Source organism: Triticum aestivum, chromosome 3B (genome assembly GCF_018294505.1).
Source record: "Triticum aestivum cultivar Chinese Spring chromosome 3B, IWGSC CS RefSeq v2.1, whole genome shotgun sequence".
Lineage (NCBI taxonomy): Eukaryota > Viridiplantae > Streptophyta > Magnoliopsida > Poales > Poaceae > Triticum > Triticum aestivum.
In genome coordinates, this window is record NC_057801.1 from 61,478,912 (window position 1) to 61,551,000 (window position 72,089).

Below are 72,089 nucleotides of genomic sequence, written 5' to 3' on the forward strand. Positions count from 1 at the left end.
CACATGCTCCTCGATGTTGTCATCGGATGAACCACTATGTCGAGGATTCGATCAAACCCTGTATGCAATTCCCTTTGTCAATCGGTACGTTACTTGCCCGAGACTCGATCGTCGGTATCCCAATACCTTGTTCAGTCTCGTTACCGGCAAGTCACTTTACTCGTACCGTAATGCATGATCCCGTGTCCAACACCTTGGTCACATTGAGCTCAATATGATGATGCATTACCGAGTGGGCCCAGAGATACCTCTCCGTCATACGGAGTGACAAATCCCAGTCTCGATCCGTGTCAACCCAACAGCTACTTTCGGAGATACCTGTAATGCACCTTTATAGTCACCCAGTTACGTTGTGATGTTTGATACACCCAAGGCACTCTTACGGTATCCGGGAGTTACACGATCTCATGGTCGAAGGAAGAGATACTTGACACTTGCAAAGCTCTAGCAAAACGAACTACACAATCTTTTATGCTATGCTTAGGATTGGGTCTTGTCCATCACATCATTCTCCTAATGATGTGATCCCGTTATCAACGACATCCAATGTCCATAGTCAGGAAACCATGACTATCTGTTGATCACAACGAGCTGGTCAACTAGAGGCTTACCAGGGACATAGTGTGGTCTAAGTATTCACACGTGTATTACGATTTCCGGATAATACAGTTATAGCATGAATAAAAGACAATTATCATGAACAATGAAATATAATAATACTTTTATTATTGCCTCTAGGGCATATTTCCAACAGTCTCCCACTTGCACTAGAGTCACCAATCTAGTTACATTGTGATGAATCTAACACCCATAGAGTTCTGGTGTTGATCATGTTTTGCACGCGAGAGAGGTTTAGTCAGCGGATCTGCGACATTCAGATCCGTGTGCACTTTGCAAATCTCTATGTCTCCATCTTGAACATTTTCACGGATGGAGTTGAAACGACGCTTGATGTGCCTGGTCTTCTTGTGAAACCTGGGCTCCTTTGCGAGGGCAATAGCTCCAGTGTTGTCACAGAAGAGTTTGATCGGCCCCGACGCATTGGGTATGAGTCCTAGGTCGGTGATGAACTCCTTCACCCAAATCGCTTCATGTGTTGCCTCCGAGGCTGCCATGTACTCCGCTTCATACGTAGATCCCGCCACGACGCTCTGCTTGCAGCTGCACCAGCTTACTGCTCCACCATTCAACATATACACGTATCCGGTTTGTGACTTAGAGTCATCCAGATCTGAGTCAAAGCTAGCGTCGACGTAACCCTTTACGACGAGCTCTTCGTCTCCTCCATAAACGAGAAACATGTCCTTTGTCCTTTTCAGGTACTTCAGGATATTCTTGACCGCTGTCCAGTGTTCCTTGCCGGGATTACTTTGGTATCTTGCTACCAAACTTACGGCAAGGTTTACATCGGGTCTGGTACACAGCATGGCATACATAATAGATCCTATGGCTGAAGCATAGGGGATGACACTCATCTCTTCTTTATCTTTTGCCGTGGTCGGTGACTGAGCTGAGCTCAGTCTCATACCTTGTAACATAGGCAAGAACCGCTTCTTGGACTGATCCATTCTGAATCTCTTCAAAATCTTATCAAGGTATGTGCTTTGTGAAAGACCTATGAGGCGTCTCGATCTATCTCTATAGATCTTGATGCCTAATATATAAGCAGCTTCTCCAAGGTCCTTCATTGAAAAACACTTATTCAAGTAGGCCTTAATGTTGTCCAGAAATTCTATATTATTTCCCATCAGGAGTATGTCATCTACATATAATATGAGAAATGCTACAGAGCTCCCACTCACTTTCTTGTAAACGCAGGCTTCTCCATAAGTCTGCATAAACCCAAACGCTTTGATCATCTCATCAAAGCGAATGTTCCAACTCCGAGATGCTTGCACCAGTCCATAAATGGATCGCTGGAGCTTGCATACTTTGTTAGCGTTTGATCGACAAAACCTTCCGGCTGCATCATATACAGTTCTTCCTTAAGATGCCCGTTAAGGAATGCTGTTTTGACGTCCATCTGCCATATCTCATAATCATAGTATGCGGCAATTGCTAACATGATTCGGACGGACTTTAGCTTCGCTACGGGAGAGAATGTCTCGTCATAGTCAATCCCTTGAACCTGTCGATAACCCTTAGCGACAAGTCGAGCTTTATAGATGGTAACATTACCATCCGCGTCCGTCTTCTTCTTAAAGATCCATTTGTTTTCTATCGCTCGCCGATCATCGGGCAAGTCTGTCAAAGTCCATACTTTGTTTTCATACATGGATTCTATCTCGGATTTCATGGCTTCAAGCCATTTGTTGGAATCCGGGCCCGCCATTGCTTCTTCATAGTTCAAAGGTTCATTGTTGTCTAACAACATGATTTCCAGGACAGGGTTGCCGTACCACTCTGGTGCGGAACGTGTCCTTGTGGACCTACGAAGTTCAGCAGTAACTTGATCCGAAGTACCTTGATTATTATCATGGTTTTCCTCTTCAGTTGGTGTGGGCATCACAGGAACGGTTTCCTGTGTTGCGTCACTATCCCGCTCAAGAGGTAGTACTTCATCGAGTTCTACTTTTCTCCCACTTACTTCTTTCGAGAGAAACTCTTTTTCCAGAAAGCATCCGTTCTTGGCAACAAAGATCTTGCCTTCGGATCTTAAGTAGAAGGTATACCCTACAGTTTCCTTAGGGTATCCTATGAATACGCATTTTTCCGACTTGGGTTCGAGCTTTTCAGGTTGAAGTTTCTTGACATAAGCTTCGCATCCCCAAACTTTTAGAAACGACAGCTTAGGTTTCATTCCAAACCATAATTCATACGGTGTCGCCTCAACGGATTTAGACGGTGCCCTATTTAAAGTGAATGTAGCTGTCTCTAGAGCGTATCCCCAAAATGATAGCGGTAAATCGGTAAGAGACATCATAGACCGCACCATATCCAATAGAGTGCGATTACGACGTTCGGACACACCGTTTCGCTGAGGTGTTCCAGGCGGCGTGAGCTATGAAACGATTCCACATTTCTTTAAGTGTGTACCAAATTCGTGACTTAAGTATTCTCCTCCACGATCTGATCGTAAGAATTTTATCTTTCGGTCACGTTGATTCTCCACCTCATTCTGAAATTCCTTGAACTTTTCAAAGGTCTCAGACTTGTGTTTCATTAAGTAGACATACCCATATCTACTCAAGTCATCTGTGAGAGTGAGAACATAACGATATCCTCCGCGAGCCTCAACGCTCATTGGACCGCACACATCGGTATGTATGATTTCCAACAAGTTGGTTGCTCGCTCCATTGTTCCGGAGAACGGAGTCTTGGTCATTTTGCCCAAGAGGCATGGTTCGCACGTGTCAAACGATTCATAATCAAGAGACTCTAAAAGTCCATCAGCATGGAGCTTCTTCATGCGCTTGACACCAATGTGACCAAGGCGGCAGTGCCACAAGTATGTGGGACTATTGTTATCAACTTTAAATGTTTTGGCATCTACACTATGAACATGTGTAATATTACGCTCGAGATTCACTAAGAATAAACCATTGACCATCGGAGCATGACCATAAAACATATCTCTCATATAAATCGAACAACCATTATTCTCAGACTTAAATGAGTAGCCATCTCGTATTAAACGAGATCCTGATACAATGTTCATGCTCAAACTTGGCACTAAATAACAATTATTAAGGTTCAAAACTAATCCCGTAGGTAAATGTAGAGGCAACGTGCCGACGGCGATCACATCGACTCTGGAACCATTCCCGACGCGCATCGTCACCTCGTCCTTTGCCAGTCTCCGTTTATTCCGCAGCTCCTGCTGTGAGTTACAAATATGAGCAACGGCACCGGTATCAAATACCCAGGAGTTACTACGATTACTGGTAAGGTACACATCAATCACATGTATATCAAATATACCTTTGGTGTTGCCGGCCTTCTTATCCGCTAAGTATTTGGGGCAATTCCGCTTCCAGTGACCCTTCCCCTTGCAATAAAAGCACTCAGTCTCAGGCTTGGGTCCATTCTTTGACTTCTTCCCGGTAACTGGCTTACCAGGCGCGGCAACATCTTTGCCGTCCTTCTTGAAGTTCTTCTTACCCTTGCCCTTCTTGAACTTAGTGGTCTTATTGACCATCAACACTTGATGTTCTTTCTTGATTTCAGCCTCTGCTGACTTCAGCATCGAGAACACTTCAGGAATGGTCTTTTCCATTCCCTGCATGTTGTAGTTCATCACAAAGCTCTTGTATATTGGTGGGAGCGACTGGAGGATTCTGTCAATGACCGCCTCATCTGGGAGGTTAATGTTCAGCTGGGTCATACGGTTGTGCAACCCAGACATCTTCAGGATGTGCTCACTGACAGAACTGTTTTCCTCCATCTTACAACTGTAGAACTTGTCGGAGACATCATATCTCTCGACCCGGGCATGAGCTTGAAAAACTAGTTTCAGCTCTTCGAACATCTCATATGCTCCGTGATGCTCAAAACGCTTTTGGAGCCCCGGTTCTAAGCTGTAAAGCATGCCGCACTGAACGAGGGAGTAATCATCAGCGCGAGACTGCCAAGCATTCATAATGTCTTGGTTCTCTGGGACGGGAGCGTCACCTAGCGGTCCTTCTAGGACATATTGTTTCCTGGCAGCTATGAGGATGATCCTCAGGTTCCGGAACCAGTCTGTATAGTTGCTGCCATCATCTTTCAGCTTGGTTTTCTCTAGGAACGCGTTGAAGTTCATGTTGACATTAGCGTTGGCCATTGATCTACAAGACATATTTGCAAAGGTTTTAGACTAAGTTCATGATAATAAAGTTCTAATCAAATTATGAACTCCCACTTAGATTAGACATCCCTTTAGTCATCTAAGTGTTACACGATCCGAGTCGACTAGGCCGTGTCCGATCATCACGTGAGACGGACTAGTCATCGTCGGTGAACATTTTCATGTTGATCGTATCTTCCATACGACTCGTGTTCGACCTTTCGGTCTTCGTGTTCCGAGGCCATGTCTGCACATGCTAGGCTCGTCAAGTTAACCCTAAGTGTTTTCGCTGTGTAAAACTGTCTTACACCCGTTGTATGTGAACGTAAGAATCCATCACACCCGATCATCACGTGGTGCTTAGAAGCGACGAACTGTAGCAACGGTGCACAGTTAGGGGAGAACACTTCTTGAAATTTTTTATAAGGGATCATCTTATTTACTACCGTCGTCCTAAGTAAACAAGATGCATAATACATAATAAACATCGCATGCAATTATATAGTTGTGACATGATATGGCCAATATCATATAGCTCCATTGATCTTCATCTTCGGGGCTCCATGATCATCTTGTCACCGCCTTGACACCATGATCTCCATCATCATGATCTCCATCATCGTGTCTTCATGAAGTTGTCACGCCAACGACTACTTCTACTTCTATGACTAACGTTTAGCAATAAAGTAAAGTAGTTTACATGACGTTATTCAATGACACGCAGGTCATACAAAAAAATAATGACAACTCCTATGGCTCCTGCCGGTTGTCATACTCATCGACATGCAAGTCGTGAATCCTATTACAAAGAACATGATCTCATACATCACAATTCATCATTCATCACAACTTCTGGCCATATCACATCACATGATCAATCGCTGCAAAAACAAGTTAGACGTCCTCTAATTGTTGTTGCATCTTTTACGTGGCTGCAATTGGGTTCTAGCAAGAACGTTTTCTTATCTACGAATCACCACAATGTGATTTTGTCAACTTCTATTTACCCTTCATAAGGGCCCTGTTCATCGATTCCGCTCCAACTAAGGTGGGAGAGACAGACACCCGCCAGCCACCTTATGCAACTAGTGCATGTCAATCGGTGGAACCGGTCTCACGTAAGCGTACGTGTAAGGTTGGTCCGGGCCGCTTCATCCCACAATACCGTTGAGCAAGAAAAGACTAGTAGAGGCAAGTAAGATGACAAAATCCACGCCCACAACAAAGTTGTGTTCTACTCATGCAAAGAGAACTACGCATAGACCTAGCTCATGATGCCACTGTTGGGGAACGTTGCAGAAAATTAAAATTTTTCCTACGGTTTCACCAAGATCCATCTATGAGTTCATCTAAGCAACGAGTCTAGGGAGAGAGTTTGCATCTACATACCACTTGTAGATCGCGTGCGGAAGCTTGCAAGGTGATGATGTAGTCGTACTCGACGTGATCCAAATCACCGATGACCAGCGCCGAACGGACGGCACCTCCGCGTTCAACACACGTACGGGACGGGAGACGTCTCCTCCTTCTTGATCCAGCAAGGGGGAAGGAGAGGTTGATGAAGATCCAGCAGCACGACGGCGTGGTGGTGGATGCAGGGCGTCACAGCAGCAGGGCTTCGCCGAGACTACGAGGGAGAGACGTAACGGGGAAAGGTGGAGGCGCCAGGGGCTGGTGTATGAAGTCCCTCCTCTCCCCCACTATATATAGGGGTGCCAAGGGGGGGCGCCGGCCCTAGTAGATGAGATCTACTAGGGGGGGCGGCGGCCTAGGGGAGGTTTCCCTCCCCCCCAAGGCACCTAGGGGTGCCTTCCACCACTAGGACTCCTCCTAGGGGGAAACCCTAGGCGCATGGGCCTATAGGGGCTGGTGCCCTTGGCCCATGATGGCCAAGGCGCACCCCCTACAGAACATGTGGCCCCCCGGGACAGGTGGCCCCACCCGGTGGACCCCCGGGACCCTTCCGGTGGTCCCGGTACAATACCGATAACCCCGAAACTTGTCCCGATGCCCGAAATAGCACTTCCTATATATAATTCTTTACCTCCGGACCATTCCGGAACTCCTCGTGACGTCTGGGATCTCATCCGGGACTCCGAACAACATTCGGGTTTCTGCATATCCATACCTTCATAACCCTAGCGTCACCGAACCTTAAGTGTGTAGACCCTACGGGTTCGGGAGACATGCAGACATGACCGAGACGCTCTTAGTCAATAACCATCAGCGGGATCTGGATACCCATGATGGCTCCCACATGCTCCTCGATGTTGTCATCGGATGAACCACTATGTCGAGGATTCGATCAAACCCTGTATGCAATTCCCTTTGTCAATCGGTACGTTACTTGCCCGAGACTCGATCGTCGGTATCCCAATACCTTGTTCAGTCTCGTTACCGGCAAGTCACTTTACTCGTACCGTAATGCATGATCCCGTGTCCAACACCTTGGTCACATTGAGCTCAATATGATGATGCATTACCGAGTGGGCCCAGAGATACCTCTCCGTCATACGGAGTGACAAATCCCAGTCTCGATCCGTGTCAACCCAACAGCTACTTTGAAGATACCTGTAATGCACCTTTATAGTCACCCAGTTACGTTGTGACGTTTGATACACCCAAGGCACTCTTACGGTATCCGGGAGTTACACGATCTCATGGTCGAAGGAAGAGATACTTGACACTTGCAAAGCTCTAGCAAAACGAACTACACGATCTTTTATGCTATGCTTAGGATTGGGTCTTGTCCATCACATCATTCTCCTAATGATGTGATCCCGTTATCAACGACATCCAATGTCCATAGTCAGGAAACCATGACTATCTGTTGATCACAACGAGCTGGTCAACTAGAGGCTTACCAGGGACATAGTGTGGTCTAAGTATTCACACGTGTATTACGATTTCCGGATAATACAGTTATAGCATGAATAAAAGACAATTATCATGAACAATGAAATATAATAATACTTTTATTATTGCCTCTAGGGCATATTTCCAACAGTTGTTACCAAAATTATTCCTACCAACAAAATTCACATCCGTAGATTCATTATTATTCTCAATCAAGGTAGACAAAGGAATATCATTAGGATCAATAGTGGCAATCTTAGAAGCAAACAATTTCATAAGTCCATCCATCTTTCCACTCAAAACATTAATGTCTTCTATAGCATGAAATTTTTTACTAGTAGATCTTTCGGGTGCCATTGAAGAATAATTAACCATAATATTATCAAGGAGTTTTGTAGCTTCTCCTAAAGTGATTTCCATAAAAGTGCCTCCCGCGGCCGAATCTAAAAGATTTCTAGAAGCTAAATTCAATCTGGCATAGAAGTTTTGTATGATCATCCATAAATTCAAACCATGAGTAGGGCAATTGCGAATCATTAATTTCATTATTTCCCAAGATTGGGCAACATGCTCATGATCAAGTTGTTTAAAATTCATAATATTGTTTCTAAGAGAGATGATCTTAGCGGGAGGAAAATATTTAGAGATAAAAGCATCTTTGCACTTATTTCAAGAATCAATACTATTTTTAGGCAAAGACGAAAACCAAGTTTTAGCGCGATCTCTAAGTGAAAACGGAATACTTTAATTTAACAATATCATTATCCGTATCTTTCTTCTTTTGCATATCACACAAATCAACAAAATTGTTTAGATGAGTAGTGGCATCTTCACTAGGAAGGCCGGAGAATTGATCTTTCATAACAAGATTCAACAAAGCAGCATTGATTTCACAAGTTTCAACATCATTAAGAGGAGCAATCAGAGTGCTAAGGAAATCATTATTATTGGTATTGGAAAAGTCACACAATTTAGTATTTTCTTGCGCCATCATGATAAGCAATCCAACACACAAGCACACAAAAAGGCAAGCGAAAGAGAGAGGGGAACGGGAAAGAGAGGGCGAATAAAATGGCAAGGGTGAACTGGGGGAGAGGAAAACAATAGGCAAATGGCAAATAATGTAATGCGAGGAGATGAGTTTGTGATGTGTACTTGGTATGTCTTGACTTGAGCGAAGACCTCCCCGGCAATGGCGCAAGAAATCCTTCTTGCTACCTCTTGAGCATGCATTGGTTTTTTCCCTTGAAGAGGAAAGGGTGATGCAACAAAGTAGCGTAAGTATTTCCCTCAGTTTTGAGAACCAAGGTATCAATCCAGTAGGAAGCTCATCAAAAGTCCCACGCACCTACACAAACAAACAAGAACCTCGCAACCAACGCGATAAAGGGGTTGACAATCGCTTCACGGTAACTTGCAAAAGTGAGATCTGATAGAGATAATATGATAAGATAAATATTTTTAGTATTTTTATGATATAGATTGGAAAGTAAAAGATGCAAATAAAAGTAGATGGAAACTTATATGATAAAAGATAGACCCGGGGGCCATAAGTTTCGCTAGAGTCTTCTCTCAAGATAGCATAATTATTACGGTGGGTGAACAAATAACTGTCGAGCAATTGATAGAAAAGTGCATAGTTATGAGATTATCTAGGCATGATCATGTATATAGGCATCACGTCTGCAACAAGTAGACCAACTCCTGCCTGCATCTACTACTATTACTCCACACATCAACCGACTCCTGCCTGCATCTAGAGTATTAAGTTCATAAGAACAGAGTAACGCATTAAGCAAGATGACATGATGTAGAGGGATAAACTCATGCAATATGATATAAACCCCATATTTTTATCCTCGATGGCAATAATACAATACGTGCCTTGCTGCCCCTACTGTCACTGGGAAAGGACACCGCAAGATTGAACCCAAAGCTAAGCACTTCTCCCATGGCAAGAAAGATCAATCTAGTAGGCCAAACCAAACTGATAATTCAAAGAGACTTGCAAAGATAACCAATCATACATAAAAGAATTCAGAGGAGATTCAAATATTTCTCATAGATAAACTTGATCATAAACCCACAATTCATCGGATCTCGACAAACACGCAACAAAAAGAGTTACATCGAATAGATCTCCAAGAAGAGGAAGGAGAACTTTGTATTGAGATTCAAAGAGAGAGAATAAGCCATCTAGCTAATAACTATGGACCTGAAGGTCTGTGGTAAACTACTCACAACTCATAAGAGAGGCCTTGGTGGTGATGGAGAGGCCCTGCATGGTCGATTCCCCCTCCGGCGGAGCGCCGACGAAGGCTCCAAGATGGGATCTCGCGGATACAGAAGGTTGCAGAGGTGGAAATAATTTCTCATAGTGCTCCTAGATGTTTTCGGGGTACGTAGATATATATAGGGAAGGAAGTCGGTCAGGGGAGCCACGAGGGGCCCACGAGGCAAGGGGGCGTGCCCACCCTTACTAGGCGCGCCGGTCACCCTCGTGGCCGCCTCGGCTGCTTCTTGACGTCCACTCCAAGTCTCCTGGATTGCGTTTGTTCCAAAAAGATCGCTCCCGAAGGTTTCATTCTGTTTGGACTCTGTTTGATATTCCTTTCCTTCGATATACTGAAATAGGCAAAAAACAGAAATTCGGGTTGGGCCTCCAGTTAGTAGGTTAGTCCCAAAAATGATATAAAAGTTTAAAGTAAAGCCCATAAACATCCAAAACAGGTAATATAATAGCATGGAACAATCAAACATTATAGATACGTTGGAGACATATCAGATGCCTCCAAGCACTTGGATCCGCTTTCATCGGTTCTTCTCTGCTGAGATGCCGCCGAGGGGGGCTCTCGAGCTTTGGTTGTAGCATGCCGATTGTGGCTCCCCGACGACCGGAGCGGAGGTTGAAGTCGTCTCCTAGGGCAAGATCTTCATGACCCAAGGCTGGGGCGAGGTCGCGTGGGTCTGCCGAACGGGAGGCGCCCTCGTGATCCATTTCTAATACGATGGCACCTCCACGTTGTTCTTCAAGGTCTTCGATGCGGAAGGCCGCCGCCTGGAGTGCTGCCCCAGAGGTGGAAGTTAGGACATCGACGCGGCAGGGGTTGGGCCTGCCGTCCGCTCCTCCAGTGGCTCCTCCGGTAGCAACGGCAATGCTTGGGAGCCCAGCGACTCTACCGAACTCTACGAGACACCGGAGATGAGCGACAACAGCTACGCACCCCCGAGCTCTCGCCATGCCCAGAGCAAGGCGGTGGCATCGCGTCGTCGCCGCCGCTGATCTGGATGGGGTTGGTGCCGGTCTCCCGTGGCCCACTGTTGATGATGGCATCAGCCACGAAGGTGCGTGTAGTGAGGACTCCGCAAGTCTTTCGCCTTTTGTACCCTGCGAGGAATCGGGAAACACCCTGTGGGGGCGCTTGAGGATCTACGAAGTATTTTGTTGATGTTATCCTTAATATGAAATCATGCGAGTGCTTGTCCTGTCTCGGCTTGGTTCCCCCTTTCTAACCTCGCGACGGCTCGGCGCTCTATGGTGACAGGTCCCGGTCCCCAGGCAGGCTGCAGCCATCGCTGGTATGCCAGGTCGCAATGCCATGTTCAAGACCAGGAGGTGAGCGGCCTGAGGTCCAGTAAGAGCCCTTGAGGCGCGTTGCTCAGGAGGTCCCCTTTAGCGCGCAAGCAGCCATCGATAGGTAAGAAAGAAAGGCAACATTGCCGCCACAGGGCCGCATCAAGTGTAGGTTTCGCGTTGTAATGGTTAGTTGTTCCAGGCGCTAGACTTATCTCGGTAATCCGGAGCCATTTCGTTGCACCAGACCTGAGCGTCGACAATTGTGACGCAGCTAGGTTAGGCCCGCACGAGCCTTCCACTTCTTCCCCGCACTCTCCCTCGTGCTCTACGTCCTTAGGTCCCGGCCCTCGAGCGAGCTCAGCCGTTGCTGGTATGCCAGGTCGCGATGCCGTGGTCAAGGCCAGGGGTGAGGGCTGGAGAGCCAGTAAGAGCTCCTGAGTCGTGATGCTCGAGAGCCCCCCTTTTAATGCACAAGTGGATCGTATGTAAAAGTGAGAGGGAGCTCGCGGTGCCGCCCACTGTATGCCTCATGAGGTTCCTGCACATTAGCACGAGAAAGGCATAGGTTGCCATTATGATTGCCGGACGGCCACAGGTTGCTCCTAGAGAAGGGTGAGGGAACTAACGGCCTGCTGAGGCGGCGCGTGCGGGGCATGCCACGGGCCAGAGCTCGACCGCTCAGATTTGTCGGTGTTGCAGAGACAGACCCGTGTGCAAGCGTCGTGCCAATGCGAGCGGCTTCCGAGGTTGGCGGCAATCGAGCATGTGATAATCATAAGTAGATTAGGCATGAAAGGCAAATCAGCTTAGGTAAATGCAGTATGGATACATGCCACTGGGTCAGACCCAAGCGGCTTGGGGATGATGCAGCCTGAGGGGCGCCCCCAGCAAGGTAAGCCAAAGACATAAAAAGGGGTACATGTCGCAGGGACGGACCCACGCGGCCTGAGAATAATGCTGCCCTGAGGGCGCTCCCAGCTGAAATGAACTTGGGGGGATGTCACCTGGTTCCATTGTAGAAAGGCTGTCGAGGCAGCTGAAGATGCACGGCGAAGGGGTCGACCCTCACGAGCCACCAGGGTCCTGAGCCTCGGGAGGCTCTGGGGGTCAGGTGGTTCGTTGAGGACCGTCTCCATCTCTACCAGGACCGCAATGTGCCTGGCCTCCTGAGCCGCCAGGATGCTCCACAGGTGACGCTAGCAGGTGGCAGCCGCATTCGGCAAGCCAAAAGGCATGTGAACGTAGTTGTGCGGCGGGCCCTTGCAGTGTCCCACACGCGAAGGCCAGAAGCGCTCCTGAGATGTGGCTCGGTTGAGCCCTGAGACGTCGATGCAGATGCGCAGCCCCACATCCTTGCCTGGATGGGGAGCCGCACCAGGCGAGCAGCGATCGCCGCGTATGGCCCTTGCTTCCTGAAGCTCCTGAGTGGTCCTGGCAATGAACTCCTGAACATTGGGCCTTCCATGCCATGTGTCTTCCTGAGGGAAACGTGTCGCGAAGCACACCTCCAAGTGGTGCCCGAGCACCTCCCTCGTGATGTCGGCAAGGTTTGAGGCCCTCCAGAAGAGAGCCCCCGAGCCCCGCCCAAGGAGGGCGCCGGGCGTGCCTTCCTGTGTGATGGAAGGAGGCGCCCCACGCGCGGGCACTGATCCTGATGCGACACGTCCCGAGACGCCGAGCTCCTAAGGCCCTATGCGGAGCAGCTTCTTCTTCTTCTCTGGGATGGCCTCGGGAGGGTTCTCTCCCTTGCTGTCCGGGTCCTCGATTGCTGCGGCTTGGAAGGCACGCTGAAGGGAGCACACCGCATCTCTCTCTTCGCAGGGGACCATGATGATTCTGCCGCTTCCTGGCATCTGCAGGATGTTGTAACCATGGTGGGTTACCGCCATGAATTTGGCCAGGGCTGGACACCCAAGGATGGTGTTGTACGGCAGGTGGATGTAGGCAATGTCGAAGTCGATGAGCTCGGTGCGGTAGTTGTCGCGCTGTCTGAAGGTGACAGGGAGGCAAACCCGCCCTATCGGGGTGGTGGAACCGTCGGTGACTCCTGAAAAGGGCTTGGTTGGCTGTAGCTGATCGTATGGCACCTGAAGGTTGTCGAACGTCTCAACGGATAGGACATTAAGCCCTGCGCCACCGTCGATGAGGGTCTTGGTGACTTGCACGTTGCTGATGACTAGTGAACAGAGCATCGGGAGAACGCCAGCAGTAGCCGCGCACTTGAGTTGATCTGCCGAACTGAAAGTGATAGCGCACTTTGACCACCTGAGTGGACGTGTGGCCTCGAGCTTGGGGAGGACTACGTTCACCTCGCGAGCAAACTATTTGAAGATATACTGAGAGGCCGGGGCCTGAGCTCCGCCCAAGATGCAAGTGATAGCACGCGGCTCCTGGAAGTCCCCTGCCCCCTCCTCCTGATGATGGTCATCATTCCTTCTTGGCGACGGCGGCGGCGGAGGAAGGCATGCGTTACCTTTGAGGCGGTCCTCACGAGGCTGATCCCTCCAGGCGCCCTCGCAAGGCTGGTCCCTCCAGGCACCCTCACGAGGCTGGTCCCTCCAGGCACCCTCACGAGGTTGGTCCTGCCAGCGATCCTCACGAGGTCCGTCACGCCACTCCTGGAGATGTCCACGGTCGTCCCATCGTCCTCCGCCACGTCCTCCTCCTTGGTCGTAGCCCCGGTCATTGTGCTCGGGGCATCGACCGAAGCGTCCTTCTCGAACGGCCCTAAGTTCATGGCAATTGTTGGTGTTGTGGGTGTGGAGGTTGTGGTAGGCGCAGAACGGTCGGTTTCCCTTGGACGACTCCGGCTGGTCCCTACTGTGCTTCGTGTCTGGTTCCGCGGTGAGCATGGCCACTCCCTTGCGCTTCACGTCCTTGGCCTTGATCTTCTTTTCTTCTGGGTCGGCAGATGGGAGCTCGAGGAGGGAGAGGCCTCCCTCCTCAGCCCTTGCACACTTGGTCGCCAGGTTGAACAGCTCCAGGGATGTGCACAGCTCCTTGTGGATGGCAAGCTCCTCCTTCATCTTGACGTCACGGACGCCATCAGAGAATGCTGAGATGATGGCCTCATACGTGACCTTGGGGATCTTGACGGAGACATTGTTGAAGTGTTGGATGTACTTCTGCAGGGCCTCCCCAGGCTGTTGCCTGATGCGGCGCAGGTCACCCACGGCCGGGGGGTGGTCGCGAGTGCTCTAGAAGTTGGCAATGAAGCGACTGTGTATCTCGTCCCAGGAGGATATCGAGCTGGGAGGGAGGTTCAGGAGCCAGGAGCGGGCACCGTCCTTGAGCGCCATGGGAAACCAATTCGCCATGACTTCCTCGTCGCCTTCGGCCGCCTCGATGCTCAGCTTGTAGAGTTGCAAGAACTCCTCGGGGTCGGGCGTGCCGTCGTAGCAAGGAGGCAGGTCCGGCTTGAACTTGCCCTGCCAGGCGACGCTACGCAGCTCGGGGGTGAAGGCGCGGCAGCCTGCTATGGTCACTGCGGCCCCTTGCTGATGTGGAGGTTGCTCTTGATGGTGCCCGCGCACCGCCGCCATTGGCGGCGCGCGGTCTTGCCGTGCCAGTGCAGGGAGCACAGGGGCTCCTTCTCAAGGCCGAGGGATTTCTTCACAACGTCCTTCTTCTCGCACGAGTGCCGGACGCGGTGGGTCACGCCCAGGGGCCACGCGCCTTGGCACCAGGGCATCGTCTTGGGGCAGAGATGGTGGAGGCGCTCCATGAGCTACATCGCCCATTCCTGGCGGAGGGCAAGGCAACGAGAGGGACGGCGCGGGAGAGCCCCCCGCGGCGCTGACGAGCTCGGTGATGCGAGCGAGCCATTCCTCGTAGAGGTCGTCGATGGGATGGTAACGCAGGAGCTCGCGCCCCATCAGCAACGCGGCCTGCGTGTCCGCGGGGGCGCGACGAGCGTGGGACGACGAACCGGCTGGGGTCAGCAACGGAGTTGCGGTGCGGCCGTCCTGCCGCATCAAGGGGTGAAGCGAGGATGCTTTCCGCTCGTTCCCCGCCGGGCCGGTGCTGGCAGGCAACGGAGAACAATAGGGAGGTCCGCCGACAGGAGCCGTCTGGGCGACGCGGGCGGCGAAAGCAGCCCGGCGCTCAGCGCGAGCTCGGCGAGCGTCAGACATGGCTGCGACAAAGCGATGGGACGTGGATCAGCGGAAGGAAGACTTCGGCACACCCCTACCTGGCGCGCCAAATGTCGGATTTCGGGTTCCGGCAAAACCCTTGAGGTTCGAACACTGAGGTGCGTGTGAAGATTTCCCCCTACCGAATCTCGCTCCTCAGCTTCGCCGCGATCTCTTAGCTTAGCTCGATGATCACACAACACAAGAGACACAAGATTTATACTGGTTCAGGCCACCATTGTGGTGTAATACCCTACTCCAGTGTGGTGGTGGTGGATTGCCTCTTGGGCTGATGATGAACAATACAAGGGGAAGAACAGCCTCCTGAGGCAAGGTGTTCTTGTGCTTGGTGCAGTGCTCTGGTTCGAGCTGATCGATCTCCCTTTCTACGGTGGTGGCTAGTCCTATTTATAGGGGCACTAGTCCTCTCCCCAAATATTGAGCGGGAAGGGATCCAACAACATCCAATTTGAAAGGGGACAACTAGTACAAGTTATCCTGACTAAAGGTGGTCTTCGCCTGCATAAGGCTCTGGTGGTGATGTCGTCTTGGGCTCCACGGTGACCTCCGTCCTCCCATCCTACTTGTCTTGGTCTTGTTGCACTGATATGGAAACCTTTTCCTGATGCTTCGGTACCTCGTGCCTGCGCTTGCCCCCTTAGCACCAAAGGGGAAACGAGGATGCTGCGCGCGTTGGCGCCCACCTGGCGCCCGTCTGGCCTTGGTCGTCATGGCTTGCGTCATGGGAACCTCACGAGGTACCACTTGCCTTGATCTCTCCGCCTCCTACGCGAGCCTGCCTGGTGAGGCCGCTCTTGAGGAGGCCTTGTGTCGTCCGCCATGCGAGGCTTGGCCCCTCGCGAGGGTCTTGAGTGTTGGTTGACGAAGACGGGCCGCACTAGGCCACTGGTGGAGCCATGCCGCGGGCCGCAGGCAGGCAAGTCTGGGGACCCCCATTCCCAGAATGCCGACAGTAGCCCCCTGGCCCAAGGCGCTACTGTATAGAACATGCACAAATACGTCACAAGTACGTAGAGGGAAAAAATATGTGGAAGCAGGAATACTAGCAGTAGCATTGGTAGGCATCTAGCAGCATCGCTTGCTTTGTTGCAGCACTACAGATAGTTACCAGTAGCGCTGGTCAAGGCAGTGCTACTGCTACAACTTAGCTGTAGCGCGTTAGCAGCAGCGCTGGACCTAGTGCTACTGCTATAGGTATTTCAAGCGCTACTAGTAGGCTCTCTCCTAGTAGTGTTTCTGGCGAGTTCGCTCGTGATGATGATGATGGTTAACAGGGTACACCATATCATAATAAACATACACTATTCTCATCATATCATACACATACAGTAGTCTCGTCATACCATCATCATCATCATCATTCAACACAAATTTCATCACATCATGAAAATAGCGATACACAAGTCATGTCATGTCTTGAATAAATGCAACTGCATGGTCATGGCACACAAAAGTTTCATCATCTCTATCTAAACCATGATGTAGAAGAGAAGAACATCCGCATGAGCAAGAGCGTGACTATGTAGTACTTCTTGAGGCACCGGCGATTTTGCTCCCGCTCTTGCCGGAGCGTCAACCTCAAGTAACTACTTTCTGCTTCGGCTCTGCTATCGAACCCTCTGTGGCTAGCACTCGGGTACTTGTCCACCTAGGCATGAGTGTCTGGCCAGTGGTCGTACACTCTTGGAACCCTCCGAATGAACACGGCGTAGCAGTCCTTTGCCATCTCTAATCTATGTACCTCCATCATCAGTTGATGAATTCAACGATAATATGCAACATAATGTACTTAAGAAAACAAAGGTCATAATTAGCAAAATAAAATACAAGCAACCTATAATAAACATAAATAACGAAGTTCCCCATACCCAAACTAATTAACTATTGCAATCTATGCTAGTTCAGGACCAAAGTTTAATTACATCACATAGTTTCGCCATGCATAAATTCAAAGTTTTGCCATAAAAAGACAGTAGTGACACATTGCCATCGACAATCAGTCCTCCATGTCGGTGGTCCAATCTTCATAGTCAGGGAGGAAGCACCCGAGCTTTTCGAAAGGCTTCAGGTCCAGACGCTGAGCGAGTAGCAGTGCTCGGACATCATCCCACGTGATTGGCCCATGGTAGAACATCCCTATTGGTTCGAGGACCTGCTTCATGATCACTTGGGCAAGTTCACACTGTACGTGATAAAACTCAGCTTGGATTCGATGATGGGGTGTCTTTCCTATGCTTGTGGCCCAGTTGACAATCTCGACATCATTGGAAGTAGCTGACATGCGAAGGCGTTCATTATCCCTTCTATACGCGAGAAGGTGATGCATGAGGTAGAATCCATCAGCCATACTGGTGTACGGTTGCTGGATGCAGCAGAAGTCGGTCTTATGGCCGAAACTCAGCTCGTTCTTCCTGTACTTTTTCACCTTGATATATCCACCAGATAGGTTGAAGGTTAACAAGGCACTATCGAGAACATTCTTTATGTGCGTGTAATTCTTTTTCTTGATGTTCCTCGATGAGTCCAAGTTCCAGCATGGGAGTATTCTGGGTACAGAACGATGAGGACGCCCCCCCCCCCCCCCACTGCGTTAAGTATAGCTCAAATTAGCCTCCATGCTTGCAAAGGAATGATTAAAACTTACGAAAAGATATCCGCGGATGACTTACGTGGCATGATAAGGCAGGAGAATCGCTTCCTTGTCCTTATTAGCGATCATGAACTCGCCGATGTACTTGCTTGCATAGTCATGGTCCTCTTTGCAGACAGCCAAGAAGCTCTCGTGCATATAGTACGGGTCCGTGACACAGATATATTTGACGTTCTCGAGCCTGATGAAATACTTGAGATACGGCGCATACATGCGGATGAACTGGAAATCCATCTTGGTCATGTGGAACATGTTGTAGATGTAGTTAAATCGCAGGATGAACTTATCCGCGGGCCATCTCTCAACGTACAACTTCCCGCCCGGCACCTGAGCTGTGTAAAGCGGGTATCCTGGTTTTTCCGAGATGAGAAGGCTTTTCTCTCTGGCCATCACATTTTCATGGAGTCTCCTTAGATCATTGTTCAGTATGTGCTCTGGCGCTCTCGCCGGTAGGATCGGGTCGCCGCCGACATGGAAAGGCTTCGCACCTTCGACATGTATTTTGCCTACCACCCGGGCTTCAGAGGTGGCTAGCTGCTTGAAGCAGCTCTGTTGCTTTTAGGGCCTTTCTTCTCCAGTCTCCTCCTTTGCTTCTTGGCGGGTGGCAGTAGTGATCCCACCATACCTTCCCTAGCCACCACCACCCCCAGTGTCGTCAGGCTAATCAGTGGACGACCCTCGGGTTGTTCCTAGGTAGAGGCAGCATCTTGAAGCGTCTCCTGGGAGGATCGCATGAAGAGAGACATTTTGCATTCCGTCTTAGGACGTTCCAGCTCCAGCAAATCAGGAAGCATCAAGTCATCATCTCCATGCTCATAGCCTGAGTCATAGTCTCGAGCCATCAATCCTCCATCGTCATAGGCGGTATTTAAATACTTGAGAGGGTCATCATCATCATCCTCCATGTCATCATCAGCATTTGCTTCTTCGACGAGGGCGATGTCATCTGGCACTAATGGAGGCTCTCCCTCGCGCCGTTTGCTATCACCCGCCAAGACAGGTGCAGGTAATTTGGTAGGTGGGGTGATGTTCATCCCTTCTTGAGGAGTTGTCGTTGGTGTGATACCGGGTGCCTCGACACGAATAAGAGTCTTCGGACAAGGCGAGAACCAGCTCTTGCATGCGCCAATCCGTTTAGGGGTCTCCTCGTCATCGACTGGTATCGGAGGAGGCAAATCCTCGAAGCCCGCTAAGACACTAGCCACATTAACCTTGAAGACACCATGGGGTATCTCTTGGTTGTGGAACATGTGGTCCTTAGGCTTAACTGAAGGAAATATGTCGTAGAGGCAATAATAAAGTAATTATTTATTTCCTTAATTCATGATAAATGTTTATTATTCATGCTATAATTGTATTAACCGGAAACTTAGTGCATGTGTGAATACATAGACAAAACATATGGTCCCTAGTATGCCTCTACTTGACTAGCTCGTTAATCAAAGATGGTTATGTTTCCTAACCATAGACACGTGTTGTCATTTGATGAATGGGTCACATTATTAGGAGAATGATGTGATGGACATGACCCATCTGTTAGCTTAGCATTATGATCGTGTCAGTTTCATTGCTACTGCTTTCATCATGACGTATACAAGTTCCTCAGACTATGAGATCATGCAACTCCCGAATATCGTAGGAACACTTTGTGTGCTACCAAACGTCACAACATAAATGGGTGACTATAAAGGTGCTCTACAGGTGTCTATAAAGGTGTTTGTTGGGTTGGCATAGATCGAGATTAGGATTTGTCACTCCGTGTTTCGGAGAGGTATCTCTGGGCCCTCTCGGTAATGCTCATCACTATAAGTCTTGCAAGCATTGTGACTAATGAGTTAGTTGCAGGATGAAGTATTATGGAACGAGTAAAGAGACTTGTCGGTAACAAGATTGAGCTAGGTATGATGATACCGACGTTCGAATCTTGGGCAAGTAACATACCGATGACAAAGGGAACAACGTATCTTGTTATGCCATTTGACCGATAAAGATCTTCATAGAATATGTAGGAGCCAATATGAGCATCGAGGTTCTTGAACCAGTAGGGTCCGCACGCTTAATGTTCGATGACGATTTGTATTATGAGTTATGTGATTTGATGACCAAGTTTGTTCAGAGTCCCGGATGAGATCACGGACGTGACGAGGAGTCTCGAAATGGTTGAGACATAACGATTCATATATTTAAAGGTTGCATTTGGACATCAGAATGGTTTCGAGTAGTTCAGGCATTTTTCTGGAGTACCGGGAGGTTACCGGAACCCCCGGGGAGAAGTAATGGGCCTATTGGGCCTTATTGGAGGAAAGGAGAGAGGCCACAAAGGAGGGGCGCGCCCTTCTCTTGCCCAAACTGAATTGGACTATGGGAGGGGGTCGCCCCCCCTCTTTCATTCTCCCCCTCTCTCCCTTCCCTTTCCCTCCGATGGAAGAAGGAAAAGGGGGGGCGAATCCTACTTGGACTAGGAGTCCAAGTAGGACTCCCCCTGCCGCGCCCAACCTGGTCGGCCTCCTCTCTCCCTTCCTCCTTTATATACATGGCCAGGGGGCACCCCATAGATACAAGTTGATCAAGTTGATCTTTTAGCCGTGTGTGGTGCCCCCCTCCAAAGATTTCCACCTCGGTCATATCGTCATAGTGCTTAGGTGAAGCCTTGCACCGGTAACTTCATCGTCACCATCAACACGTCGTTGTGCTGACAAACTCTCCCTCGACCTCAGCTGGATCTAGAGTTCATGGGACGTCACCGAGCTGAACGTGTGCAGATCGCGGAGGTGCCGTACCTTTGGTGCTAGGATCAGTCGGATCATGTAGACGTATGACTACATCAACTGCGTTGTTATAACGCTTCCGCTTTCGATCTACGAGGGTATGTAGACAACACTCTCCCCCCTCGTTGCTATGCATCACCTAGATAGATCTTGCGTGATCGTAGAATTTTTTTGAAATTACCGCGTTCCCCAACAGTGGTATCAGAGCCAAGTCTATGCGTAGATGTTATATGCATGAGGAGAACACAAAGAGTTGTGGGCGATAATAGTCATACTGCTTACCAGCATGTCATACTTTGATTCGGTGGTATTGTTGGATGAAGTAGATCAGACCGAAATTACGCGTATGCTTACACGAGACTGGTTCTACTGATGTGCTTCGCACACAGGTGGTTAGTGAGTGTCTGTTTCTCCAACTTTAGTTGAATGAGTGTGGCTATGCCCAGTCCTTGTTGAAGGTTAAAACAACACACTTGACAAAAAATCGTTGTGGATTTGATGCGTAGGTAAGAACGGTTCTTGCTAGAAGCCCGTAGCAGCCACGTAAAACTTGCAACAACAAAGTAGAGGACGTCTAACTTGTTTTTGCAGGGCTTGCTGTGATGTGATATGGTCAAAGCATGATGTGATATAATTTGTTGTATGAGATAATCATGTTTTGTAACAAAGTTATCGGCAACTGGCAGGAGCCATATGGTTGTCGCTTTATTGTATGCAATGCAATCGCCATGTATTTTTTTTACTTTATCACTAAGAGGTAGCGATAGTCGTAGTAACAATAGTTGGCGAGACGACAATGATGCTACGATGGAGATCAAGGTGTTGCGCCAGTGACGATGGAGATCATGATGATGCTTCGGTGATGGAGATCATGAGCACAAGATGATGATGGCCATATCATGTCACATATTTTGATTGCATTTGATGTCTATCCTTTATGCATCTTATTTTGCTTAGAACGTCGGTAGCATTATAAGATTATTCCTTACTAAATTTCAAGGTACAAGTGTTCTCCCTGAGTATGCACTATTGCTACAGTTCATCGTGCTGAGACACCACGTGATGATCGCATGTGATAAGCTCTATGTTCACATATAACGGGTGCAAGCCAGTTTTGCACACGCAGAATACTCGGGTTAAACTTGACGAGCCTAGCATATGCAGATATGGCCTCGGAACACTGAGACCGAAAGGTCGAGCGTGAATCATATAGTAGATATGATCAACATAGTGATGTTCACCATTGAAAACTACTCCATCTCACGTGATGATCGGACATGGTTTAGTTGATTTGGATCACGTGATCAGTTAAATGATTAGTGGGATGTCTATCTAAGTGGGAGTTCTTAAGTAATATGATTAATTGAACTTTAATTTATCATGAACTTAGTACCTGATAGTATTTTTGCATGTCTATGTTGTTTTAATGGCCCGTGCTACCGTTCCTTTAAATTAATGCGTTCCTAGAGAAAGCTAAGTTGAAAGATGATGGCAGTAACTACACAGACTAGGTTCATAACTTGAGGATTATCCTCATTGCTGCACAGAAGAATTACGTCCTGGAAGCACCACTAGGTGCCAGGCCTGTTGCAGATGCTACTGATGATGTTAAGAACGTCTGGCAGAGCAAAGATGATGACTACTCAGTAGTTCAGTGTGCCATGCTTTACGGCTTAGTATCGGGACTTCAAAGACGTTTTGAACGTCATGGAGCATATGAGATGTTCCAAGAGTTGAAGTTAATATTTCAAGCAAATTCCCGAGTTGAGAGATATGAAGTCTCCAACAAGTTCTACAGCTACAAAATGGAGGAGAATAGTTCTGTTAGTGAACACATACTCAGAATGTCTGGGTACCATAATCACTTGACTCAACTGGGAGTTGATCTTCCAGTTGATTGTGTCATTGACAGAGTTCTTCAATCACTGCCACCAAGCTATAAAGGCTTCATGATGAACTATAATATGCAAGGGATGAACAAGACTATTTTCGAGCTCTTCGCAATGCTAAAGGCCGCGGAGGTAGAAATCAAAAAGGAGCATCAAGTGTTGATGGTCAATAAGACCACTAGTTTCAAGAAAAAGGGCAAAAGGAAGAAAGGGAACTTCAAGAAGAATGGCAAAAAGGTTACTGCTCAAGAGAAGAAACCCAAGTCTGGACCTAAGCTTGAAATTGAGTGCTTCTACTGCAAAGGGACTGGTCACTAGAAGCGGGACAGCCCCAAGTATTTGGCGGATAAGAAGGATGGCAAAGTGAAAGGTATATTTGATCTACATGTTATTGATGTGTACTTAATTAATGCTCGCAGTAGCTCCTGGGTATTTGATACTGGTTCTGTTGCTCATATTTGCAACTCGAAACAGGGGCTACGAATTAAGCAAAGATTGGCTAAGGACGAGGTGACGATGCGCGTGGGAAATGGTTCCAAAGTCGATGTGATCGCGGTCGGCACGCTACCTCTACATCTACCATCGGGATTAGTTTTAGACCTAAATAATTGTTATTTGGGGCCAGCGTTGAGCATGAACATTATATCTAGATCTTGTTTAATGCGAGACGGTTATTCATTTAAATCAGAGAATAATGGTTATTCTATTTTTATGAGTAATATCTTTTATGGTCATGCACCCCTGCTAAGTGGTCTATTTTGTTGAATCTCGATAGTAGTGATACACATATTCATAGTGTTGAAGCCAAAAGATTGAAGTTTAATAATGATAGTACAACTTATTTGTGGCACTGCCATTTGGGTCATATCGGTGAAAAGCGCATGAAGAAACTCCATGCTGATGAACTTTTGGAATCACTTGATTATGAATCACTTGATTATGAATCACTTGGTGCTTGCGAACCGTGCCTTATGGGAAAAATGACTAAAACTCCGTTCTCCGGAACAATGGAACGAGCTACTGACTTGTTGGAAATAATACATACCGATGTATACGGTCCAATGAGTATTGATGCTCGTGGTGGGTATAGTTATTTTCTTATCTTCACAAATGATTTGAGCAGATATGGTTATATCTACTTAATGAAGCATAAGTCTGAAACATTTGAAAAGTTCAAAGAATTTCAGAGTGAAGTGGAAAATCATGGTAACAAGAAAATAAACATTCTACGATCTGATCATGGAGGAGAATATTTGAGTTACGAGTTTGGTCTTCATTTGAAACAACATGGGATAGTTTCACAATTAACGCCACCTAGAACACCACAGTGAAATGGTGTGTCCGAATGTCGTAACCGTACTTTATTGGGTATGGTGCGATCTATGATGTCCCTTACTGATTTACCGCTATCATTTTGGGGTTATGCTTTATAGACGGTTGCATTCACTTTAAATAGGGCACCATCAAAATCCGTTGAGACGACGCCTTATGAACTGTGGTTTGGCAAGAAACCAAAGTTGTCGTTTCTTAAAGTTTGGGGCTGCGATGCTTATGTGAAAAAGCTTCAACCTAATAAGCTCAAACCCAAATCGGAGAAGTGTGTCTTCACAGGATACCCAAAGGAAACTGTTGGGTACACCTTCTATCACAGATCCGAAGGCAAAATCTTTGTTGCTAAGAATGGAAGCTTTCTAGAGAAGGAGTTTCTCTCGAAAGAAGTGAGTGGGAGAAAAGTAGAACTCAATGAGGTAATTGTACCTTATCCCTTATTGGAAAGTAGTTCATCACAGAAATCAGTTCCCGTGATTCCTAGACCAATTAGTGAGCAAGCTAATGATGATGATCATGAAGCTTCAGATCAAGTTACTACCGAACCTCGTAGGTATTCCAGAGTAAGATCCACACCAGAGTGGTACGGTAATCCTGTTCTAGAAGTCATGTTACTAGACCATGATGAACCTACAAACTATGAGGAAGCAATGATGAGCCCAGATTCTGCGAAATGGCTTGAGGCCATGAAATCTGAGATGGGATCCATGTATGAGAACAAAGTCTGGACTTTGGTGGACTTGCCTGATGATCGGCAAGCCATACAAAACAAATGGATCTTTAAGAAGAAGACTGACGCAAACGGTAATGTTACTGTTTACAAAGCTTGACTTGCTGCGAAAGGTTTTCTTCAAGTTCAAGAAGTTGACTACGATGAGACTTTCTCACCCGTAGTGATGCTTAAGTCTGTCCGAATGATGTTAGCAATTGCTGCATTTTATGATTGTTAAATTTGGCAAATGGATGTCAAAACTGCATTCCTGAATGGGTTTCTGGAAGAAGAGTTGTATATGATGCAACCAGAAAGTTTTGTCGATCCAAAGGGTGCTAACAAAGTGTGCAAGCTCCAGCGATCCATTTATGGACTGGTCCAAGCCTCTCGGAGTTGGAATAAACACTTTGATAGTGTGATCAAAGCATAAGGTTTTATATAGTCTTTTGGAGAAGCCTATATTTACAAGAAAGTTAGTGGGAGCTCTGTAGCATTTCTAATCTTATATGTAGATAACATATTGTTGATTGGAAATGACATAGAATTTCTGGATAGCATAAAGGGATACCTGAATAAGAGTTTTTCTATGAAAGACCTCGGATAAGCTGCTTACATATTGGGCATCAAGATCTATAGAGATAGATCAAGACGCTTAATTGGACTTTCACAAAGCATGTACCTTGATAAAGTTTTGAAGAAGATCAAAATGGATCAGTCAAATAAAGGGTTCTTGCCTGTGTTACAAGGTGTGAAGTTGAGTCAGACTCAATGCCCAACCACTGCAGAAGATAGAGAGATAATGAAAGTCATTCCATGTGCTTCAGCCATATGTTCTATCGTGTATGCAATGCTGTGTACCAGACCTGATGTATGTCTTGCTATAAGCATAGCAGGGAGATACCAAAGTAATCCCGGAGTGGAGCATTGGACAGCGGTCAAGAACATCCTAAAGTACCTGAAAAGGACTAAGGATATATTTCTCGTTTATGGAGGTGAAAAAGAGCTTGTCGTAAATGGTTACGTCGATGCAAGCTTTGACACTGATCCGGATGACTCTAAGTCACAAACCGGGAACGTATTTTTATTAGATGGAGGAGCTATTAGTTGGTGCAGTTCCAAGCAAAGCATCGTGACGGGATCTACGTGTGAAGTGGAGTACATTGCTGCTTCGGAAGCAACAAATAAAGGAGTTTGCATGAAGGAGTTCATATCCGATCTAGGTGTCATACCTAGTGCATCGGGTCCAATGAAAATCTTTTGTGAGAATACTGGTGCAATTGCCTTGGCAAAGGAATCCAGATTTCACAAGAGAACCAAGCACATCAAAAGACGCTTCAATTACATATGTCATCAAGTGTCGGAGGGGGACATAGAGATTTGCAAGATGCACAAGTACCTGAATGTTGCAGACCCGTTGATAAGCCTCTTCCACGAGCAAAACATGATCAACACCAAAGCTCAATGGGTGTTAGAATCATTACTATGTAATCTAGATTATTGACTCTAGTGCAAGTGGGAGACTGAAGGAAATATGCCCTAGAGGCAATAATAAAGTTATTATTTATTTCCTTAATTCATGATAAATGTTTATTATTCATGCTATAATTGTATTAGCCGAAAACTTAGTACATGTGTGAATACATAGACAAAACATATAGTCCCTAGTATGCCTCTACTTGACTAGCTCGTTAATCAAAGATGGTTATGTTTTCTAACCATACACACGTGTTGTCATTTGATGAACGGGATCACATCATTAGGAGAATGATGTGATGAACATGACCCATCTGTTAGCTTAGCATTATGATCGTGTCAGTTTCATTGCTACTGCTTTCTTCATGACGTATACAAGTTCCTAAGACTATGAGATTATGCAACTCCCGAATATCGTAGGAACACTTTGTGTGCTACCAAACGTCACAACATAAATGTGTGATTATAAAGGTGCTCTACAGGTGTCTCTGAAGGTGTTTATTGGGTTGGCATAGATCGAGATTAGGATTTGTCACTCCGTGTTTCGGAGAGGTATCTCTGGGCCCTCCAGGTAATGCTCATCACTATAAGCCTTGCAAGCATTGTGACTAATGAGTTAGTTGCAGGATGAAGTATTACGGAACGAGTAAACAGACTTGCCGGTAACGAGATTGAACTAGGTATGATGATATCGACGATCGAATCTTGGGCAAGTAACATACCGACGACAAAGGGAACAACATATGTTGTTATGCCGTTTGACCGATAAAGATCTTCGTAGAATATGTAGGATCCAATATGAGCATCCAGGTTCCGCTATTGGTTATTGACTGAAGATATGTGTCGGTCATGTCTACATAGTTCTCGGACCCGTAGGGTCCGCACGCTTAACGTTCGATGACGATTTATATTATGAGTTATGTGATTTGATGATGGAAGTTTTGTCAGAGTCCCAGATGAGATCACGGACATGATGGGAAGTCTCAAAATGGTCGAGACACAAAGATTCATATATTGGAAGGTTCCATTTGTACATCAGAATGGTTCCGAGTGGTTCAGGCATTTTTCCGGAGTACCGGGAGGTTACTGGAACCTCTCGGGAGAAGTAATGGGCCTATTGGGCCTTATTGGAGGAAATGAGAGAGTCCACAAGGGAGGGGCGCGCCCTCCCCTTTCCCAAACCGAATTGGACTAGGGGAAGGGGCCGGCCCCCCTCTTTCCTTCTCGCTCTCTCTCCCTTCCCTTTCCCACCGATGGAAGAAAGGAAAAGGGGGGGCCGAATCCTACTTGGACTAGGAGTCCAAGTAGGACTCCCCCTGCCGCACCCAACCTGGCCAGCCTCCTCTCTCCCTTCCTCCTTTATATACATGGCCAGGGGGCACCCCATAGAGACAAGTTGATCAAGTTGATCTTTTAGCCGTGTGCAGTGCCCCCCTCCACAGATTTCCACCTCAGTCATATCATCGTAGTGCTTAGGCGAAGCCCTGCGCCGGTAACTTCATCATCACCGTCAACACGCTGTCATGCTGATGAAACTCACCCTCGAGCTCAGCTGGATCTAGAGTTCGTGGGATGTCACCGAGCTGAACGTGTGCAGATCGCGGAGATGCCGTACCTTTGGTGCTAGGATCAGTCGGATCGTGAAGACGTACGACTACATCAACCGCGTTGTCATAACGCTTCTGCTTTCGGTCTACGAGGGTACGTAGACAACACTCTCCCCTCTTGTTGCTATTCATCACCTAGATAGATCTTGTGTGATCGTAGGAAATTTTTTGAAATTACCGCGTTCCCCAACATTAATGATCGTTGCCTTTCCCACGTCCACCTTCTGGCCATTGATGTCGTAGAGTAGGGTGCACGGGGTATCGTCGGCCTACGAAGACATGTCTGCGATGTCAAATATCTGAAATGCAACTAAAACGGAAGACTATAGACATGGTGGTGAAAAGGGTATGACGCGTAATTATTGTGAGGGCGTCGAGCTTAGCCATAGATGAAGCCCCGCCGAGCATGCCAGAGAGGGAGGTCGGGCTGACATGAACAGGAGTGGGACCTTTTGCAGTTGCTTCAGCAGGTGCTGGTGGTGTGATGGTCACTGAATTGCTCCCGACATAACTGGGAAGGGGAAAGTCCTCTGGCCCTTTATTTAGATTGCTCTTCGACCAATCGATAATTGACGGAATCAAGCTGGTGATAATTGCAGATTGGAAGTTTGTCGTGATGTCAGCCACCGCTTCATTGACCGTTGTATTGACTACCCTGAGAAACTCTTGTTTGGTCTCAGCTTTGGTCTTATTGACCGCAATCGTGACCTTCTCGTCGAGGGTCTGCCGAGTAAGCAACCATCTCTTCCTTCTTTCCTCTGGCTGCTCGTCGTAGCACATCTTCCATGAGGCGCCATCTCCGACGCAGTGCACACGTCGATAGGACGGTAGTTTGTCCACCGGGATATTTTTCAGTATGTTCAGGGCCTGGTTAAAAGGGGTGTCCCACTTGGGCCTCGCCGACGACTGTGATGACTCATCGCTTTCGACTACCTTTTGGTGCTGCTCTTTCTGCAAAAGGAACATGGATGGTTTACTAATGTGACAAAACTTGTAGTCGAATTGATTGGAAACTAATATGATAATGTGGTAATATAACTATTACCAGAAGTCTCATGAACTCCCTCATGTTCGGGTCCCTGTAAAAGATCTTTTTGACGCGGTCCCACTTGTACCGGGCCCTGATCCAGTCACGCTCCATCGGGTCGGTCAACTCTACCAAGGGGTCTAGGATTCCATGACTTTCACGTTCGACATCCTCCTTGGCCCATACGTGCCTCTTCCCCTCGTAACCACGGCTTCCAAAGCGGTGGGGAGGCGTGTTCTTGGCCTGGAGCGCCTTCATTTTCTCCGACCTTGCCTTGACTTCTTCTTTAGCGCAAGTCTCCTTGAAATTTTCAAAGTCCTCTTCCTTTATTGACGGATTGTCAGCATGAATCTTGGACCACGGTTCATTCTTTGCAATCACGCTTCATATGTGGTATCTTCTTCAACTTCTCGTCGTTGATGTTCACGGTTTCCCTGAGGATGCATCCTAGTTGATTTCCCCAGCACGAGCGCGCTTCCTCTGGCGTTGTTATCTCTAATTTCTTGGGTGCATCTCCGTGACCATAATTTGTCTGATACCGAGCTCATTTGGTCTTCGTGTCCTCTTCTACTTCGGTGCTTTACCGGCTACGACAGAATCGTTGCCGGTCTCGGGGTGGTGTCGGTGCCAGTGCTGGTGCCGTGTCAGCGTCGGTGTCGGGGTTGGGGCCACTGCCGCCACCCTGCCCCGCAACAGGCGTTCGTCCAGGTAATCGAAATAACGATTTGCTGCCTCGACGGGGTCTTCTTCGAGGCGATCAGAACCCCCGACTTCTGCGTGGCTAGACATGTTTCCTATTCAACAATTGTAAATAAAAGATATAATGAAGAGAAAAAGGGGCCTATATTTGGTCGGAATGTTGATTCATTCCCCTTCCGCAAATCCCGACCACTCCATATGTCCTAGTTTCTAGCACAGATCACGGAAATTTTCGGCATGGCCTTTGCTAAAAAGTGGACATATGGAGCGCCTGAAATTTGCCAGAACGGAAATGAATCAACATTTCGGCAAAACATAGGCCACTCGGATATGCTTCGACATTCAACCAACATTGCAAAATCATATAACATCAATGACATATATCATTTGCAAAATATATCATTCAAGCAAGTACATAGAGTGAAATGACCTCACTAAACATTGCAAAATAGTGGTATTTCCAAAAACCAAAATGACCTCACTAAACCTTTTGTATTATATATACCTACAAAAATTCCTAAATGCTCTCTCTCTCTCTCTCTGCTACTGCCCTTACCAACTAAATTGCCCAATAAACTAATTTGCCACTGTTTTTTTTTCTAAATGCTCTCTCTCTCTCTCTGCTACTATCATAAACTAATTTGCTACTATTTTTTCCTAAATGATCTCTCTCTCTCTCTCTCTCTCTCTCTCTCTGCTAATTTTCCTAGCTAAATGCCCTAGCTAATTTTCCTAGCTAAATGCCCTAGCTAAAAATGCCCTAGCTAATTTTCCTAGCTAAATGCCATAGCTGATTTTCCCTACCTAACTACTCTCTATTAACTCAAAATTTTACCAATTTTGTTTAAAGCAGCAACAACATCACCTAATTATTGCGGTAAAAGAAATTTCTATAACTTTTGACATATGAACCCTAGAACCCTAGAAATTTTCTTTGCTAATAAATATTTTCTCCTAATAAACATTCCTAAATTGAACCCTAAAAATGATTCCTACTGCCTACCTAATTGAACCCTAAATTGAAAACCTAGTTTCATTTCTAAAAAAAAGAAAACCTAATTGACAAAGAGAGGGCGAGGTGGGGGCAGGGGGTCGGCCAGTGCCTGAAGGGGTCGGAGCGGCGGTGGTGCGGACGAGGAGCAGGTCGGAGTGGCGCCAGCACGGACAAGGAGCAGGTCGGAGCAGCGGCGGCACGGACGAGAAGTCCGAAGCGGCGGTGGCATGGTTGAGGAGGAGGTCGGAGCGGCGGCGCCGCAGACAAGGAGGAGGTCGGAGCGGCATGCAGAGGCTCGGACCAGCGTCGAGGTCCAGGTTGAGGGGTGACGGCCGGCGAGCAGGGGCGACGGCGGCGCGCGATAGCAGAGAGGAGGGGGAGAGGTGGGAGAGTGGGGGGAATGGGACTTGGCAAAAAATTTGAGCCCGCGCGGTGGTTAACTCAAAATAGCAGTAGCACTGGATTAGGACTTAGCGCTATAGCTAAGTTGTGCACCATCGTCATTAGCACGTCTCTCATATAGAAATACTCTCCTTTGCTGGCATCCCATGTCCATGCCGATGTTTTCCATAACCTGTCTAGCTCCTCTTTTAGAAGCCCCATATATAGGTTAATGTTATTTCTCGGTTGTTTAGGCCGTTGAATCAGCATGCTCATGTGTATGTACTTTGTCTTCATGCACTTCCATGGGGGGAGGTTGTACATCCATACAAAGATGGGCCATGTGTTGTGGTTGGTGTTCTGGTATCCAAACGGATTCATGCCATCGGTACTCACACGAAGCACGGCGTTCCTTGGATCTTCTGTAGCAAATCCATATACGGTGTTGAATGCTTTCCACTAGCTAGCATTTGCAAGGTGTCTCAGCTTCGGATCATCTCCATCATCGGGCTTCTTCCTCTCCGTGTGCCAGCACATGATCTTTGCTTCCTTAGGATCTACGAACTACCGCTTTCGACGGGGAGTGATCGAAAAGTACCATACAACTTTCTGTGGAGCTTTCTTTCCTGCCTTCTTGTATTGATAAGCATTGCACACTGGACAACTAATTTTTTCGGCGTGCTCCCCCCGATAAATGATGCAATGGTTGATGCATGCGTGGTACCTAATGTGCGGAAAATCAAAAGGGCAAACGATTTTCTTGGCCTCCTCGACACTAGTAGGACAAAGGTTCCCCGCAGGAAGAACTTTATTATGTAGATACTTCAAATGGTCATCGAGGCTTTTGTCTGTCCCTTTGTTTTTGGCCTTCGTCTTTAGAAGTTCGAGCGTTAAACTCAAGCGGTCGCCTCGGGATCGCAATCGTTATACAATGGAGTCTTCGAGTTTACTTCAAGTTGTGTCATCATGGCCTCCTCTCTAGAAGAAGCTCTCCCACTAGTCGTACTCTTGTGAAGGAGGTCTCGAACATGAGGGTCCTGCATGACTGCACTTAGTAGCGTCGAAGACTGCGGCGTGACCGCCGCCTCTTCTCTGCCATGTTCGGACTCTTCTTCACCATGTCCGGAGTCTTCTCCGCCGCCATCATTTTTGGACTCTTCCCCGCATCATGTCCGGCGCCGTCGTCTTCGTGTCGATCGGTCATCTCTTCGTCTAGGCCCATGTCATTATTCCCTGCCATGTGAACGTCCTTATCATCATCTTCACTTATCCGCCGAGTATAGCCATCCATGAAACCATTCATCAGCAGGTGCGCCTTCAAACTGCCACGATCAAAAGGGTCCAAAAAGACTCCTTCTTTGCATCTTGTACAGGGACATCTAATCCTAGTCCGATTATTTGCATACCTGTCCATCACCGCGGATAGCAAGTATCGCACCACCTTCCATCCACTCACCTTCATGACCGACTACACGGTATAACAAGCAAAAGGGTTATAAACAAAATGCATGCATGCATCAAAGTCATATAAAAATTTGGCATGACCTTGCTAAAAATAGGACATATCGAGTTTGCACGAAATTCATCGAAACGGCAATAAATCGACATTCCGGCAAAACATAAGCAACTCGGGGGCATGTCACTCGCACAAATCTCTCCATATCCCAAACACACATATTCCCATTTCTTGAAATGCACAACTTTTTACTCACCTATCTCCCGAGAAAGACCGAGCATGGTTAGATGAGGCCTTTTGCTACCTATAGGGATCGAAAGTGTGGATGGCTAAATAGCTAGCTATATCTAGTTGTTGGGGAGGAGAGATGACACTAGCTAACTAATGGAGAGGGAGAGAGATGAGCTAGCTAGATCTATATCTATGGAATGGAGGGAGAGCCAAATAAATGAGGTAGCTAGATAGAGATGCCAAGGCCATTTATGGAGAGGAGTTGTGGTGGAGGGGGGCATTAATGGGGAGAGAAGAGAGGTAGGAGGAAGAGAGAAGAAGGGCAACAATGGTGAGGGGAGAGGGCAAAGGAGGGGGGAGAGGGCAAAGGGGGGAGGAGGGGGAGAGGGGGTGAAAAGGTGGCACCAGCCACGCCTGTCAGTGGCGCTTTTTTCTAGAACGCACTGTCGCTATGGTACTCAGTAGTAGCGCTTTCCAAAAGTGCTACTATTATGTGGGGCCCATTAGCAGTAGCGGTGCTGTAAAATAAAGCGCTACTGCTAAAGTCTTAGTAGTAGCATTTTTTTCTGGACAGCGCTGCTAATACAGCTAGCATTGGTGTGCTCATTGGGTCCCACTTAATAGTAGCGCTTTTTGCGTTTCCAGCGCTACTACTAAAGCATTACTTGTAGCGCTGCCACGAACCAGCGCTACTGCTATTAGCAGCAACGCGTACTATTTTCCAGAGCTACTACTGATGTCCTACCTATAAGCATTTCCCTAGTAGGAAAAGGAGAGGTACAAATCTCTTGGCAATTCATTTCATGTGGATACAGTTACTCACCACTTGTCTGTGCCGAGGAACATGTTTCTGGAGAGGTACAAATCTCTTGGCAATTCATTTTAAATGGATACAGTTACTTACCACTTGTCTGTGCTGAGGAACATGTTTATTGATGATATAAAAGTACTGTCCTGATTCACTGGTATTGGAGGAGGAGAGGTAGCGCTACACAAGCTTGGAATCCACATGAGGACAGTGCTTTTTGTAGAGATATCTGAAGTGAATAAGAGGATTTTGAGAAGTTGGTGGAAGCAGACTCAGACAGGCGAGTTGATTCAGATTCCAGACGTGAAGACTCTAACTGATGATAAAATCAAGTCATTTATTGAAAGAATTGGCGGCTCTGACTTGATGATTGGGGGCAGCCCATGCAACAATCTCGCCGGCAGAAATCGGTTCCACCGTGACGGTCTAAAGGGCGAGCACTCTTCTCTATTCTACCAGTACCCCAGAATCTTGAACACCGTCAAGTCGGTGATGGCGAGGATGTAGCATTTAGCTATGAGTTCCGCTTCGGTACATCCCCCTCACAAAACTATGTATGGGCAATATAGTCATTTCACATATCGTACATAGTTTTGTATGTACCTATTTATGTATGGCGGGCGTCGGGCGGTCTAAAGGGCGAGCACTCTTCTCTATTCTACCAGTACCCCAGAATCTTGAACACCGTCAAGTCGGTGATGGCGAGGATGTAGCATTTAGCTATGAGTTCCGCTTCGGTACACCCCCCTTCGGTGATGGCGTCAATACAGTGTTATTTGCACATTATTTTTTTTCTAATCTTCTAGAATAACGGCTGCACTATGTGGGGATCGAACCTACAACTTCTCCTTCAATACTCAAGGCACTAACCACTAGAATAGCTTAACAGTCGTACCAAGGTACTTGTTTCCTTCTTCTTATTGAACGATAACGCTAATAAAAAAGGATGCGTCTCCAATCTGATTTTTTTAGTTTGTCCATTTTTCTTCGGGGATTTTTCATTCTCCATTTTCTTTTCTTTTTTCTTATTTCTTTCTATTTTCGTTTCCTTTTCTTAATTTGCAAACCTTTTAAAATGAAAAAGAATATAGATCACCTGGAGGATCGCAGCTCCACTTCCACCGCCTTCTCTACACGTCACGTGCCTCATGGCCAGCAACACTAGGTTTTTACAACTGGCCCGTTGTTGCGATGTCTCTCGTCGCAACAACGTCTATTGCAGGATCTGGATCCTTGAGAGAAGTCGTCTCTTGTGTTTCTCCCAAGCTCTCGTCGTTGCCTCTCCGCACGGCTCCAACTACCTCGAGCTCCATCGAGTCCCCGTCTCCCTGTGCTGCTCTGACTGCAGCCACCGGGTGTTCGGGTTGGCCAGAAGGCTCCCTGTGAGAGCATGTTATTTTTCTTGACATCCTTCAAATGGCCCAATTTTTTCCCACCAGTTTCTATGACAACTTCAAGGCACCATGCAAAGTTGTTTGAGTTTTCAACAATTCTTGCATTTTCTAGAGTTTACCCGGTGAAAAAAGTCGATAAATAGCCGAACGTGACGCAACTTGTATACTGTGTCAGAATTTGTTCAAACCAGACATGGATGCCTACCATGGGCATGCCTAGCTAATGAAAAAGTTGAGGTTATTTCATGGATGTCCAAAAATAGACCATGTTCAATGAAGGATTTCGGGTAGACTAGAAGGGTCCGTTTGAGAGCGTATTTATTTCAACGAAAGATTTCGAGTAGGCAAGAAGGGTCCTTTTGCAAAGTTGGGTCATTTGAAGGATGTCAAAAATAGACCATTCACAATGAAGGGTGTTTGGTTAGGGCGAGAAGGGACCTTTTGAAAGCACATTCTTTTTCGACATCCGTTAAATGGCCCCAAATTTTTGACATCAACTTATATTAAAAATTCAAGGCATCCTGCGAAATTATTTGGATTTTTGACAAGTTTTGCATTTTTTGGAGTTCTCTCGTGAAAAAGGGACGATAATGGCCGGACGTGCCGCAATGTGCAAACAGTGTCGAGAATCGTTCAAACCTGGCATGGATGCCTCATATATCCATGTCAGACTGCTGCAAGAAGTCGGGGTCTTTTATCCATGTTAAAAAAATAACAGTTGAGAGGAGTGTGCTAAACTAGGCCAGACGGGTGCGCATCCTTGCGCATTTAGTTTTTTCTAATTATAAAGTTCAAAAGGGAGAAAAATGAATCAACGAAAAAAGAAAATAAAAAATACTAGAAAAATAAAAAATACATTTAGGCCTTGCTTTAACTAGGCGATGACATCGCTCCCGCCGGGTGCCTTTTGGGCCGACCCAAGCATTCACGGACTTAAAAAAACTTTATCAGTTTTGAAAGGAAATGTTGACGATTTGAAACAAAATTGCTGCCTTTGACAAATGTTCGTAAAAGTTAAAAAGAATTTGTATATTTGGAAAAAAGTTCATGGATTTGAAAACAAAGATTGTAAACTTAAGAAAATATTCACAAATTTTAAAAGTTCATGGATTTTAGGAAAGGTTCACAATTTAAAAATAGTTCATGAATTTTAATAAAGAAAAGATAAAAAAATAGAAGGAAAATACGACAATTAATAACCCAAAAAATAAAACCACAAATTTTAAAAACGGGTCATGTTTTGAAAGATGTTCGGAAATTGTTCATGTTTTGAAATTTTGCTCAAATTTCAAAATATGTTTTCTCAACTTTGTTCATAAACTCAATAACTATTGACTTTTTTTTTCAATTAAGGTTTCTTATTTGTTCAGAAAATATTTCTGATATGTGAACACTGTTATGTTTTATTAAAGGTTTTGCGCTATAAAGTACAACAAACAATTGTAGGGCGAAGTGGTTAGCAGCGCCTGGCATCAAGTGTGAGGTCTTGGGTTCAATTCGTCATGAGCTCCTTTTTTTCTCAGTATTTTTAGGCTTATATTGAACGTGGCCTGCCTTAATGGGCCGGCCCATGTAATTCGTATACGACTCACCACATACTTTAGTAAAAAGATCATCTTGTCCTTTATTATGAAGGGGTATGGAGTAATCTCAGCCATTGATGTGTTCAGGTGGGGTGTACCGAAGCAGACATGATCATCTTTGTCCGAACACTACTAGGTAAAACCCTAGTAGTAGCGCTGGTTTTGTGCTCACTAGTAGCGCGGGTAGGCGCGCTACTAATAAGACGCTACAGCTATTGCTTAGCAGTAACGCGTGCCCGCCCACGCTACTGCTAGGATAAATAGCTGCAGCGTTTGTTCAGTACCACGCTACTGCTAAGGTAACTACTTGCAGCGTGTTTTCTGTCCATCGCTACTAGTACTTTTTTATTTTATTTTTTATTTTTAGTGTATTTATGCGTCATCGTACAAATATTGGTACAATACCAGTTATGAGGTTTACATCATTATGTCCATAACCGTGTGTCAAATGAAGGTGGATTAGGTTCAAGTGGAGGCAATATGTGGTGCATGTCAAAAGTATACTACTAATCCAAACTTGATCTAGTTTGGACTAGTAGTACTTTCGATGTGCACCACATGTTGCCTCCACTTGAATCTCATCCGCCAGCACAAGCTATTTAATCATCATCATAGTCATTACCACCAACAGTATTTATTTAATCACCACTAACACTAGCTAATAATAATCATCATAGTCATTACCACCAACACTAGCTATTTTATCATCATATTAATATAGTGTAGCACATCATCATCCTCAAACTCATTTCTAGCTAGCTAATCACTCATGCTGCTCTCTCTTAGGTAAAATAACATAAAACATGTATAGCTCTCCTCCTTGATCAAGCTGGAGCATGCAGATGAACTTGTCTCCTAATCGTGGGTAGCACATTTGTTTGCTGCCCCTTAGTACTTCTCTGCGCTCCCCCATCACATATTTGATCCAGTCTTGCACTATTAAGCATCCGTCGCTAATCTTGAATGCACTAAAGTAATCTGTAGGATATCTTGGTCGTAAGCTGCTAATACTCATGGTACCTTTAGTCTTGATCCCATAAGGCACAACATTCATCGGGAGTCCCTGTTGAAGAACATCGTATGGTAACATACTTAGCAATGAAGTTTAGTTTCAAAAATAATGTATGGAAAAGATGCACTGATGACAAATAGTAAAAATCTTACCATCCTTCCTAAATAGATGTGACCGTAGTTCATTACGAACACTATTGGTCGCAAATTTTCAGTACTAACATTTCTAAATGCAGGAAGAAAATTTGTCATGACAGTATCAAGATCCTCAAGCCATGAAACATAATGACTGAGCTCCTCGCAGTTGAGTTCAGCCCCAGGACAGTATACGGTCCTGTCTACCAAGCGCTGGACATGTTTGCTTGCACCGAAATAAGCTTACAATACAAATTAGTTGTCAACTATTTTTGAATAAACAATATCAAAGACATAAATATGGTTGAGAAACTTCATAATGGTATAACTGGAGGCGTCTGCACATCGACCCAGATGTCGGTATTACCTTCAATATCATCTTCCGGACGAATATCAAAGGTGATAACCATATCAGGCTCAAATGAATAAGTCTTGCATAGTGCTCGCCATGTTTTGCATCCAAAATAGGTGTAGTCGTCTGAATTGTACAATTTTGCATGGAAAATATAACCATGCTTGGTCTTCAAATAAACTTTCTTTTCCTCCATACTATGACTGAAACATATCTTGTCCAATACAAAAACTCTTGCATGGCAGGGGATACGCTAGTAGAATAGTAAAAAAATATAAGTTGAAGCAAATGAAACAGATGTCATGCTTAATTACGAAAAAAGACTTGTCATTGTGACTTACTGTATCCACTTCGAAGTTCTTGTCCAGCTTGATGCTAAAGCGCCTATCATTATCTAGGAAGATTCCGTCGCACAGGTCGCGCTCGTCTTCGCAGTATTTGCAAATACCGAAATCATTTTCGTCGTCAGACATTTCCTATGTTCATAGTTAAAACATTAATTGAAAATTGATCGAAGACAACTACCAAGATACTCAACACACAAATCCAGGGCACTCGATATTTCCTACATATTCTGGCACAAGTCATGCCAAAATTCACGGAAAAATCCGGCATGACCTTTGCTAAAATAGGACATATCGAGCGCCTGAAATTTGCCGGAACGGAAATGAATCAACACTCCGGCAAAACATAGGCCACTCGGAGGTGTAACCTGCAAACATGACCGGCCACTTGGATATTGAGCAACACAAGATATACATTTCAAAATATCTTATAGGACTCAAATTAGCATGCATTCAATAAGCAAAAGTAAATCATCTCATACGTCCGTACATCGTCGAATATTATCACTAATACATCACGAATAGTGTCATACATATAACATCACTAATACAACTAAAACCCTAGCGCACGACGGGTATCGGCGCGGGCGGTTGACACCCACAGAGAAGGAACCATCACGGGATCATAGCTCCAGTGAGATCCCCGGAGAACCTGCCAGGTATTGGAGAACGGCATGTGCTCCAACGCAAACAAGTAGCGGCGGACGTGCGTGTCCTCCTCACTGACATGGTGACGCACCACCTCCGCGGAGTCCTCGAGCCTCTGGATCGTCACTGGCCCACGCGACCGCCACCAAAGAAGGTTCGGGTCAACGACAGGCTGGCTCCTCACCAACCTGCGCCCCCCGGTAGGTAGCGCCTCCCAGTACCACCCCGGCGGAGCCCAGTCCCGGACATGGCCGATCTGGTCAAGCAGGTGTCGTCCTCCGCCGACTCGACGACGAGGATGCGGGATAGGAATCGTCCACGTCGAGGCGGGAAAAATTGCTTTAACTAAAAAATAGAAACAAGTTCTTACTAACTAGTTCTATTAATTCAACTAGTTCTTACTAAAAATAAACTTACTATAAATAAAAATATTCTAGTACCTAATTAGTACCTAGTTCTTAATATGGAACTAAAATAAACTTACTATAAATAAAAATAAACTTAATATGCAACTAAAATATAAAGAAACCCTAGGCAGAGGTAGGGGAGAGGAAGGAGCGGGCGTGCTCACCTCGGGTGCCTGCGACGAGGGAGGGGCAGGGCGGCGTCGAGGTCGGGGTCGGGGCTCGGGCGCGCGGCGGATGGCGGCCGGTGTCGAGGTCGGGGTCGGGGCGGCGTAGAGGGTGCGGAGAGCGCGCGGCGGCCGACGGGCGACGGCGGCGGCGAGAGTGGAGAGAGTTGGATTTGGGGGAAGTGGCTGCGTGGGGAAGGACGAACCCCGTGGTTAAGTCAGAAGTAGCAGTAGCGCGTTCAAGGAAAAGCGTTGCTGCTATCTTAGCTACAGCGCGTTCTCTGATACACGCTACTGCTACTCCTTTCTCTTTTTTTCCCTTTTTCATTTAGTTTTCTTCACATTTTATTTGTTTCCTTTCACCTTATTCTATTTCTTTCATTTTCAATTACCTTTCCATTTTATTTCCATTTAATTTTATAACCTTTAGCAGCTGCGAGTTTATATTAAAACGCGCTGCTACAAACAACGTAGCGGTAGCGCGGTTTGCCATAGATCGCTACTACTATGTGTAGCCTATAGGCTAAGCCGTGGGAATTTTAATAGTAACGTGTGTACAGCAAGACGCGCTACTGCTAGATCTTTATCTGCAGCGCGGTTTCCTCGGGCGCGCTACTGCTAATTAGCACCAACGTGCTTTTTTGACTCACACTACTCCTAAAGTTTTGTGTATAAGGTTTTCCCTAGTAGTGGAAGGAAGTCTACCATTGGTCCTTTTAACTCTTGTCGGAGTTTAATTTCCATCGCCAACTCTGATAAGTGTTGTTACTGAATCAACAAAGCGTGTGGTTTGATTGTTATTGATGACTGAGTATTTTTATGATACTTATGGCTGCGTCATAAATTTGACCTTTTGAAGTTCTGAACTTACACTTGGAAGATTTGGCATCTGGCCTTACATATTTGTTCTTTTGTAGTTCCTGTTGGCTGAAAAAGAGGTAAAATCATGAAGACGTGGCTTGCTGGCTACTCCAGATTGCTTTACTGTTTGCTAGTGAGTTCCGATCTATTGTTGCTACTCTCTCTGTCCGGAAAAGTTTGTCCCTCAAATGGATGTATTTAGCATCATGTTAGTGCTAGATATATCCATTTGAGGAACAAGTTTGGGACAAACTTTTTCAGACGGATGGAGTATATAGTACAGTACTTGAACACCGACAATGATTCGTATCGTTGCATAGTACTCCCCCTATTCTTGTTTTTTTCAGAAACTAGATGACCCGGTTGCGCCACTGGCACAAGAAGCCAATTAGAAGCGATGTTAGTAGTGAGTGAGAAAGTGATATTAGTAATCCATAAGGAAAGATAAACCAATGTGGAGATAGCATAAGGGCATTATAAACATAAGTCTAGTACACAAGGCATATAGGTGACACTGATGGTTTACGATGATGTCCTCATAGGCGGACGCGCTTTGCCTTGTGCCTGAAGGTGAAGGCATACATCGTTCATTGGGAAGCTGAGATAGCATCATATACAACATTTGCAAATACTTCTGCAATATAGATTCCAAATTCATACATAGCTGACATAGGGTTTATAGTGCCTGGACTTATTAGAGTGTAGTGTATCATCATATAGAATGTAGCATGCGATAAAACCAAAGTATTAGCCAACAATAAAAGAAGGTGCTTAATTAGTTCATTACATTTAGGTAAAACTGCTTCTATGAAGCGCAGGACTAAAGCATTTAGTTAGAAGTGCCAAGAAGGATTAGCGCAGGACTTCAGTCATTTATGTGGGTTAGCATAGTATACTACTGCACATGTAGTAAAAACACCAAGAAGCACCAGGAATCTTCTGGACCAACAACAGAAACAACCAAAAAAGCACTCACTTTTCAGTTCATTGGGATAAATTTATATTTATCTGAATGACACAGAAATCAACCTCTTTATCTATCATCACAAGGTCAGTATGCTTGATAGGCCCATTATGAGTCGCCCCACAGTAGTGACACAGATGAGACAGAGGACGCACATATTGCTGTAGACATTGGCAAGACAGGAACCAACAAAATGGTGCTTGCCATCTGCAGGGAGAAAGCAATACCAAAAAGGTTAGGGGAAAAATATAGAATGATAAAACAAAGAAGAGACGCACCCACTCATTATAAAAGTGGCATACCCAAAAAATCGTGAAGCAAAAAAGGCCACCAAGAAAGCATATTGTTGTAGACATTGGCAATATAGGAACCAACAAAATGCAATAGACTAAAACCAAACTTTATAAGGGAATGATTTACAATAACCAAAAGATTTTGCACAACAAGCAGTAAACATATAGTAGATATTAACACCCGTGACATAGGGCCAGCATAAAAAAAGAGCATCGGTGTAGAACAGACATATAATCAGTGTAGTCGGCAAAAGATAGGGGAAAGAGAAATTGAAGAACCCAGAAAGAGCATTCATATATGAGGCCCTAAGCTGTATGAACCAAAAGACTATTGACATGAGCTAGGAAATAAATGGCAGTTGGCACCACACATATTGGCTGACCTCATGAAACAGCTAGAACAGACTGGCCAGCCATAGCTAACAGGGTAAATAGAATAATGTACATATTGTAAAAGACACCACCAGCATGGATTCTAAGAAATGGATTGGAAGATCTCAGGAAACACAATGTTCCTGGTCTGAGAATCAGTAGTACCATCTTCATTTTCAATCAGGATTTTCAAAGCCTTTTTTGAGGTCACACGCGACACTGCTACATAGAGCTGGCCACGCGTGAACACAGGTGCATTAAAGTATAGACCAACACTGCATAACACAATGTTCAGTACGTTCAGACAACAACTTATGTCCAAAGGAAGTGGTGAGTGTAACCAAATAATCAGTTTCAGTAGGCTTTCATAAACCTCTCCCCGTATGTAATAATAACACTAACCTTAGGTACATCATCGTCGCGAGCTAGATCTTCAGTTGAGGTATATCTTCAGTGACAGTAATACAGACACAACGTGCAGGAAAATCCGTGAAGCAACAGAAGAATTACCCAACTGTTTTTACCATAAACATAAAAGGAATCATGGCATTAGTAAGCAAAGGGAAATTAGTGCGTTGCCTAATAAACAGCAAAATAATGTAGCAAACCAAAAAGGGACCTGCCACCAATTGGTAAAAGTTTCTCCGCCTAATTTTAAAAAGTGTATGCAACAGATTTGTAGCTATCCCAAGATGCCTAAAACATATGCAACAGATACGTAGCTATCCCAAGATGAAAGACAACAAAAAATGGCAGAAATACCTGCTTGTTGAACAATAAAAGCACATTTATACCATACTTTATGTGTGTCACATATAATCACCACATAACACAACAACTACTATTAATGCAATTAACAAGCACCAACCATTGGTTCTTTCTAACCAGATCAAGTTAATTGCATGTGAGAATAGCACATCAGTTCTGAAAGTAGGATCTTCTGTGTAAAGAGAAAACACTAAATGAACTAAGGATTCATAAATTGATTGAAGAGAAATAACATTAAAAGAAGCAAGAACTTGTCAATTGATTGACGGAAAGACAATCAACTGAAATGTAGCAGACATACGAATAAAATGCATTTTGTAGCCTAAATTACAGATATTAATATGCCATCTCCCCAAGAACTATCTGAAGAGGGACAAATAAGCACACCCCTGCTAATATATAATTTAGAAGGTGTAAGTATTATGAAATAATTAATTCCAGTAGGCCTTCATAAACCTCTCCCCACCAAACCGTCCCTCTATGTGTACGGAGTAACTGCCACTTAATACGTGTGTCAACCATGGCTGTAGGCACAATATTCATAATGAGCAGCTACAACTACTACTTGCTGCACACATTTCGCCCAAAGCACTAACCTGAACATGTACTGCCGAAAACAGGGGACACACATGTTTGCCCAATCAACAAACAGAAAGCAAATCACCAGGGTAAACATAAGCAAACAAGAACATACTGCAAGAAGCAATCAAGCGTGGAAATGAGAGCACATCTAACCTTGCTGGCTAATGACACAGACTTGCTGGCTAACAACACAGACGACGAACAACCTGAACAGGAAGGGAAACAAGCAAACAAGAACCTTTCCGCTCACAAGCATTTGATTGGAGATTAGCAAGAAACACCATATCTCAACAACAACAACAAAAGAAAGAACAACAGTTAGCAAACCCACTTGTCTAAGCAGTGTATCGTAGATAGCCATGAGGCCACTCTGGACGACGGCAGCGTAGGCCTTCCCATCCAGATCGAACTGTGGGTTCTGTAGATCAGCGAAACTGCAAGCAAGGAGAATTATCAACATACAAGAAGTGACGATAACCAGAGGAAATGACCGTCAGTAAACTGCTGTGAGAAAAAACTCTCTGCAACCTGTTGTTGATGAGCTTTCGGTACATGAGCCTCTGCCTCCGGACGCCGACGGCGCCGGAGGTGACCAGAATCACCTCATACCCCTAGAAATTAAGCTCACCTGAAACAGTTACACATATTTACTGATTAGCAACTGTTAGAATGATTTTTTTACAGGGTTAGAAAGCTCCTTGGTCAGAAAATTCAGTTACCTGCTCGCAGAGGGCTCCATGGCCAGTCGACCATTCTGCCCGGTGACAACAGCGGTGCTGACCTGGATGCACGAGAAAGTGATTAGATGAACCCGGTGAACAAAACACCGATTTTCTTAGCGAATAAGCAAATTATTTACTTGATTTTTTGTACTTTGCAAGACAATCAAAATTGGCTAACAAGTTGTAAAGTAACTTTAGAAATCTCTTGATGCCTAAACATATGAAGTAATTCCTCCTCTCCTCTTCACCTCCATTTTTTCACTCAGGCACATGTTTGTCATGAACCTCTAGGCTGAGTGACTATCGGCGATTCGCATCACCGTCACTCTCTATGCCTACATTGTTATCGTTGAGACGGATACAACCGGGCGACAAGAAGAGGACAGCCAACCCTAGATTGCCCAAGTTTTGCTCAGATACCTCGGCGAGATGTTCACAACGGCAAAGGACGACTCTGTAGCTGCAGGCGAGACAAAGTGGAGCCCTGCATAAGCAGAGCAAGGCGCTGGACGAACTCACCGACATGCCAAGGATTCCTCACCATCATCATGCTGGCCTCATCGCTAATCCCCCACGCCCTAATTGATTCCTAAATCCAGATGGAACAGATAGCTTCACTGAATAGGAACTTATGATCTTTTGATTATTACACCGAGATGTGCGTTTAAATGAGTGATCTTGTCAGCCTTCTACTGAGTTAGTTTTGGCGGCAATTTTGCTTTTAAATACAAGAACGAGATCATGTCCTTTATGGTTATGAGTGAAGTTAGAATATTGACCTAATTACCCTTTGAACAAGTCCATAATACTCCCTCTTTTTTTACTTAGTTCACGTATTAGCTTTGGTCAAAGTCAAACTTTGCAAACTTTGACAAAGTTAATAAACAAAAAAATTAGCATATAATCCCTCTGTTTCAAAATAGATGACCCAACTTTGTACTAACTTTGTACTAAAATTAGTATAAAGTTGAGTCATCTATTTTGAAACGGAGGGAGTACAATAACAAATCAATACCATTAGATTCGTTGTTGAATATAGTTTCATATCATGTACATTTGTTATGATAATGTTTGTATTGCTTTCTATAAACTTGATCAAACTTTATGAAATTTGACTTCGGTCAACTCTAATATACATAGTAAATAAAAACAGAGGGAGTACTCTAGAAATCAACGGTTAGACGAGGCTTGTACTCCTCTCCAATAGGCAGTATAAGGTACTATAAAAGAAATCTCAATTTTCCCCTAAAAAATCTCAATTTTTTTACCGTGTGTTTTTTATTTTCTACTCGGCTTACACACCTTATAAGTACGACAAATCACACGTCGACGTGTGACTTTATTTTAGTAAAAACCGCACTATTATTATGAGTTATGGGACGGAGGGAGTATAATAAAACATAAAAATCCAGCGTGCGAGATGTTTCGATCACTCTTACTGCTACTACTTTACTAGGTGGACCAAGTGACGTCCACCCTGACCTTGCCGTCGGCGCCGGCGATCTCCGCGGTGTCGGTCCCGGCCAGGCGTGGGGCGAAGACCACGGAGCCACGCGCGATTTCGTGGTCGGGGCTCTGCCACGACGCGCTGGCGTCCAGCAGCTCGGCGGAGACCTGAAGCTCCGAGTCCGAGCACAGCGGCGCGGAGACGAGCACCGCCGTCGTCTGCAGCGGTATGGGCGCGTCTCTGGGCACGCGGGCCAGCTGGCCTTTCGCCCTGTGGAACAGGCTGTGCTCCTCCACCCAGCGTTCGCCCGAAGTCGCTCTGGCTTTCGCGGTCACGGAGCCGTAGACGTGGACGACGGGAGTCGAGCCGCCGTCGCAGTCGTCGTCGACATAATGTTCACGTGTCGTGTCCACCACCACCACCTCCACGGCGGCGGCCACCACAACGGCGCCACGCGGGCGCGCGTTACAGGGTGAGGGTGGCGTCGTCGTTCTCCTCCGCGTACTGACAAGCGCCCATGAGGTCGACGTCGCCAATGGCCAAGCGGTCGGCGCATCTAGGACGGCGCACCCAGGCGAGGTCAGCCTTGCTGCCCCCAGGACGGCGCACCGTCTGATTCTGAACGCGGTAGTCCAGCGGCAAGCCGCCCAAGCCATCCTCGGGCTGCCTTGCCTTGCCGGGGTACGACTACGTCTTCAACTTGGCCGTGGACGTTGCAGCCTAGCTAGGATGACAAGAGACAAAGTCGATCGTCCACTGATAGGTAGACACACACAAAAATCTAGTGCGTGTATGTATCGGTGTATGTAGAGCACAAACTGACAGGGAAAACTTACTCTAGCTTCGTATGTGAGCTGCGGGCGACGGAATCGACCCGGTCGAGATGCACTGCTTCCCATATACCGTCCCGTCGCTCTCATGTTTTCGTCTCCTTTATCCTGAACAAAAAGGAAAGAAAATGCAGTGCCGACGACGATGATCCCGGTCCCCGGCCGCTGAACTCTGTGGCTACGGCTGCATGGTGAAAGAGGATAGACGTGCTTTAAGATCTGTGCTAACACGTGGCGTCCTCTATGTATGATGTGTCTAACTTGATGAGAAAAATAGATCAGGTCCTCTAGGGGGGGAAATCCGTTAACATGGGTCTAACTTGATGAGTAGTTTAAGCAAGAACAATATTACGATACTATATGACAAGAGGAAGAATTTGAGGATTTGTGTGTCGGTTGGAGGCTCTTTTTTTATATTTCCTCCGTTCCTGGTTTTGTGGTTTTAGTTCAAATTTGAACCAAGACCACAACACTTATTTTGGAATCGAGGGAGTAAGTCCGTCTTCTATGACACACTTTTGTACTTGTCAAACTACCCTTCCAGGGAAAATTTGCTGAATTTCATGTTTTTGTAGAAGAACAGGGCCTAGCTCCGGTTCCATTAATGATAACACAAATTTCAACAGTAATTTTGAAACCAAATTAGCCAAATCCTTGCAGCATAAACCGAAACATTAAACCGATGGAGTACTTTGCCTCGTAGGGGCAACTACCAAAGCAGAGATCTGCACCTGCAGCAGACACTAGAGAAACAAGACAGACACACATAAATCAGGCAGTTCATTCTCCAACGCTAGCTCAGTCAGGATGATGCAGGCCATATGGCAACCTCGGAGTAGCCGTCCTCGGTGGCGCACGCCCGAAACATCCCGGTCGTGTTGTACGCCATGGTCACCTGCCCGGCGGCCGACACGGCCACGAGCCCGACGGAGCCCCGGGGCACGCCGGCCACGACGCGCGCGGCGGCCTCCTCCAGGGGTAGGCCCCGGTGCTCCATCACCGCCACCACGTCGCGCGCCACGGTGTGCCGGATGATGTCCTCGCCCTTGCCCGTGGTGGACACGGCGCAGAGGGCGTTGGCGTAGGTGCCCGCGCCGATGACCGGGGTGTCGCCGATCCGGCCGGACATCTTGTTCACCAGCCCGCCCGTGGACGTCGCCGACGCCAGGCTGCCCAAGGCGTCGACGGCCACGCAGCCTACCGTGCCGATCCGGCTGTTGTCGTCGTCGTCGTTGGGAGCGCTGATTGGGTGGGTGTAGTTGTATTGGGTGTAGTCGATCTGAGAAGCAAGCAGGCAGGAGGGTTGCGAGAATCAGCAACAGACTAAACTAATGGTCTTGCTGAACAAAAACAAACCTGATTACTCTGTTTTAGTATTTTTTTGACAAAAAGATGGCCCTAGGGCCATATTTCATTGATTAATCAGAAGGAGAAATACAAATTGCAGTAGAGCTACAGTTAGGGAGATCAGCGTGTTTTGGAGCTGGTTTCCAGCCAGCACGACCAGTATACAACAACAACAAGAAGATGATCTGCAACTCTGTTTTAATATCATCTTTTATTCAAACAAATGTGAAACTTATCGTTTCTGATTTGGTTATCGATCTCTGAACTAGGCAACAATGAATCAGGAGCTGGCAGCTCTATCCACTTGGTGATGAATGAATGTTCTGCATTTTGTTAACATATGGATTTCATTTTCCAGAACGAATACAGAGTAGTAAGTAATATGGCAGAGTACGCAGGGCATTCTGAATTTACCGCGTGTGTGACAGTTAGAATTTACAGTGGTGATTAGCACATGATCAACTTGCCCAGGTCATGTGCAAACTGCAAAGTGAGTCACTCGAGGCCTGAACATACATACAGAGGATATGGTACCTTTTGTTTGTTTCAAGTGGGCAAGGATATGATATCAAAATGAAGAAAGCAGTGTGACAGTAGTATATACCTGCACCCTGTTGGCCTCTTTGGCGTTTTTGAGCCTCTCAATATTTTCCTCTGTTATGAAGTGGCTTTGATCCCTAGTCTCCACACCCTGAGAACCCACACAGTTTGTTTTCACTTTCAGTTTCAGAAATATTTCGGCAACAGCTAAAATCATGAAATTCTATGAATTTCAGTCATTTCGATTCGCATTTCGGCCAAAGGGCTGAAACACTCGCTGGAATTCAACCCAATAGTTTAGAACTTCTGAAAAATATTTGAATTCCTGCGCACTACTTAAATTTGCTGAAATACTTTTGGCCAGAAGGTAAATATTTCAGTGGATTTCATCATTGAAATCCTAGAAAAATGAAAACCACACACGAGATAAATTAGATGAACTATCACAAATTCTTCTTGGGTGAACAACTTTTTTGATTATGAAATGCAGTAAAGTAATAAAATAGCAGGTAGCATGTACCTGGTCCCTGGCGAAGGCCTCGGCGCCGTCGAAGGCGAGGTAGATGTGGGGCGTCTTGTCCATGACGAGCCTGGCGAGCGAGACGGGGTTGACGACGGTGGAGAGGCCCGAGACGGCGCCGCAGCGCATGTCGGTGCCGTCCATGACGGAGGCCTCCATCTCCACCGTGCCGTCGCTGGTGAGCACCGAGCCCTTGCCGGCGTTGAAGTGCGGGCAGTCCTCCAGCTCCCTCACCTGCGCATGCGTGTGGCCCAAACATCTGAGAGATGGGGAAAGAAAGAAAGGAAGGAGACGGACGGGGTTTAGATAGATGTGCACAACGTACGACGAGCTCGACGACGTCGAGGGCGGAGCGGCCGGCCCGGAGCGCGGCGGCGGCGAGGTCGAGGCATCGGCGGAGCGTGGCGAGGCGGGGCTCCCTGCGCTCGGGCGGCAGCGTGCGCGGGATGTCCCCGGCGCCGCCGTGCAGCGCGATCGCCCACCCCATCGGCCGATCAGCTGCTGCAACCAAGCCAATGGGCCAGTTGGATCGTCCAGCCAACAAAACTGCTCCCTTGGCGGCGCCGTTGCTGTTAGACTAGACCAGTGGTTGAGCGAGGCAGACACGGGCGTGGTACGTCATATATGCCACAGCTAGCGCAGGTACGTCACGTGGTGGTCCGGCGCGATCAGTGCGCGACGCAACAAACCCATCGACGCGGGAAAAGGCTGCCGGATGCGTCAGCCGCAGCAGCACTGGATGGCAGATTGGCAACTGCTTTGGCAATGGCGTCGTCGGTGCCCAGACGTCTGCCGTCTGCCGTCACGCCGGGCGCATGGGTCGGACGCGCACCACCAACAGCAATTACACTAAGCCGCGTCACTAAATTCCTTAGGACGGTGACTACAAGTTGCAACCATTTTTTAGTTTCAGAAAATATATTCTTCTTTCTACAAGTTGCAATTGGGCAAGATTTATTGTAAGAGGTCTGCCTGCCCTTTATGTTTTGTTTTAGGGACCTGGCATGGCATGGCATGACTTGACTCCGAGGTCGCTGCAGATGCTTTTGCACGTTCAAACCGGGTTAAACTCTCTTTACCCTCCCACATATGTGGCACAAGGTTTTACCATATACTCCCTCCGTTCCAAAATAGATGACCTAACTTTGTACTAAAGTTAGTACAAAGTTGAGTCATCTATTTCGAAACAGAGGGAGTACGAGAGAGGCCTTCAAAAACAACTTCCCTGTTCCAGACACAGATGAAAGCGCCATCAATCTGGCCACCCTCTCTAGTCTCTACCCTCCAAGCAAAAGGACTTGGCCGCAGCTTGCGATTTTATCATTCATAAGTTGAAAGCCAAACTCCCAAGCTACGAGGCTCACAATCTATCCCATGCAGCGAGAATTGCCCTCTTTAAACTCTGTTTTTGCCTCTATCCCATAAGAAAAAGCAGTGGCCAGTAACAAAGCATTTACCGGGTCTGTCAATTGGTTTCCTTCATCACAACTAAAATGATCACCAGACAATGCGAAACCTCGAATAAAGAAAAGATGACTTTGGTCATGTAGAAAATAAGTGCGTCATGGTTTTTAATTTTTGTAACAATGTAACCGAGAGACGCCACACATATTACGAAAATCGATTGTACAGGTCCTGCGATCTCTCTCACATCAGCATAGAATCAAGGAACCAGCAGGCGGCAAAAACTCTGTCGTGCTGCTCTGTTTCTCCAGCGCCAGACACTTCCGCATATGCTTTTTCGAGTGCCAGCCAGGGTAATGATAATTCTACAAAAGCCCAAGCCGTTGTTTCTAGCTGTGCACCTTGAAGCAACTCAATCGTGGGAACAGTTGGATCAGGTCGTCCCGGCTCCTCCTCTGTCGAACAAAGGGTACTCGTCAATCAAACAATTCATTTGCAGAAATGATGCAGTAAAAAGTGACGATAACTCGGACTCAATATCGAAGGATAGGGTTGTCTGCACAATAACTATCCTTTATTTATTTTTGAGCATCATTCATTTTTATTTCCCCCAGTCAGCTTACTCATCCTCTTAAAAGGAGTTTAATCTCTACGAGATGGGTGTGTTTGGCACCAGGATTATCTAGAGCTTCAAATCATGGCCGTTTGGTACGCAACCATAATATTTCAGTGCCAATGGAAGCGACTAACCGAAGCATTTATCTTTCTAACCAAGTAACCCTACAACACAACCGACCCAGATGGGCTTCACCCTAAAAAATCACATTAACAGCTTCAACATGCTATTTGCTGCAAGCCATCTCTGATGAACTACAATTTCTACAAGCTAATTCAGTTAGAACCCCGGTTTGGCACAAGGCACCACCAAGGAAGTAGTCCGAGATAGCTATAATCGGTCCCTCCGTTCCATGAATAATTATTATCAGTTAGAAGCGTTGAATGCTCAGACGCAAATTGAAAAGCTGCCTGCAGATCAACTGATATCGCTGCAAGGCAATACTACTTGTGGAGAAGACGAACAGGGATTTAACGAACTCGCAACTCAATCATGAGATGGATAAGCCGCTCCCTAGACGACTCACAGTAGGAAAACCAGATCTAAGTTATTAATTGACAAAAAGTCAAGAACATGAGAACTCGCTGGATCTTCCATTGGTTCCTAGATCCACCGCCACCTCATACCGTGGACCTCCCAGCAAACCCCGAGTTCGTCTTGTGGAGGTGAAGGCCGGTGAGGAGATCTGCAGGTCAGCGTAGTGTCTCCAAGCCTGTCGAGAGGAATACAACAGCGGGGAGATCTGCAGGTCGATGCAACGATCTTCTAGGCACCACCTCCAGATGAATCTGGTGGATGAGGCGGTTGCCGGTGAGGATGCAGAGGATACCAAGGGCAGTGAGAAAGAAGAGGAGAAGGGTTGGGGAACGAGCTAGGCACAAAAATGGTCTCAGGGAGAAATGCTCGGTTGGTGTGGGGCGTTATGTCCAGTGAGATCCAGTGGATTATTTACTTTCAACTTCAGGGGCGGACTTATAATTGGAGGTGCGCAACATCTTTGCAGCTTCACTAAAATGCACTACAGTCTAGAGGCCCCTTCAGCTTAACTCCACCAAAAAATGGAGTTGGGGTGTTTGGCATGGCTTGACCTGCTCCAGCACAGAATCTATCAAGTGGAGCTGTCACCCTAGGATTAAATGATTAACCATCAAGCCTATGGGCCTAATGTCATTCAGACAGCATAAGGCATATGAGCTAATTAGAAACAAGATGTAGAAAATGCAGAAAGAAATTAAATTCTAGTACTTTTGCTAAATTGTAGGCTGCTTGGCAGGAATGGATACAGCCAGATAAGTTTACTCTTATTTGTATGGTCATGGCTTGTGCCATAGGCTAATTGGATAATTAACGTTATTTTGAATTTAGTAGTGGTATGAGAAGCAGAGCTTTGACTTAGAAAGCAGAGGACTGGTTGAAGAAAATTACTTTAAATTAGAGTAATAGGTTTCAAGTTCTCACCTTAATACCAGTACAGCCATTTACATCCAGAGTCGTGAGACTATTTGGGCAAGATTTTGACAAAGCCTCCAGGCAGGCATCAGTTACTCCAAGTATTCCGAATAAACTACATTAAAAAAAAAAACAGGATGTGCATAAGCCACAACGAAAGCACTATCTTTAGAACAAAATTACCACATTACCTTAGTAGTTCAAGGGACCGACAACCTTGTGCGATAGCTACCACCCCAACATCAGTAACACGTACGCACCTGTGAGTAGTGATTCCAGAGATAAATCACAGCAAGTTCAATTATTAATTTATTTAGAGAAAAGTAAAGTTTGCTCTTGCATTACCAAGATAAATTGAGATATGTCAAACTTCCGCATCTTGATATACTGCTAAGACCGTCGTCAGTTAGGTTCTGGGAACCCTGAGTTAGTGAACAAAATAGTTTGATGGTTCAAAATTCAAAGTAGATTTAATAAATAGTTACCTGGGCCCCACATAGGTCTAGAAATGTCAGGTTGGCTAAATATCCAATTTTTGTATAAGCCTTGTCGGTAAAACTGCATGATGTGAAGTAGATTGTTAGATGCTCAAGTTCACTGCAACACAGAATTCTCTATCTTGGATATTTTCAATATTACCTTGAAAGGGCATACATGTTCAAGCTTTCAAGAGCAGAGCATTTCTCAAGAACTTTTTGCAATGCATCATCAGTCAACTTAATGCACCTATAAATACATCACACAGGATATTTAGGTGTGCAAATTATGTTTCCTGCCCAAGCTCGCCAAGGTTGTAGAACATTAAAGATCCCAGTCAACACTAGATGAATGTTCAGAGTGAAATGACAAATGTGGTACTGGCATCTAATCGTTGCTGAAACTACTTCAGTTTTTGAAAATGAAAATCGGGGGCCAATCCCATTACTCAAAAAAAAAAACAAAAAACAAAAAACATACCTGGTTATGTCCAACTTCTGTAGTCCTTGATAATTATCGGCAACTAGCTGTATTCCTCTATCTGAGATATTCTGTGTACATGTAATATATATGCAATCAGTGGGATAAAAAGCCACGGGAAAGTAGAGCTGGACATGTAAGATGCAATCTACTAATGCTTCATTATCACTCTGTTATGCTCAGCCCAACACTCCCAGTCAAGATGGGTGATAGATAGATATCGTTCCCATCTTTTGTTACAAGCTAACTTATGTTCCTTGACTCCAAAACCCTTAGTTAGACCATCTCCTACTTGATTCCCTGATATTACATGATTTAATTGAATTATACCATCATATAACTTCTCCTTAATAAATAAAGGATCTATCTCCACATACTTGGTTCTGTTGTGTTGGATCGGGTTACTGGTTATGCTGATAACTGATTTATTATTACACCAAACCTTCAAAGGACCTTTTCCCAGCACCTTCATTCTGATAGAGGATTTCTACCCATAATATTTCACTAAGTCCTAGTGATATAGTTCTACTATGTTTTTAAAGCGTCCCTAAGGCGACGCCTAGGCGACGCCTAGGCGTCGAAGCGCTCCCCCTCCGCTTTGGAAAATCGACCGCTTTGGGCGCCTAGGAGTCCAAAGCGCCCGCCTAGGCGTCGCCTAGGCGCCAAAGCGCCCCCCCTCCCTAAGGCGGTAAGGCGTCGCCTTAAAAACATAGGTTCTATACTCTGCTTTGGTTGTTGATTTGGACACAACTAATTGCTGTTTGCTTCGCGATGACACCATGTTTCCCTCCAACCAATGCACAATAGCCTAAAGCTGATCTTCTGTCATCAAGACAACTCACCCAATCGGCATCGCAATAACCATCCATATTAAGATGGTCATTCTTCTTAAACCCCTTCCCAGGACTGCATTTTAGATACCACAAAATAGGTTATACTGCATCCATATGTCCACTCCTAGGATCAAGCATGTATCTGCCTACCACACTTGCGGCATAGGCAATGCCAGGTCTTATATGCCTTAAGTATAGGAGTCCCCCAACAAATCTAGAATCTCTTAGTACATTCTTAGAGATTGCAGATTCCAAGGTAGATTCTATAGTTCCAAACAACAAGTAAGCATGAAACAGGAATGTAAATATGTTCGCCTGATTCAAGTAAAAGAAGATTAATGTTGATTCCAATAAAATGTGATAAAGAGAGCACCACCTATATATATTGAGTATAGATTCAGCATCATGCTTCCAGACGATATAGCAAAAACATATAACAACATAAATTTAGAATCAACTGCTTAGCCTGGCACAACCATAGATAGGCTCATTGTTTGATAAACTGGAAACATTGTGAGCTGACAAAACATTGTACAGTAACAATACCTTACAGCCACTCAGATTCAAGTCGATTATCTGCTTGCAGTTCTTCACAGCGTGTTCAATGCTTGCGTCTGTCAATCTGACGCACCAAAAGTCCAATGATTAGAAGTGCAAGTTATGTAAAGTAAAGGAAACCTCCAGCAAGTGACATACCCAACAATCCAATAGATCGACAGGGCCCGGAGATTAGGACAAAGACTGGTGGCAGCTCCAATCCCTGTATCAGAGATCTTCTGACATGCATTCAGGTTCAGGAGTTCCAACTCTTCCAGTAAGATAGCACCCTGTAAATAATCTTATGTTAAACCAGCTGCAGATTCTAGTCATAGATAGGAGTAGAAATTATCTAAAAGGTACAGAGCAGAGAAAATTTCACCGTTTCTTTCAGATGGAGAAAATGCCGGTCCTCAATATCTTGAGCGAATTCAAGGTTCACGACCTTGAGATGGCGATACCTTGCCTAAACAAGGATGGTAAAGACACAAGGAATGGCCATAGAAATAGAACAAAATGTTGTCTGGACGACTTGGAGATGGGATTGTGATGATGATGATTACCAGTGTAAGCGCCGAAATGAGCCGCTCGCCAGCTTTCTTCATCTCGTGCAGGTCGAGCACCTGATAAGTATTAATTTGGTACTGGTGAGAGAGACATTTGTGCATTCTTAGACTAGAGAAGTTATCCTGAATCGAGAAATCATGCGTCAAGCAGCATCAAAAAAACTGATTTTTCCGCCCAAATCGGGAGCGCGCGGCGAAGGGGAGACGGCTAGCTATAAACCCACCGCGCTGAAGAGAAAGCGCGGCAGGAGGAGATGGCCGAGGAGGAGGGTGCAGGCGGGCGGCTGGATGTGATGTGGTACGCACCTCCCAGAGCTTGGGGTTGGCGGCGAGGGCGCGGTGGCACCAGGGGCTGACTGAGAGCAGGGCGCAGGCGTCGCGCTGGGGGAGGCGCGGGCTCACCAGCTCCATCACCCGGGGAACCGTCTCCCGGCACCACGCCTCGTCCGCCGCCGCCGCCATCGCCGAGGTTCGCTGCGGCTGCGGGGAGGGGAGGGGAGGGCGTGATTTTTTATTTCTTTTTTGTTTAGATTAGACTGGGCAGGCAAATTTCTCCTTGCCCGAAACGTGAGACACGATAGGCCCACGAAGGGTTTACGTCCACACTCAGGCCTTTCTCGAGAGCAACAAAGCAATACGAGGCACCGCACGAGAGGCCCACAAAAGGTTTACGTCCACTTCATTTGAGTCTTAGGGATGGGTTGCGAGCTTGTCACTTCACGCCCTCTCAACAGTCATCATGTGTCATGCTCTAGACGCTTCATTTAGATTTCCTTTCTAGTTTTATTTTTCTGTATGCGTTTTTGGCTTTTAGATGTTTTTTCTTTGGGTTTTTTCCGCTTCTAGATTTTCCCTTGGTTTTCTCCTTAGCTTTTGATTCAAAAACTAAAAACCGCGGTTTCTTTTTTTCTTCCGCGAGAGGCATGGCCGTGCCTCTCAAAAAGAAAAAAAGAACGTAATTTTTCTTCCGCGAGAGGTACGGCCGTGCCTTTCGGAAAGGGAAAATGTGTTTTTTTTCTTTCCGGAGAAGCACAATTTTACTTCTCGTAGAGGTACGGATTTGCTTCCGCGAGAGGCACGTTCATGCCTCTCTAAAAGAGAAAAAAACACATTTTATTCCTTCCACGAGAGGCACGTATTTACTTCTCATGGGAGACTCGGATTTGCTTCCGTCAGAGGCACGGCCGATCTCTCGGAAAGGGAAAAACATGTTTTTTTTCTTCCATGAGAGGGATGGCCGTGCCTCTCGGAAAAGAGAGAAAAAATGTTTTCTATTCCTTTTTTTTCCGTGAGAGATACGGATTTGCTTCTGGCCGTGCCTCTCGAAAAAGGGAAAAAATTCTTTTTTTTTCTTCCGTGAGAGGCAGGGACTTACTTCTCGTGGAAGTACGGATTTGCTTTCATGAGAGGCATGCCTGTCAGAAAGGAAAAAAAACGTGCTTCCGGTTCGATTTTTTCATGAAAAATAAATCCTCAAAACCTATTAACATTGGATCTAATTTTGAAAATCTCGACGCAAGGAATCCAATGGTGAAAACGGTTCGAGATTCAAATACGCGGTTTCAGAGATAAAATATTTTGAATAAACAAATCTATGAAAAAAGGAAAAAAGAACTCCTATATTGTGACAATATGCGCCACTTGTCGCAACCTTGGTTGGGCTCATACTGACCAGCGGTTGACCAAGGTGCACTTTTCCTTTGCTACAAGAGTTCGTATGTAATTTTTTGCGGACGGTCTGGACATGCATAAATACTAGATCTGGACATCCATATGTACCCATATATGATCTTGACTAGTATAATTTTAGGAAGCTTGTATGGGGCCCTTGCCCCCCCCCCCCCACGCCCCGTTTATCACTAAATGTAATGGCCCAACACAAAAAGGACTGATTCGTGCTCCTGTGCCCTCCCCCCCCCTCCCCCCTTCTCTCCTCTCTGATTAGTTGATGTAAATTATAATAGTATTTTGTATTAACCTAGGTTAGAATTATTTTGTACCGACAGGTTGGAATACCTTTCTACTGAAATCGAAACGATTTAGAGCTCTAGAATAATTTTACTAAATATGCTACTTGTGTTATATTGCTATATGGGATTAAATCTTGCCCAACATGCAATGGGAGATAACGAGCATAACGCATCAACGCATGGTTAATAGAAGATGTACGTAATTGTTTTTTTGCTAACTAAGTTTTTTTTTCACTATTTTTGAAAACAATTGATGAACAAATAAATGTTCACCATTTAAATAATTATTCATGGAAATTTTAAGGAAAATACGTGTACCCTAAATATGGTTCACTAAATATTCACCGTCTAAAAATTGCACATGGCATTTGAAGAAAGTTTTTCTTACCATTTAAAAGTGTCCACATGTCTACAAAATTGATCATGACAATATTCAAGAATGCTCACATGTTTATAAAACTTGCTCACAAAAATATTTAAAATGTTCATGAAATGCAAAAGAGATTGTGCATTCAATTTTTGAAAACATGTTTGTGACATATGATTTTTGTTCACCATGTATGAAAAAATGTTCACTGTGTATTTACAAAATGTTTGTCGTATAATTAAAAATTGTTCAACATATATCAGAAAATTATCAATGCACATTCAAAAAATGTTGTGTATTGAAAAGTCGACATTTATTATAAAATAATCAATGTGTACGTAAAAAAGTACATATATTGAAAAATTCAACATGTATTCAAAAAATGCTCAACGTGTATTTGAGAAACATAAGATGAAAAAGGACAAGAAAATGAAATGGGAAAAGGGAAAGCGAGCAAAAAAATATATGATAAAATGGATTAAAAAAATCTGAAAATAAATAAAAGACATAAACCTTTCGAAAACCATGTCGAAGTTCGAAATACCGCACCAAATATTATCCACCTCCTCGCTAATGACCGACAGCCCGTATGGCATCGCCATTGGCGTGCGCTCGTTCGAGATCACAGTAGGTGGTATGTAACAGTTATAGGCGGATGTTGGGGTGTGGACTATACCATGGCCCATTACTTTAAACTAGCGTTGAAGAAGTGCGGCGCATGCCGCATTTGTGAACGATTATGTCTGTATTTTGCCAAAATAAGCCAGTCCGTCTATATTTTGCCGAAATAAGCCAGAAAACAGCATGTATTACGTGAGAAAATAAAATAAAAGGGAGAACATGAATTCTATCTTTACCCCATTATCATGTAGGCACGTAATAAACATTAAATGATTTAACAAATTAAGTAAACTGGCTGGCCTATTAATATTTTTTTTCATAAGCACATATTTTCCTCTTTCGTATGTAAAAAGGTGATGTGCGCCATAGACCATGGCAAGAAAATGGCTATTCTTCTTACGTAGGTGAACGCACCAAGGGAGAAGGAGTCTTAGTTTTTTTAGGGATTTTCTTTGGTATTTCTTCTGGATTGTTGTGCACGTGAATGCATGGTGTTGATTTACTGTTTTTATTGTTCCAGTTTATTTGGGTGTATTGTTCTTGATTATAATTTAGGTATTGTTTTGGTTTATAGTTCGGATGGGTTAATATTTTCAGTTTATTCAGATGTTGTTCCATGTCACTGGTTTTCTGTTAGTTCGAGGGAGGAGGAGTTTTTTTTATTTCTTCTAGATAACTGTTCATGAGAATGCATATTGTTGATTTACTGTGTTTGTTGTTTCGGTTTATTCGGGTGTATTGCTCTGGGTTACAATTAAGTTACTGTTTCGACTTATGGTTCAGATGCATTAGTTTTTTCAGTTTATTCAGGTGTTGTTCCATTTCACTGGTTTTATTATTCCGGGTTATTCGGATTTTCTTTCGGTTTAATTGGATTATCGTTTCGGTTAGCAGTTCTGGGTTTATTCATATATTGTTCCGGATTTTATCTGGGTAATTATTGGTGCACTATTCACTGATGTCGCGGTGTAAAAAAAGTAATTGGTCAATAACTTAAAATTATGTTCCTCATGGTTACTGTTCATGAAAATATACTGTTTCGGTCTATTGTTTTGTGCCTCGACAACACCATCACCGGAAAAGTTACGATTGAGGTGACTCTGCATCGGTACATCGGTGGAGAGAAATGATGTGTAGAAAATCCTAATAACTCTCCATATATGGAGGGAGAGAGAAATGATGTGTAAAAAAATCCTAGTTTTTCTTTTTGAACGTGTATTTTTTTTCTTGGATCACTGTTTACAGAATGTATTGTTCACTAGTGGGTGTTGTTCATACATATCTACTGTTCGTTAGTACTGTTCGCTATTGATCACGTAAACACTAGTAGAAAAGGGGGCAATGGTCCAGGCCGGGTCAGCCCATTAGTCCCGGTTCAATCCAGAACTGAGACCAATGGGGGCATTGGACCCGGTTCGTGAGCCCCGGGGCCGGCCGGGCCACGTGGGCCATTGGTCCCGGTTCGGCTGGACCTTTTGGTCCTGGTTGGTGGGACGAACCGGGACCAATGTGCCTTGCTTCTGGCACACCACCGTTGGTCCCGGTTGGTGGCATGAACCGGGACCAAAGGCTGCCCTTTAGTCCCGGTTCGCGCCACCAACCGGGACTAATGGGTTGGCCCTCGTTGCGGCCAGAGTTTAGTCCCACCTCGCCAATCGAAGGGGAATCAGACCGGTTTATAAGCCCCTCCCTCTCTCCCTTTGTTGAGCTCCTCTCAAAATGAAAATAGATGCCCTTATACAGGAAATTTAATCTAAATTCATATTGAATTTCTCTGAAATTAGTAGAAATTTATTATGAATTTAGGTTGAATTTTCTCTATAAGCGCATTTATGCTCTTTTCTGAGTAGGTTTTTATATAGTTTTTTTCTTTTCTGCTATATTTATTTTTTTCTTTTTATTTCTGAGTTGTAATAAGTCATTAAAAATAAGCATCTATGCTAATTTTTTAGTTAAGTTAATCACAACTATTTTTTCTTCTATTTATTTCTGAATTATAATAAGTCATTAAAAATAAGCATCTATGCTCATTTTTTAAGTAAAGTTAATCACAACTATTTTTGCTTCTATTTATTTCTGAGTAGTTTTATATTTATTTTTTTCTTTTTATTTCTGAGTTATAATAAGTCATTAAAAATAAGCATCTATGCTCATTTTTTAGTTAAGTTAATCACAACTATTTTTTCTTCTATTTATTCCTGAATTGTAATAAGTCAATAAAAATAATCTTCTATGCTCATTTTTAAATAAAGTTAATCACAACTATTTTTGCTTCTATTTATTTCTGAGTAGTTTTTTATATAGTTTTTTTTCTTTTCTGCTATATTTATTTTTTTCTTTTTATTTCTGAGTTGTAATAAGTCATTAAAAATAAGCATCTATGCTAATTTTTTAGTTAAGTTAATCACAACTATTTTTTCTTCTATTTATTTCTGAATTGTAATAAGTCATTAAAAATAAGCATCTATGCTCAATTTTTAAGTAAAGTTAATCACAACTGCTTTTGCTTCTATTTATTTTTGAGTAGTTTTTTATACAGTTTTTTTTTCTTTTCTGCTATATTTATTTTTTTCTTTTTATTTCTGAGTTGTAATAAGTCATTAAAAATAAGCATCTATGCTCATTATTTAGTTAAGTTAATCACAACTATTAAAAACAAGTCATTAAAAATAAAAAAGAGGCGCAATGCTCGTTATTATATATGATGATGTATGATGCGCATGCATGAGCATGTTATATCAGCGGGTGAAATGAACATAGCAGCAGCGTTGATAAACCAAGGACGAAGATATAAGAGAGGACACTTCTCTCTATTAGCTAGCTAATAACAACCTAAAAATAACCCCTAAAACCCCTAAAGCAGCCACATTTGTAAAAAAAATGAACTTTTGGTCCCGGTTGGAGCCACCAACCGGGACCAAAGGCCCCCTTGACTGGGCTCGGCGGACCGGCCACGTGGAGGCACATCTGTCCCGGTTCGAGTTTGAACCGGGACTAATGGGTGGAGGTATTAATAACGACCAATTAGTTCTGGTTCATGAACCGGGACTAAAGGCCCTTACGAACCGGGACTAATGTGTGTTTTTCTACTAGTGAAATGAATAATAGAAGTGCAAAAAAAATCCAAAAAATAAGAAAAGGGAAATGCTTCCGGCTTTAGTATAGTAACTTATTAGTTTTTTTTTTGAGAATCTAGTAACTTATTAGTACATGGCCCCGTTCAAACATGGAGACGTTTCGCAGAGCAATATCCACTAGCAGTGCAAGCCCAATAGATTTGAAATTTTGATGTTTATTTCCTGTAATTCAGGTCTGCGCCTAGGCCCGTCTACATCTGATGAAAAGTAAATTAAAAAAAATTAGTAGAATAATTTTTAAAAAATCTGATATTTGTTTGGCATCAAAGCTGCTCAGGAGTACAAAGAGCATGCAAATTTTCGCCATTTGAGGACCTCTAGGAAAAACAATCGGGTCCAAATAGTGTTCTTTCTCAAAGTTTTTTTCACAATCAATTTTTGTCTTTTTGCCACTGTGCATTTTGCACGCACAAGCGCATTCGAGCGTCTTTGATGGTAAAAGTTTCATTTTCTTTTGTATTTTATTTAAATTTACTGTGCACACGTAGGTGGAGATGCACCTTGGCACTGAATCCTTGAACTTCTTTTTTTCTTCTTGTTTTCTACTTTTGGATGAGATAAATACAACATAGGAAGCCAACGTCACACTCAATCGATGGCGATTTAGCAAAACAAAAAACATAGTGGAGTGAGCGATACCGAAAAGAGACCTAGCAGCAACCCATTTCGTGGTGTATCTTTATCCTAAACAAATATTGGAAATTCCTTTGGCCATTGCTAGTTCATGCTAACAATAAATCTAGGCCAGCTGCAGGTTTTCTGGATTCTCAGCTGAGCCTGAGGCAATACAAGGATCCCTTAATTATTTACTGTGAGGCGTTTTCCTGAATTCTCAGCTGCAGAACACAGGTTAGCCTGGGTACCAGAGGATCCGAATCGACAGACCACTATTTCCTTGCACATCCATGGAGTTGAAGCACAACAACTAAAAGGAAGAACATCCAATTAATGATTTAAACTAGAAATTGATTTTTTCATACATAGTTAAAGATCTAGTATTCACTCGCCTTTCTTGTTTCCGAACAATTTGAAAACGTCGATCCGTCGCGGCATAGTTGCATCCTTTATTAGAGCAACTCCAACGGGCCGACCCAAACGGACATGCGTTTTGTCCTTTTTTGTCCGTTTGGGTCGGCCAAACGGACGTTCGCGTCCGCTTTTTGATTTGGGTCTGCATGTGCGCCCAACGGATGGCTTGACGCATTTTTGCCATGTCCGTCCTGGCATTTCATCGAACACGTAGCAGGCAACGGGGTTGGCAGCGGCTAGACGGCCAGCGACTGCAGCGGCACAGGCCCGGCACGGGCGCGAGGCGAGGTCAGGACGAGCGGCGCCTGCCGGGCACGGTGAGACACTGCCTGGATGAGTGGCGCCTGCGGAGATGAGCATCAAAGGGGAGAGGGACGAGCTCCTGTGCGACGCGGGCGTGGCCGGGAAGAGCGTCGCCTGCTGGGCGCGTCGAGGCGCGGCCTGGACGAGCGTCACCTGTGGGAGAGGAGAGGGACGAGCTCCTGTGCTGCTGGCCGTGGCCTCCGCGCAGTCGCCGTCTCCGGCGCGGGCACCCAAGTCAGCAGCTCGCCGCGCCCCCGCTCACCCACTCGCGCCAGCTCGCCGTGCCCCTCGCGCCAAATCGGGGAGCAGCGGTGGAGGAGGAAGGGCGTGATGCGCAGGAGGAGGGGCACTCACCTCCGCGCGGATCTAGCCCGCGACCGGACGCGCGACCAGGGGCTGCGGCGGCGGTGGCCAGGCGCGCGACCAGGGTAAGCGCCGGGAGACCGGCTAGCAACGCGGCGCAGCGAGGGCTCGCGACGACGGCCGGGCGCGTGACCAGGGTAAGCGCCGGGAGACCGGCGAGCGGCGCAGCGCAGCTAGGGCGAGCGGCGAGCAGGGTGGAGAAGGGGTGCTTGATGAGGATACAGACCTGGGGTAGGGTCATAGTCCTGACCTACACACCCTACCCAAGGTCAATACCCCAGAAGATGAGAAGACCAAGAATCCACTCGACGATACAATCACTCGACCAGAATTCTCTGCCTTCACTCGACCGTATGGGAACCACTCGACTACGTCAAATACCAGGAGTCGGTAGGACGCGCAACGGCCAAATATTAATTCCTTAGTCTTCATGGGCATTTAAGAGTACTTAATGCTGGCGTTACCAGTAACGCCCCTTACTTTATGTACATTAGTTCCCTTGTAATGGAGGCAGGCTGGGTCCTGGCGTACTCTATATAAGCCACCCCCCTCCTCTGGCAGAAGGGTTCTCACTCTCTGTAATACAACACACATAATCCAATCGACCGCCTCCGGGCACCGAGACGTAGGGCTATTAGTTTCTCGGAGAAGGGCCTGAACTCGTAAATCTCGTGTGTACATCTTCACCATAGCTAGAATCTTGCCTCTCCATACCTACCCCCCTTTCTACTGTCAGGCTTAGAACACGACAGTTGGCACCCACCGTGGGGCAGGTGTCTTAGCAACTTATTGGTGAAGTTGCAAGTTTTTCCAATCACCATCATCATGGTTTCCGGCGGCGGATTGGCTGAGGGCCGCGAGATCCGTCTCGGCGCGCTCGTTTTCGTCGCCGACGACTCCGCGTGGCTCCAAGAAGCTCCCCTGGACACTGAGGCGCTCCCCGTCCAAGGAGCGACGCACTTCTGCGCGTGCGTTCGAGGCGTTCTTCTTCGGCAGCCGTCGACTCAATACCAGTCAGCTCCAATGGCGGTTTCCCCTCCCGCTGTCCGCCGCCGCAAACGATCCGGTCGATCGCGGCTTCAGCTGTGGGTGAAACACGCGGTGGCTCAGCAATCGACCACCCATCAAGTTGCGGCAATCGAGCCCGACGAAACTCTCCACGGCCTGTTCGATCTGTCGACTGGCTCCGCGGAGACCGCATCCGAATGTGATAGCAGCGACCCTGCGGCCGAAGTCTTAATGGTCGATGGGCCTCACAGCCCACCTGGTTTCCGCTGCGAGGGCGGCGAAGACGGAGGCGGCGATCCGTCGCACGCCCACAAGGAATGCCGACCCGAACCCCTTTCTTCTCAGCAGAGGGAAGAACTTCGTCGCCGCAACATGGATGCACTCCACATGCCCATCGTAGGGGAAACCCCCGAGGCTCGGGCCTTGGAGGAGGTGCGCTTTGCTAACCTGGCTGAGCGCACTCGACTGGATAACCTCCAGCGGGCTCTCGACGAGCGCGCTCAGGAGCGGATCCATGAGTCCAGTCGACGACAACTCTTTCCGCCTCTACCTATGGTATACCGCACTCCGATTCAGAATCTCACAGCCGCAGCCCACATAGCAGAGTCGATCCAACCCTCCCAGTCAGAGGCTGGCAGAGGGTTGATGCAAATCTAGGCCCTGCTCAGGGTGGCAGGAGAGCAGAATACATCAGTATCTCAGTCGCGAAACATGATTCACAGCAGATCCGTTGCTGCGGACACGATTCAGTCGGCTCACAGCCCCAGATCACCTCCGCGGCGTGAAGAGCGTAGGCAATATGATCATCCACTCGACCGTGACAATCATCGTCGAGGACCCACGCCTCCCCCGAGGAGTGCGTTGTATGTGCCTCGGCGGAGCGATGACATGCGCCGTCATAGTGGTGAGCGCAGAGCTTCAATCGACCCAAGGGAACCAGGCTTTGACGCGAGATCTATCCTTGTTCAAGGCCTGGTTGACCGAAACAGGGCGCACAGAGAAGACCCAGGCAGAGACCATCCAAGTGGCAGTCGAGTGCATGTTTCTGGTCCCGAGTGTTTTAGCGGAGCCATCAGAGCAATAGTGATTCCACCCAACTTCAGGCTGGCGTCCTGGGTCAGTAAGTTCACCGGTGAATCGAAGCCAGAAACTTGACTTGAAGATTACCGAGTGGCTGTGCAGATTGGGGGCGGCAACGATGAGATAGCGATGAAGCATCTCTCTCTTATGTTGGAGGGGTCGGCCTGAGCGTGGCTAACTCAGTTGTCTCCAGGCAGTATTCACAGTTGGGAAGAGCTATCCCGAGTGTTCGTGAGAACTTTCGGGGGCACGTGCAAGCGACCAGCAGGTTTGCCCGAGCTGCAGCATTGTGTGCAGAAGCCGAATGAGACTTTGAGGGAGTTCATCCAGAGATGGTCCACTTTGCATCACACCGTCGAGAATGTTCAGAGCATCAAGCTATATGTGCCTTCAAGGAAGGCGTCAAGTACAGGGAGTTGGTCTTGAAATTCGGTCGGACTGGAGATATGACTCTGGCTCGAATGATGGAGATAGCCACCCGGTACGCTAATGGAGAAGAAGAGGATCGACTCCGTAGCGGGAAGAGCAAACCAGTCGGCCAAGACGCTGGTGGAGGTAACTCCAGTCGGAAGCAGAAGCGTAAAGCCGAGCCAACAGCTCCTGGAGAGATCGTAGCAATGAATCAAGGAAAGTTTAAGGGAAAACCTAAGGGCCCCTGGCCCCCTAAGAAGGTGAAGGATAAAGAAGGAAACGATGTGCTGGATTTACCATGCCACATCCACACGAAGAAATATGAGGAAGGTAATCTGATTTACCCGAAGCATACCACTCGACAGTGTCGACTCCTAATCCAACAGTTCTGAGAGAAACCACCCAATGAGAAGGAAAATGAGTCGGACAAGGAGGAAGATGAAGAGGAAGATGACGGTTATCCCAAAGTTAATTCCACTCATATGATTTTTGCTGATGTTGAAAGCAAGAGTTGATTGAAGGTCATCAACAGAGAAGTGAACATGGTCGCCCCTGTAGAGAAGACCACCTATCTGAGATGGTCTTAGACAGCGATAACATTCGACCAGTCGGACCATCCCGCTCGTGTGGCCACCCCTGGGAGACAAGCACTGGTGGTCGACCCTGTGGTTGGGGGCACTCGACTGACCAAAGTACTGATGGATGGTGACAGTGGCCTGAACATCCTTTACGCTGAAACCTTGAAGGGGATGGGCATTCCGATGTCCAAACTTAGTGAGAGCAACATGAGTTTCCATGGTGTTATCCCTGGAATCACTCGTCCAGATCGCCCTTGACGTGGTTTTCGGTGATTCCAAGCATTACCGTAAGGAGAAGTTGACATCCAGAGCGCCTATCATGACATTTTGGGTAGGCCAGCCTATGCACGTTTTATGGCTCGACCATGTTATGTGTACCTTAAGTTGAAGATGCCTGGCCCCAAAGGTGTGATCACAGTAACTGGCAATCGGCAGAAGGCGGAGGAATGCTTTCAGAAAGGTTCCTAAATCGCCGATGCTCAGATGGCAGCAGTCGAATTGCAAGAGTATCAGAAGAGTGCAGATCTGAGTGATTTGCTCCGAGCCAAGAAGCCCGCTACGGACTCTGCATTTCAGTCGACTGGTGAAACGAAGCGTATTCATATTCACCCGACCGATCCCAATGCTGCACTGACTCATATTTCAACGACGCTCGACAGCAAATAGGAAGAAGCACTCATCCAGTTCCTCCGTGAGAACTAGGACATCTTCGCATGGAAACCCTCTGACATGCTAGGTGTACCCAGGGGACTGGATGAGCATCGTTTGTGTGTCTACCCCAAAGTAAAACCCGTCAAAGAGCATCTTCGATGGTCCGCCGTGCAGAAGAGGAAAGCAATTGGCGAAGAAGTGGCTCGACTGTTGGCAGCAGAGTTCATCCGTGAAATCTACCACTCCGAGTGGTTAGCCAATGTAGTCATGGTTCCCAAGAAGGATGATTCACTTCGTATGTGCATCAATTTCAAGCATATCAATCGGGCCTGCCCGAAAGATCACTTCCCTCTCCCTCGCATCGATCAGATTGTCGACTCGACTGCGGGGTGCGAGTGTTTGTCTTTCCTAGATGCGTATTCCGGATACCATCAGATCAGACTGTATGGTCCCGATGAAATAAAAATAGCCTTCATCACCCCATTTGGGTGCTTTTGCTATGTTACCATGCCTTTCGGTTTGAAAAATGCCGGAGCCACATTCATGAGAATGATTCAGAAGTGCCTGCTCACTCAAATCAGTCGGAATGTGGAAGCATACATGGACGACATTGTGGTCAAGTCTTGCAAAGGTTCCAACCTATTGACTGACCTTGCAGAAACCTTTGCCAACCCGAGGAGGTACGATATCAAGCTTAATCCGTCAAAAAGCATGTTCGGAGTTCCAAGAGGAAAGTTACTCGGTTTTCTCGTTTTCGAACGAGGGATCGACGCCAATCCAGAAAAAGTTGATACCATCCTCCGAATGAAACGCCCCGTGTGAGTGCATGACATTCAGAAGCTGACTGGTTGTCTGGCCGCCCTGAGTCGATTCATTTCTCGTCTCGGTGAAAAGGCCTTGCCTCTTTACCGACTGATGAAGAAGTCTGATAAGTTCGAGTGGACTGATGAAGCTGACGCAGCGTTTGCAGAGCTCAAAACCCTGCTTTCCACCCAGCCGGTGCTCGCCGCACCAATCAGCAAAGAGCCTTTACTGCTTTATATTGCTGCCACTAGACAAGTTGTCAGCACAGTACTCACGGTCGAGCGAGAAGAAGAAGGAAAAGCTTACAAGGTTCAACGCCCGGTCTATTATCTCTCTAAAGTTTTGACTCCATCCAAGCAATGATACCCACATTATCAGAAGCTTGTATATGGAATATACATGACCATGAAGAAAGTCGCGCACTATTTCTCTGACCACTCCATTACAGTCGTCAGCGGCGCGCCACTATCTGAAATTCTGAATAACAGAGACGCCACCGGTCGAGTAGCAAAATGGGTGATTGAACTCCTTCCATTAGATATCAAGTTCGAGGCAAAGAAGGCCATCAAGTCCCAAGCAATTGCAGATTTCCTTGCCGAGTGGATTGAGCAGCAATTGCCGACTCAAGTTCACTCGGAGCATTGGACTATGTTCTTTGATGGCTCCAAGATGCTGAATGGTTCAGGCGCTGGAGTAGTGTTGGTATCCCCCCGTGGAGACAGGCTCAATTACGTTCTCCAGATTCATTTTGATTGCTCCAATAACGAAGCCGAATATGAAGCACTCCTATACGGGTTGCGTATGGCCATATCACTTGGCGTCCGTCGCCTTATGGTCTAAGGCGACTCAGATTTGGTGGTTAACCAAGTGATGAAGGAATGGGATGTCAGGAGCCCAGCCATGACTGGTTACTCCAACGCGGTGAGAAAGCCGGAGAAGAGGTTTGAAGGGTTGGAGCTCCACCACATTCCCCGACTGAAAAGTCAAGCTGCAGATGAGTTAGCCAAGATAGGTTCAAAGAGAGAGGCCATTCCCCGAAACGTGTTTCTGGAACATATTCATTCACCTTCAGTTCAGGAAGATCCTTTCACCTTGGAGTCACCGCAGCCCAAGAGCGCCACAAATCCGACTGAAGTTGAAATCCTAGCCGTGGTCGATTTAGTGATGGAGGTTTTGGTCATCACTCCCGACTGGATAGTGCCATACATCGCTTACATTCTTAGGAAGGAACTCCCAAAGGATGAGGAAGAGGCTCGACAGATTGTTCGATGGTCTAAAGCCTTTACTGTAATAAAGGGACAGTTGTTCAGAGAAAGTGCGACTAGGGTTTGCCAGAAGTGCATCACGCCAGAAGAAGGCCGAATGATTCTCAATGATATTCACTCGAGGACCTGTGGTCACCATGCGTCTTCTCGTACCATCGTGGCCAAAGCATACCGAGCCGGATTTTATTGGCCGTACGCCAACGAGATGGCAAAGGAGATAGTGGATAAGTCTGAAGGGTGTCAGTTTTACTCCAATATGTCACACAAACCCGCATCAACTCTAAAGACTATTCCACTCGTCTGGCCTTTTGCCGTTTGGGGATTGGACATGGTTGGACCTCTGAGGATCGGCAGGAGCGGATTTACCCATGTGCTGGTAGCAGTCGACAAGTTTACTAAGTGGATCGAAGCCAAGCCCATCAAAAACCTTGAAGCAAGCACTTGTAACACCCCGGATTCGATGCGCTAGGTGTCTGCCAGTTATTCGACGTTGTTGCCATGTCATTTGCTTGCGTGTTGCATTTTATCATATCATCATGTGCATTGCATTGCATACGTGTTCGTCTCATGCATCCGAACATTTTCCCCGTTGTCCATTTCGCGATCCGGCACTCCTATGTTCCCCAACGTATCCTTTTGTCTCTCGTTGTGTGCGGGTGTTAAACTTTCTCGGAATGGCCCGAGGTTTGCTAAGCGGCCTTGGTATAGCACTGGTAGACCGCCTGTCAAGTTCCGTGTCATTTGGAGGTTGTTTGATGCTCCAACGGTTAACCGGGTAACCGCAAAACTCCCTTTTCTCTTGCAGCCCAGCACCCCTCTAAATCAGCCTACTAACCCAGCAAACTCCCCTCCATGCTCTCGGTCGTTCGATCACGATCGTATGGGCGAAAACCGATCCTCATTTGGACTCTCCTAGCTCCCTCTACCTATAAATATGTGCTCTTCCCAAAAATCTCACAGTCCAACCCTAGCCAAACTCCTTCCCGCCACCGAACGTGTCCGCCTCCGCACCGAACGCGTCCTCCGCCGCCTCCTTGCCCAATCCTGACGCACCACGTGTCCCCTGCGCCTCCTCTCTCTCCTCCCGCCGCCGTCGGCCCGCGAAGCCCATCTGGAGCCCGCGTCGGGCCGCGCCGGGCCCGGATCCGCCCGGAGCCGCCTGATCCCGCACACCCGAGCGCGCGTGCTTGGCCTCCCGATCCAGCCCCTGCCACCGGTCGTCTTCTCCGCCGCTGCTCGTCGGAGCTGCTCCAGGATCTCGCCAGAGACCTCCAGCAGGCCAGGCCCCGCCTCCCGTGCCCTCGTGTCTCTCCTTCTTCTCGCGCAGCTCTCTCTCCCTCACGCAGCTCTCTCTCTCTCCTTGTACCAGGAGCTTCCATGGCCGCCCCGATCTCCGCGCTCGCGCCGCCCCAAGCCGCCTCAACGCTGGGAATGGGTTGCCCCGTGCCCGATCTACCCATTCAGGGCCTTCCCGACGCCCATCGGAGTCCCACGCCCCCTCCACGTCGGCGTTGACTTCCGCCATGGCTGCTCTGTACAAGGAATGGATCTTTTTCGACCTGCCAGTTTTTTTCGCGAGGTGAAAAATGGCTAAGTCCCCAAAATATTTTGCATTATCATGCCATGTTCATCGCATCACATCTCCATTCATACTGCTCCGTTTCGTGCATGTAATATGTCAAATTGTTCGTCTCAACGAGTACTTCATTTCATTCCATTGCATCATGTTCATTTGAGCTCATCTTGATGCCTGGATCATTGTTGCAAGAGTGCTTCATAATGTTAGTTCCTGTTTCTTAACAGAACTTGCTCTTTTGTCATTTTTGCCATGTTTGATGTGTGCATCCTATGAGGTTGATGTCTACATGTGTTTTGAACTATGACATGTCTTCCTTACAGAGGTGCTTACCATGTATTTTTGTGATCAATGTGGTGACTAGCACAAGCATGCAAACTAGGCTTCGCGATGTTGCTGATTTTAGTCCCTGTTCTGCTGTTATTTTGATGCCATGTAAATTTGATGCTACAGAGAGATCCATGCATATTTTGAGATTCTTCAGTAAGTATGTTTTGAACATATGGTTGTCCTCTATCCATTCATGCCCCTGTTTGCAATTATGAAGTAGTCTAGCATGTCACTTTCTTGCTCTACTTTTGCTACAAAATGTTTCCTGGCAGATTGTTTACATGTTATTCAATTTTGCCAAGGTTGTTGTAGTTGATCCTTGCATGCTATGAACTTGTTCTTGCCTTGGTTTGTTTTATAAACATGTCTTATTGCTGATGCTATGCTTATATTGTCATGCAATGACTTGCGGTGAGTGAATCGAGCTTGTTAAGTAGGGTACTTGCTGTTGCTGTTTTGCTAGGCTGAATCTGTTATTTTGTGATGCTATGTAAACCTGCTTCTACAAATCATTCTATGCATAATCTGAAGATGTTCACTAAGGGTGTTTTGTTATACCTGTTATGCTCTATCCATCCATGCCCCTGGTTGCAATTATACCTTGCTGTAGATTGTTGTAATCTTGCTCCAAAGTTGCTAAATAATGTTGCTGTCAGCCTGTTAACATTAAGTTCAGTTGTTGCCATGATTGTTGCTAATGTTCCATGCACCCTATGAACTTGATCTTGCCATGCTTAGCTTCACAAACATGTCTTATTACTGTTGGTTTCCTTGCCATGCCATATATTTCTCTGTGGTGAGTGGTACAAGCTCACCAACATGCCTTAATAATTCTGTTTCTGCCATGTTTGAATCTGTATTATAACTTGCCATGTTTACATGGGTGCCATCATATTTTCTGATCCTTTTTGGCTCATGGTCAGTAAGGGACTCTTGTTCTATGCAATTAGTAGGTTCATTCCATGCCTTTGTTTGCCATGATAAGTTCCTGTAGCATGTTGTTTGATAGCTCTAAACATTGCAACCTGATGTTATTTTCTGCAAAGTCTGAACTGTTATTATTTGCAATCTTGCCATGTGTGTTTGAGCATGTTTTAGTGATTTCTGGAGATAGCTCAGTGTTCATGTTTTGTTATGCTTTACCTGTACATCATGCCCATGTCTTTTGTTTTCATGTTGAGATGATGTAGCATATTATTTTGATGCTCGCAAGATGCCTAGTTGCTATTTTGGACAGATTGTTGCTATTACTTGTTTCATGTGTGTGTGTTGAACCGTTGCTCCGTTTTGAGTGTGCTCTATATGAAACTTGCTTAGAATTGCATGTAGTTTCATATTATCATATTGCATCCTTGTTTTGAGGTGTTTGCTTGATGTTTGGGTGCATTTTGCATCAATGCCATGTTTAACTTGTTTTGCTCATATCTTCTAGGCCGTAGCTCCGAACTAAATAAACTTTACATGTAACTTGACTAGAATTTCGTGTAGATCATCTTGGTGCATCTTAACTTGCTGTTTAACAACTTGAACATAAGGTTTATTCAGATCTGGACCAATTTCGAAATATGCATATG

The 72,089-nt window shown here is 46.0% G+C and overlaps 1 protein-coding gene and 1 pseudogene across 3 annotated transcripts; both read right to left on the minus strand.

Annotated features, from left to right (window-relative positions):
* Window positions 1-41,027: 41,027 nt before the first annotated feature.
* Window positions 41,028-46,277, minus strand: LOC123068571 (uncharacterized). Of its 2 annotated transcripts, none has more exons than XR_006431841.1 (6): window positions 45,416-45,750; window positions 43,974-44,035; window positions 43,783-43,882; window positions 43,408-43,688; window positions 42,307-42,418; window positions 41,028-41,446 (listed from the first exon to the last, which is right to left on the minus strand). XR_006431841.1 is itself a non-coding variant. In XM_044491174.1 (6 exons), exons 1-3 carry the CDS (start codon window positions 46,077-46,079, stop codon window positions 43,879-43,881), a joined length of 687 nt encoding a protein of 228 aa, XP_044347109.1. In that variant the 5' UTR covers window positions 46,080-46,277; the 3' UTR covers window positions 41,028-41,446; window positions 42,307-42,418; window positions 43,408-43,688; window positions 43,783-43,878. The 2 variants fall into 2 exon arrangements, 1 of the variants encoding a protein (XP_044347109.1); XM_044491174.1 differs by having other exon boundaries at window positions 45,459-46,277.
* Window positions 46,278-46,861: 584 nt separating this feature from the next.
* On the minus strand, window positions 46,862-55,571 carry LOC123068572 (uncharacterized; annotated as a pseudogene). The gene is made up of 17 exons (XR_006431842.1): window positions 55,329-55,571; window positions 55,020-55,079; window positions 54,839-54,922; window positions 54,616-54,746; window positions 54,466-54,541; window positions 53,087-53,157; window positions 52,769-52,855; window positions 52,615-52,687; window positions 52,475-52,551; window positions 52,321-52,389; window positions 52,139-52,244; window positions 51,207-51,222; window positions 50,434-50,571; window positions 48,986-49,213; window positions 48,661-48,894; window positions 48,205-48,291; window positions 46,862-47,532 (listed from the first exon to the last, which is right to left on the minus strand). The product of XR_006431842.1 is annotated as an uncharacterized protein (transcript).
* Window positions 55,572-72,089: the final 16,518 nt, after the last annotated feature.

What these genes read in the sequence shown, in the direction of transcription:
- LOC123068571 (XM_044491174.1), bottom strand. Translation starts at nt 46,079, where the DNA reads ATGGCTTGGGCGGCTTGCCGCTGGACTACCGCGTTCAGAATCAGACGG. An exon ending in TCGCCGGCGCCGACGGCAAG is followed by an intron (nt 44,036 to 45,458) that starts GTCAGGGTGGAC and finishes TCGTGCATCCAG; the next exon opens with GTCAGCACCGCTGTTGTCAC.